General features: G+C 38.9%; 6 protein-coding genes across 9 annotated transcripts; 3 read left to right on the top strand and 3 right to left on the bottom strand.

The window, feature by feature from the left end:
* Positions 1-13426: 13426 nt before the first annotated feature.
* Positions 13427-22695, top strand: LOC115734336. Its single transcript, XM_048280738.1, has 9 exons — positions 13427-13493; positions 13956-14010; positions 17807-17868; positions 18343-18380; positions 18714-18844; positions 18929-18997; positions 20609-20680; positions 21722-21794; positions 22478-22695. Exons 1-9 carry the CDS (start codon positions 13427-13429, stop codon positions 22526-22528), a joined length of 618 nt encoding a protein of 205 aa, XP_048136695.1. The 3' UTR covers positions 22529-22695.
* Positions 22696-22874: 179 nt separating this feature from the next.
* Positions 22875-41321, bottom strand: LOC115734437 (DNA polymerase epsilon catalytic subunit A-like). Its single transcript, XM_030665224.2, has 49 exons — positions 41104-41321; positions 40837-40902; positions 40671-40730; positions 40124-40219; positions 39164-39324; positions 38917-39005; positions 38596-38813; positions 38388-38474; positions 38182-38316; positions 37867-37989; positions 37391-37474; positions 37099-37263; positions 36804-36980; positions 36613-36726; positions 36198-36302; positions 35653-35771; positions 35403-35544; positions 35230-35324; positions 34815-34920; positions 34641-34720; positions 34378-34554; positions 34135-34222; positions 33917-33997; positions 33704-33847; positions 33274-33369; positions 32958-33158; positions 32387-32441; positions 32166-32308; positions 31615-32087; positions 30872-31019; positions 30582-30779; positions 30388-30462; positions 29505-29695; positions 28775-28958; positions 28630-28694; positions 28095-28227; positions 27885-27986; positions 27728-27811; positions 27436-27510; positions 27184-27243; positions 26843-27096; positions 26701-26749; positions 26211-26371; positions 26065-26131; positions 25447-25554; positions 25036-25206; positions 24736-24933; positions 24235-24341; positions 22875-23927 (listed from the first exon to the last, which is right to left on the bottom strand). Exons 1-49 carry the CDS (start codon positions 41263-41265, stop codon positions 23567-23569), a joined length of 6633 nt encoding a protein of 2210 aa, XP_030521084.1. The 5' UTR covers positions 41266-41321; the 3' UTR covers positions 22875-23566.
* A 1020-nt stretch (positions 41322-42341) lies between these two features.
* LOC115734493 lies at positions 42342-43225 on the top strand. Its single transcript, XM_030665314.2, has 3 exons — positions 42342-42629; positions 42785-42947; positions 43073-43225. The coding sequence occupies exons 2-3, from the start codon at positions 42786-42788 to the stop codon at positions 43124-43126; spliced, it is 216 nt and encodes a 71-aa protein (XP_030521174.1). The 5' UTR covers positions 42342-42629; position 42785; the 3' UTR covers positions 43127-43225.
* A 537-nt stretch (positions 43226-43762) lies between these two features.
* On the bottom strand, positions 43763-49134 carry LOC115734300. Of its 3 annotated transcripts, XM_030665024.2 has the most exons (4): positions 49043-49134; positions 46316-48932; positions 44682-44989; positions 43763-44292 (listed from the first exon to the last, which is right to left on the bottom strand). In XM_030665024.2, the coding sequence occupies exons 2-4, from the start codon at positions 48760-48762 to the stop codon at positions 43931-43933; spliced, it is 3117 nt and encodes a 1038-aa protein (XP_030520884.1). In that variant the 5' UTR covers positions 48763-48932; positions 49043-49134; the 3' UTR covers positions 43763-43930. The 3 variants fall into 3 exon arrangements, with proteins under 3 accessions (XP_030520884.1, XP_048136349.1, XP_030520883.1); XM_048280392.1 differs by having other exon boundaries at positions 43763-44199; positions 46316-49130; XM_030665023.2 differs by having other exon boundaries at positions 46316-49129.
* Positions 49135-52523: 3389 nt separating this feature from the next.
* LOC115734301 lies at positions 52524-54517 on the top strand. Of its 2 annotated transcripts, none has more exons than XM_030665026.1 (5): positions 52524-52596; positions 52695-53081; positions 53376-53486; positions 53940-54020; positions 54180-54517. In XM_030665026.1, the coding sequence occupies exons 2-5, from the start codon at positions 52812-52814 to the stop codon at positions 54252-54254; spliced, it is 537 nt and encodes a 178-aa protein (XP_030520886.1). In that variant the 5' UTR covers positions 52524-52596; positions 52695-52811; the 3' UTR covers positions 54255-54517. The 2 variants fall into 2 exon arrangements, with proteins under 2 accessions (XP_030520886.1, XP_048137352.1); XM_048281395.1 differs by having other exon boundaries at positions 52581-52599.
* A 528-nt stretch (positions 54518-55045) lies between these two features.
* On the bottom strand, positions 55046-56242 carry LOC115734337 (UDP-glucosyltransferase 29-like). Its single transcript, XM_048280737.1, has 2 exons — positions 56129-56242; positions 55046-55993 (listed from the first exon to the last, which is right to left on the bottom strand). Exons 1-2 carry the CDS (start codon positions 56240-56242, stop codon positions 55046-55048), a joined length of 1062 nt encoding a protein of 353 aa, XP_048136694.1.
* Between the last annotated feature and the right edge of the window lie 1750 nt (positions 56243-57992).

Raw genomic sequence — 57992 nt, 5'->3', positions numbered from 1 at the left:
CAGGCGTGGAGTGCGAAGGAACTTTGATCACATGTCAAGTCTCCGCGAGGTCCCTTTTAGCATTGCAAGTCAAATTCCCTCCGCCTATATCAATTTGACTTTTGGAAATGGCCTGAACGAGGTTCAAAGAGACCCATGAAGCTTGGTTAGCGATATAAGCTTTTGTTACAGCTTGCTAGCAGCAAATTGCTATATCGTATGCCAAAAGCTTATGGCTGAATGCTTCACTTGGAGAAAAGCAGACCTTGTAGGCCTCGTCCTTTTGCAGCTGCTCAATCTGGATCAGCATGCGGGAGCAAAATTCAAATCCAATGAAGTCCCCGGCAAGTTCTCAATTACTTATATCCTATTGGTACAAGGGTTTCAAAATTAAGAATTATCCACCGTTCGTGCCGGAAAAAGAAAGAATCGGGACATTAAAAAAGGACTAAGTCATCTTCAATTAGATTGTATCGACCCATATGAATATGTGATCGAAAACGAAATGGGCTTTGATTAATCTTCACACCGTTTATAAAGCGAGAATAATATGTGCATGTATGTAATGGCAAAAATATGTGCGGTGTGAATGGAGATGGCATATTAAGGCTCTATTTATTTCACGAAAAATGAATGATTTACAAAATATTTTCTTAAAAATGATATCTTGTAATACCTGAAATAATTGTTCAATGTAAGATATTTTCATCAACGGTAATAATTTATGTTTAAATAATTCGCAAACAATGAAAATATCTTTCGTTTGCTCATTTTCATTAGAGGTACAAGTGATCATTTCTGAAAAATGTTGTTTACATCGTCCACTTTCCGAGAAATAAACCTTATGCCAGAGAGCATAAAAAGAAAAAGGGTTGAATGTGGGCAGTGTGATTGAAATTGGGTTTCTATGTTGGAAAGGTTCTTCCAGTTCTGTCAACTCCATTTCTGGGGTCTCCCCGAGGTCCATTCGCCGCCAAGTCATGAAGTGGAGAGGCCCCTTTATTTGGTATTCAAGCCGGCCTCAATCGTACGATTTTGTGATTATTTAGATGAACAATGCATGTTCATGCATTCGGTAATTAATGAATTGGCATTTGTGTCATCATATGATAAACATTAATTAATGATTTTTTTGATCGAATTAGTTAATGATTACACAATTGCTTTTTCATTAGGAAAATTATCCAAAAAATCATAAACTAATTGTACTTTCGTTAGTTAAATCTTAAACATTTTAATTATGTCAAGTGAGTTTTAAACATTTTCACATTTTGGCAATTGAGTCCATCCAACCAATGTTGGTTGAAAATCATCAGCGTGAACGCTGGTCGTCCTAAGTGACATGGTTGGCGCCGATGTGGATAATTTTAATAAATATTTTAATATTTCTTGAATTATTATTTTATTTTCTTTTTCTTTATCTTTCTTTTTTTTTCTTCCTTTCTTCCTCTAGCCGGTCCTTGAGGTCCGGTGTCTAGCCGCAGGCGAGGGCACGTGAGGTCGACTTCGCCGATCTCTGCCAAAGCTCACCCCCGCCGGGAGACGGCGAGGGACCCTTGTCAAGCAAGGCTCAACCTTGCCTAGCTACTAGCAAGGCTCAACCTTGCTAGCCTCAAGCGAGATCGACCTCGCTGGCCCTCTGGCTGTTGTCGACCATTGTTGAGGCCTGACGACCTACTAGAGGAAGAAGAGAAGAAAGAAAAGAAAAAGGAAAAAAGGAAACAACAAAAGAATAAATAAAACAATTTCAAAAAATATTGTAATTTTATTAAAATTGTCCACATCGGCGTCGATCGTGCCATGTAGGACACCCGATGTTCACGTCAATCAAAATTGGCCGAATGAACTCAATTGACAAAACCTAAAAATATGTAGAACTCAATTGGCGCAATTAAAAGGTTTATGACTAAATTAACAAAAGTGCAATAAGTTTAAGACTTTTTGGACAATTTTTTACTTTTTCATTAGGTCTAAAACTATCAAAACGGGTCATAACCTCGTATGTTAACACACATTTATTTATATAGTTCATATATGGGTTTTGCAAAGTAATGTCCAAAAAAAAAAAGGTGTTAGTGGGTTGGTTAGGGCGCGTTTGCCGACATTTATGATTCTTTGTTTTTTTTTGTTTTAATGTTCGTCGGAACAAAAAAAGAACAAAAACCCATTTGAAAATGTAAATTGATTTTTTGTTCTTGGAATAAATTTCTATTCCTAAAAGCAAAAACAAGAAGTAAAAAAAGTAATGTCTTTGTTATTAGGAACAGAATCAGAAATACTGTTATTTTAGAAAAATAAGATTAGTGTAATTTAATACTCATCTTTGCAACCACGAGTTCACCGCCGGTCATCGCCCTGGCTGCTAGTCACCGGTCATCCGCCCTTGCCTCCGCCGGTCACCCAACCATCGATCCTTGCATCCTCCACTGACACTTTTATAATTAAATTAAAAAATTGAAAATAGAAATTTCTAGGGTTGTACCAAACACATTTTTGTTCTTATTCTATTGCGAGAATATAAATTTTATACAATTACCAAACACGATATTATGTTCAAAAACTATTTTCGAAAACAGAATCAGAAAAAATCATTTCCGATCAAAAATTATTATCGAGAACAAATACATTACCAAACATGCCCTTAGTAGCCTACTTTGAACCCAAATTAAATATGGAGCTGGTCCATGGAACCGCCCATTCTTTTTTATCTTTTGGTCAAACAATCGTCCATCCTTCAAAAGTGACAATTCAAGGAGAAAATTTACTAAATATGGATCCAAGGTGAGGTATGGTATGAGTTGGGTGCGGGTTAAGTATGGATCGTTGAATTTGCATTGTATATATATGGGTTACATAGTTCAATTTGAGTTAGACCATTTTCGACCCAACTCACCTGTTTGACTTACCTAATTGGGTCCTCGTCTAGATGTTATTCTTACTTGCAGATTAGCGAGTACTTGTACATCTACGCAAAGTACTCCTGCGTACATGATTATGAAGAACACTTCTATTTCTCGCTTACTTGCCGAACTTATGGGAAAATACTCGTACTATTGGACCGAATCGAATTATGCACATAAAAGGCACATGGCTACTCAGGTGAAAGTACGAATTAGTAACAAAAAAATCAGTTATCACAAGTGATTTCTTTACGAAATTTTTGTAATTCACATAGTCTGTGTATAACACGTACCATTTTCTTATTTATGATACAATTAATGTAAAATCACGATAATAATATTTTGCAATTATATCATAGTAGCGCTGAACATTTCTTGCATATTTTTAACTAAATGACGTTGTATACCCATCCGTATTCCTAAACATACAATTTCCTTTTTAACTAAAATGACGATATATACCCATCCGTATTCCTAACCATACAATTTCCTTCCCATATATTGTCGAGTGAGATTATACCTTTAGACAAAAACCCTTCAATAGCATAAGCAGCATCCTCCCAACACGTCATGGCTTTCCCAAACGGCTCGTTACGACGGTGAATGTTCACTCGTTGGTCGTTCCGTATTGTTACCTACGTAGTTAGGTAATGAGAAGAAGAGTTCTCCATTTAAAGAGAATGGCCCCTCTAAAATTTCATTATTATGCCTGTAATCGGCCAAAAAAATTTCATAAATAAGACTATCATATGTTGGCACGGAAATTTACATATGGGAAGTAAAATCCAGATATTAACAAATTCAGCAAGTTAATAAATTTCGAATACGTCTTCTGTTTATTTATTTATTTCTCTTATTTGTAATTATTTTAACAAAAAATTTCAAATAAGAGTCCCAAGAGCCATAATTTTCTCAAATAAAGGTCTGAAGTGTCTACATTTACTCAAACAAGGGCTTGAAGTGGTCATATCTATTTCAAAAAAGATAGGAGCACTTTTTTCATTTATTTTTTAATTTTTTTCTTTGTTATTTCTTTTTTTTTTTTTTTTTAAAAATTAAAAAATTAAAAAGCTAGAAAAGAAAAAGAAACACTGGTGGAAGCCCTTCCGCCTACTTCTACATGTGGCTACCATCTCACCGTCGGTGGCGCGCCTTAGCGAGGGTCGGGGACCCCGCCGACCGGAGGCGAGGGCCTCTAGTAGAGGGCGATGACCTCGCTCAAATCTTGGAGAGGGTTATAGCCCTCTCCCGGCTCTGGCAAGGGCCTGCTGGCCCTTGTCGAGGCGCCCTACTAGTAGTAGAGTGGCAGCCACAGGTGGGTATGTTTTTTTTTTTTTTTTAATTTGTATTTTTTAATTTGATTTAGGTAAAAATTAGGTTTAAATTGTATTTTGCCAAAAATTTACTTGATCGGCCACAATATTTAGCCGGATGATCGGCTGGCCAGCAATATCAGGCCCTTATTTGAAACAATCATGATAATTACAAGCTCTTATTTGAAACTATCATGTCACTTTAGGCCCTTATTTAAAAAAAAGACTACTTTAGCCCTTATTTGAGAAAATGAGCTTACTTGGGGACCTTATCTAGAAATTTTCCTTGTATTTGGGCAGCGCCATTTCACCCTATATGATTAAATCCACCTAACTTTACAAAAAAAAAGACAAAATTGCCCTCAATCATTCAATTGCAATTTAAAATGGTGACGACAAATTTATTCACTTAGGATTTAAGACAAAATTCCCATGTATACTAAATGGCACTATATTTTTTAATTGTAGGATTTTTTTTTTTTTTGGTAAGGTGTAGGATTTTAATTCCATAAAAAATTAACTTTTTTTGAAAAGATAAATTTTCAAGAAATCTAGTTCTTTTTTATGTTGTCAATCAAATTTATGGTTTGACAAAAAAAAAATCAAATTTATGGATAAATTATCGAGTAGAATCTAGAAATAATTTAACACATACAATTTTCTATCATAACCATTGGTTTATATATTTTCACTTTTGTTGTGCATATCGTCATGAAATACTGTGTATATACTGGGATGGTCAAATGAAGCAAAAATTTTGACAAAAAAATGAAGCAAGAAAAAAAAATGCTTTGAAGACTTTCCAAAGTAGAATTACAATTACATTCTCCAACGAGAAAAATTAAAGATGAGATTCAATTAAAGCAAAACATTGCATAACAGATTTTTTTTAAATGCCAGTAAAATTTCATTATTTGGGATTAAAAAGAAATTACATTCATCTATAAAGTGTTTATGAAAGGATATCAACATGTCTTGTCGTGCATAATATTTTTAGTGTATATTAGATATTTCTATAACATCTTACATGTTTTGTATACAAAAAAAAAACAATGTCTCGCCAATTGTAAAGGAAAAAAGATAAATCCTTTAATATAATGAGTGAAGTTTCTACCAAACAACATGTATAATAGTAAAGAGACTTGATATATATTTTAGACAAATTAAATTAAAAATAAAAAATTCCCACTCAAAAGTGAGCTTTGGAGATAAGGGAAACAACAAATAGATAACTTATTATAAGAGCAGTGACAAAAGAGCGATTTTTAAAATTTTTACTACGTCAAAGAATTTAACTTTTTTCCTTACTATTAACAAAATACATTTAGACGGAAAATGTAAAACGTTATAAGAATGTCTAGGAATACACTAGTTTTTTTTTTAATGCACTAAAAAATAAAACATCCGAAATGGTTAATTATGGCTATTAGATCCTAAATAGAAACAGGAAACAATAAAAAAAGAAGAAGAAGGAATAGAGCCATCACTTTGCAATTGAATGATTGAGGGCTATTTTGTCTTTTAGTATAATGAAGGTGGATTTAGTCATATAAATAGTGAAAAGAGCGCCGCCCTTTTTTAAATTAATATTAAAATTCGAAACTCTACTCATGCTTAAACCCTGTTTTTCCGCACCAATAAGCATTGCACCTTATTTTCCGAGTGGTATTATGAAGTACTGCTCTTGAACTTAGAATAGCTCTAGAGTTTTTGGTCAAGAACGAGACTTTAGATTTTGGGAAGACGATACTTCGTAATCGATGAGGTTCATTGACTCAAATAATTCAAATTTATTGAGTTACAACTCCTTATCCAGAAAACTAAGAAGTAACGTTTGGACATCTCGTGTCCACATCTATGAACGAAAAACACAAAGGCGCCATTGACCCCCGGAATTTTACACCATTGGAGGCGTTAAAGGAGATTGGATTAGCATATAAGCTTTGTTACAACTTGCTAGCTCCAAATTTCTATTTTGTATGCCAAACACACACACACACACACAAAAAAAAATATGCTTCACTTGGAGAAAGCAGTCATTGTTGGCCTCATCCTTTTGCAGCTATTCGATCTGGATCTTCATGATCGAGTGAAATTCAATCTGGGAAAGTCTTCCTGCAAGTTGTGTAGATCCTATCGTTATGAGTGTTTCGAAATTATGAAGTATCCATTGTTCGCGGGACAAAAAAAAATTAGGACATTGAGAAAGGACTACAACATCTTCAATTAGATTGTATCAACCCATATCAAGGCTCCGTTTGTTTTCCGAAAAATAAAAAAATTGAAAAATATTTTCTCATAAATAATTACTTGCATCGCTTGAAATAATTAGTCAATGAAATATATTTTCATTAACAACAATAATTTACCTTTTAGCATTTTCGCGGGCGATGAAAATATTTTTCATTTATTTATTTTTATAGGCAGTAAAATGGATCATTTCTAGAAGACATTGTCTAAATCGTTCATTTATTTCGTTTTTTCATTTCTTCTTGAGAAATAAATATGTGACATTTTCGAAAAATATTTTTTTTTGAAACCAGAAAGTCATTTCTCAAGAAGAAATGCGTCCTAATAATGTCTATTTAAGAGATTTTCCTTACCAAACGACGCAGAATATTTTTCAATTCATTTATAGGTCTCAGCCAAATACCGGAAAATATTGTCATCTTCTTGAGAAATGACTTTCCAATTTAAAAATAATAATTTTCAAAAAAATCACATTTTTCGCGAAACAAACGGAAATGTGGTTAGATAAGTCGCAAGAAAATATTTAGATGAACAATGTATGTTCATGCATTTGTTGAGAATCAATCGTATGATTTCGTGAATTGGCTTTTGTCCGTCATATGGTAAATGTTAATTAATGATTACCCGATTGCTCTTCTATTGGGTAGTCGTCTAGGTGTTATTCTTAATCGCAGTCGATTTAAATCTTTATTAGTGAAATACTTAAGTACATTGTGCTGAACTTACGGGAAACTACATTTGCTGAACTTACGGGAAACTACTGAGTATTATTGCAGCAGATCGAATCACGCACGTAAAAGACATGTGGCTACTCGGGTGAAAGTACGAATTAATAGCAAATTCAATTATCGGATACGACTTCTTTACAAATTCTTTTTAACATGGTCTGTTTATGACACGTACTGTTTTCTTATTTATGAAACAAGTAATGTAAAGATAATAACATTTTGCGATTTTATTATGGCAACGCCGAACATTTTTAACGAATGACTGATGTATACATATCCGTCTTCCTCAGCACAATTTCCTTCCCGTATGTTATTGATAGAGATTACATCTTTAGACAAAAACCCTTCAATAGCATGAGTAGCATCCTCCCAACAAGTCATAGCTTTCTCATACGGCTTGTCACGAGGGTGAGTGTTCGCTCGTTTGTCATTTCATATTGGGGAGAATTGCCAAAAAGTCCTATAGCTATTGTAATTGTGCCAATTAATTCCTAATTTTTTTTTCCAATTCAATACTAAACATTTTGCATTTCTACCAATTCAATCCATCCCGTCAATGTTGGCCGGAAATCGCTGACGGGATACTACCGATGCTAACGTGGCAATTTTCAATAGTATTTTAACAGTTTTTTTTAATTTTTAATTTTTATTTTTCTTTTTTTTCTTCCCTATCTTCTTCAACCTCCAGCCGTTCATCAGCTGACTTGGGACAAATACAAAAGATTTATGACTAAATTGGCAAAAAAAATTAGTACTGAATTAACACGATTGTAATAGATTTATAACTTTTTTGGTAATATTTCCTTCCGTATTATTACCTACGTGGTTAGGTAGCTAGAAGAAGGGTTCTTAGTTTTAAAGGGCATGGCCCCGCTAAAATTTCATTATTATGCCTGTACTTCGCGAAAAAAATTTATAAATAAAATTACCATATGTTGGCGCGAAAATTTACATATGGGAAGTAAAATCTAGAAATTAACAGAGGGAAAATGACAGGTTCTTAAACTTTGACTCGATGTGTAATGTGGTCCCTAAATTTTTGTTCAACGTGAAGTGTGATCCCTAAACTTTCAATTTGTTCAATCCGATCCCCGAACATTTAATATAATCCCCGAACTATAAGAAAATGTCTGATGCCATCCCCAAACATGAATTAATCGAAGGGCTATATTAAATATCTTCTTATAGTCAAGGATTAAGTTGAATATGTTTCAAAAGTTTATGGACCATATTGATCAAATTAAAAATTCAATAACTGCATTATATATTGGACTAAAGTTCATGGACATATTGGTCAAATAAAAGTTCGGAGATCACATTACATATTAGATTAAAGTTCAGAGACCATTCGTGTCATTATCCCATTAACAAATTCAGTAATTGAATACATTTTGAAGAGGACTTCTGCCTGTTTTTTTTTTTCTCTCATTTGCAATTATTTTAAACTAGAACTTATCGTGGATATTATATTTAATGTTCGAAACTCGCTCATGCTTAAACCCTGTTTTTTGGACAAATAAGCATTGCACCTCATTTTCCAAGTGGTATCATCAAGAACTTCTCCTGAACTTGGAGTAGCTCTAGAGTTTTTGGTCAAGAATGAGACTCTAGATTTTGGGAAGACGATAGTTCATAACATAGGAGGTTTGTTGACTCGGATAATTTCAAACTTATTGAGTTATAGCCCCTTAGCCAGAAAACTACGAAGAGACATTTGGACATCACGTGTCCACATAAAACATCGCAAAACATGAAAGGCACCATCGACCACAGGACTGGATCCGGCAACCCTTCCAGTGGCTGCCTGCAACCACCTGCCGGCCGCCTCTGGCCACCGCATGCACCTGCGCAATACACTCTTGCTTAGGCCGCGGATGTGGGTGGTGAATGGCGAGAGACAAGTTCTCGGTGGTGGATGGTGTGCGGGGAAGTCTTTGAGCTTCGGTGATGCTGAAATGTTTTGGTGGTGGGCAAGATGGGTTGACGAGGAACACGACCAAGAAGGTCGCCATTGTTGGCGTCTGCGGTCGGCGTTCTTTGGGCTCAGTGCCTTCTCCGACGGCGGTGAATTGAATTTTGGGGCTTCGGATTCTCCCTAACCCGCCCAAAAGATTTTCGAAAGGAAAGCACGTGGAGGTCAAAATGAAAGGAGGGATGATATGCACTGCTCTCTATGGGCGATAGAGAGGACGATTGCCAGAAAATGACAGTTATCGTCGGTCAACGCAATCAAAAATGTTCTTCGACCTCCCATTTCATTTTCCCTCAACATGGTTGGCTGGATTGTACATTGAGAAGGTTTTATGCATGTACTCCATGTTAGAGGTTGGATACATAATGATGAATGAATGGGAAGAAATTGAATTAGACTTTGAAGCATGATAACACTCTTTTAAAGAATTATTTGCCCCATAACGTTACTAATAGTTATTACAACAAAGTCCCGAACGAGAATAATATATAAAAAATTTGATATTTCTTCAAAAACTCTGAAAAGGGAAACAATGGAAATGATGGTTGTATCTCTTTATATCTTAGATACAACTCTTCTTATGCAAAAACTGTCATGTTTGGACAATTGCAACCTTTCAAAATAAAACTATCATGTTTGGAATTGTCATGTCTGAAAAATTACAAAATAAAAACTCGAAATTAATAATAATAAAAATAATTATAACTCCTTTATGAACAATCGCATTATTTCGCTAGGACATAATACTTATTTTATAATTATTAAACTGAAAATTCAATAAAAAAAATATTCGTTTTGCTAGGACACAATTACTATTTTACAATTATTAAATTTAAAATTTAATAAAAAATATTCGTTGATTAGTGCCAAATCTAGGTTTTTTTGGGTCGAAAGTGCCAATTCGGATTCAAAATCATGCAAGTGTGCAAAATGCGTCCGATAATCGCGCAACATCATTTTTATTTGAAAGGCTAGAATAGCCTTTCACTTATTTATTGAGTCACACTCTCTCATCTTTTCTTCGAGGGACAAGAAAAATGCACCATTTTGTTTATTTTACAAACAAACAACCAACAATAGTAGCTCCAGACATCATTGCTCATATTATGGAATAATTCGAATTTGTAGGCTCCATTTATTTGACTAGAGAATGATTAACTAAAAAAATATTTTTCTAAAAATATTTTTGTTATCATACAATTTCTGTCGAAATATTTTTATGAACAATGAAAATATTTTCGCACATTCATATTCGTAAGCGATGCAAGAGATCAATTTTAGGAAAATATTTTTTAAATCATTCATTTTCCACAAAACAATCGCATCGATAATTTCAACATTATTTGGTCCATAATATACTTATCTATAATCACGATAATAGCAATTTACTAAGGCCCCGTATGGTAACAATTTTGATTTTCTAATTCTGTTTTTCAGAACAAAAAAGGATGAGAAACCTGTTTGATAATCATACATGATTATAATCCTCAAATTTTTTGACTTTATTCCTAAGAACACTTTTGGAGTAGAAATAAGAATAAAAAAACTGATTATCTGTTCCAAAATCACTTTTGAGAAACAAGACCAATAAAGTGAGAAGGCTCTAACTATATTCCACCCGCCGCCGATTGCTGTCGATCGCCGGAGAAAAAGGAAAAAAATAAAAAAAATAATTGTTTAGTAATAAAAACAATAATTTTTTTTATAATAATAGAATGATTTAATAAAAAAGTATATTTTAGAAAAAACAACAAATAATTTTAAAAAATAAAAAAACAAATTTTGAAAAAAGTTTAAAAGTTTTCTTTAGATTTGTGTTGCATTCTTAATGAATTATAAGAAATAAATATGCAACGATTTGGTTAAACATAGAAGTGTTTAAATAATACGGGTAGGATTAGGTATGTGTTTGGTTAAATATAGAAGTGTTTAAGAGCAAATTCGTGACAAAAGTTCAAGTGCAAATTGCCTATTGAGCTTATGTACTTTTTTATGGATTTTGCATATGTCTTTATGTTCCACGAAATAAATAGACTACGGATTATGCATGATCTCTATTCATTTTATTAGTGATGATATATACATTGATTTTGTAGTGACTAGTCATAATTGTTTGACTTAAATGAAAAAAAATTGAGAAGAGAAATCATTTTTAAGAATATAAATTCTGTGCGATTACCAAATGTATTTTTGCTCAAAGAATAGAAATTTTGAATAATTATAAAATGCTTTCTGATTTTATAAAATTCGTCTAAAAAATAGAATCAGAAAAAAATTATTATAATTAAAATTACATTTTCGGATGAGAATTGTTTGCTGTGCATGCCTCAAGGAGCTGCCCCAAACCATCTTCGGAAGCATTATTTAGTGTGTTTTATTCGCTTGCATGAGTGCAGAGTGGCAATTCCGTAGTTTTCTTGAATCACGAGGGCAAAGTTGTCATCGATAGCGCCAAGCTTTTCCCTCGCCCGTTACTTCTAGACTTCCAGTCCACTCTCACTCTCGCCAGGTGACAAGGAAGTACTCGAAACCACCACCCTCGCCTGCGCCATGACTCCATATAGCTCACGCTATTTCTGCGTCTCCCGCTTCGCTTCTCGCCCTTCACCATGCGCTTCATCGTCACTCTCATGCTCAGCTCTCTCCTCTCCCTCGCCATCTCGGAGCAGAGATGGCGTTGGCCCTGGCGATCCAGAAGACCAGGCTTCGTGACCTCCTTCAGAGCATGTACGAAGAGGTGACGTTCCTTCTCTCTCCTTTCGAACCTGTTTGAGCGCGAGATATGAGGTAGGGAGCTGGCGATTGCGTTTCTAGTGTTTCTAGACGTCGATCCTGTACTGTTCTTCGCTGCGAAGAACTTCGTGAGTCGTGATCATGGCGGAGTCGGCGTGGTTTCACTTTGCTTTTGCGTTTGAGGTTCGATCGAACGGCATTGTCACGTTCGTTGTTTAAGTAAGTGCCTTGAGGGAGCAAACCCCTAACCGTGCTATGTGCTAGTGACTTGACCCATGGAATGCACCGAATTTGTTATCCGCGAGGTCATTTCCGCTGTATGTTTTTCCGTAGTGTTCAGTGTTTGCTCTGAGATCAGATGGTTGATTGAGTCGGATAATTTGTTCAGCGTCTGAAAACGTGTGAAGAGCAACTGAATGATTTGCTAGAAAATGTGGAAACAATGCAAACGTGTGTACCTGATTCTGTACGGACGTTGGAGACGTCTCCTGCATGAGAGAATCCAGAATAGCTTTGTTGATGTTGATTCTATCTGCTGTTCTTCTTACTTTTGAGGCTTGCTCAGTTGGATAATGCTACATCCAGGGATTCGATTCTTCTGACATATTTGATGTTTGCTAATAGACGATTTAGTTGTACGATCTTGTATGAGCGGACACCTTTCGTATGGTAGTTGATTTGTAAGATATGATCACTTAGTCAATCCAATGAATGGGCTGTTTGTGTGACATACCAAGTCCTACATCGGATGGGAGAGTTCTTGTTGAGTGATATATGAGTCAACGCTCACCCCTAAATCCTTGCTACTTTTTGTGACGGCTTCGAGTGCTTCTTTTGGGAGTTTGGTCCACATGGACCAGGGTGGGTCATTATAGTTTGTGTGTCTTGTTGCTGTTGTTCCTTTCATTATCTTGGGAAAATAGTTCCTTTTGTTATCCTGGGAAAATAGCAAACGAGCCTTCATTCTGTGCAGGGCATCGTTGATGGCCGGTTCTGTCAATTGCAAGCTTTTAAGGAATCAATAGGACCAGATTTTATTGTGCATTCCGTCATCAGCTACTGTTACTTTGGCCGGAATTTATTTATCGACTTGACCAATCACATGTAAATCTGCACTCTCTTTCAACCTTGTATTTTAGTTGCTCTTGGTGCCATCGGTTATTTTATGGATCATAATGGGATTCATGTCTGCACCTACAGTTCTCAAGTCAACGTCAACTTCTATGCAGTCAGTATTGCTGCTCGTGATCTCTATGAAAGTACAGACAGGTAATCTCGCTGTTCATGCAAATTGAGTTACTTCTGGTTTTCCTTGCTGTCAATTTTTTGATGAAATTAAATACCAATGTACTATTTGCAGTGAAATTTGCACATTTTAAGTACATGATAAGTTGCAAGTAAGTAAAGTTTTGCTAGTTGGAACAAGTGTTTTCAAGAAAAAACCTTGGCTGGACCGCTCTATGTTTGATTTCATGGAGGTCATGAAACATGCATTGACAGATAAGGTAAGATTGAGCTGGTTGAGATTTTGCTGTTATATCATGCCAAGAAATGGCAGCTGAGAACAGCGATGCTTTGGATAGAAGTTGTGCTGAGTTATGGAAAATAATTGGTACTGGTAGTCGATTTACTTAGATACAATGAGGTAGATGGGTAGTGGAAGATTGCATCACATTCAGTTTAAGTATGACTCAGCGTTGTCTTATCATTCGAATCTTTGAGAAGCAGCATTAAAGTTGGGCATTAAAAGTGCTTAGAAAGTAATAAATTTAATTGACGTTAGCCCTTCTATTGATATATTTAGTACATATTCACAAATTTATCAAAGATTTTCCTCCCAGTTCTTAGAGCAGGATTTCTAAGAACTCCATTCAATTTTCGATACTCTTGTCTATCTTAGAAAGTACATGGTGAAAGGAGTCTTGTAGTATAAATTACCTCCATCTTTGGGATTAGTAAGAGAAGTTTTGTCTATTAAAGCTTTCTATTCTGTCGCTTATTTCCGCCCTTTTTCAAATCTAAGCGATAAAATCTCGTCTTCCCCTCATAATCAGATCAGTTCCCTTTAATGTTATTGCAGTATTGGTGCGGTGCATGTCAAGCTTACCTGTGTGGAACTTCTTCGTGCTTCTGAGGCAAATAGTCCTGAAGAGTTCTAAACCAGAATTGGATTCGTTTTTCACTTACCATCACTTCTCCACATTCATATTTGAGCTTTAACTCCTTTTTCTCCTGACTGGATAGGTTGCCACCCATCAAGCAATCAGTTTGCAAACATGAATGTTTACCCTGTTGCATTTGTTTGCATGCCTTCTTAAACTGGGTAGAAAAGATTAAGTCAAATCTTTCTGTGGGTTTTTAATGGTGTCATCAGGTGCCAGAGTAATGCAATTACTTCAATTCACTGTTAAACTGGACTTGTCACAAATATTTTATAGAGCGGTCTTAGTCACTCATGAAGTTAGGCATAAGTTTGGTGGTGAAGATGTAGATATCAGCTAAAGGAGTCATAGAATTCATTCGTCAGAAATCATGTTGCAAAATTTTGATCGCACGTGGCACCTTTGCGTTTCACGGTTATGCGGTTAACTTTGACTGACTGATCGAGCAGAAGGGTGGTTGATTGCACTTCTAAGTTATGAAAGTGAGGAAACACAATGAAATTTGTCAAAGAAGGAAGATCAGGAGAAGTCATATCGAGGCTTTGCACAAATATGTAGTACCATTCCCCTTGTGCAATTTGGTTAAGGAGATCATGTGAAAAGCTTCCTAATTTGAGTGGTACTAACATATATATAGAGTGATAGGGGCCATATAGGTGGGAAACCTGTGAAGGAAATCTAACTCATCCAAGCATTGAGAAAGAAACGGAGAAACACTTGATGTTGACCCAACAGACCACGGTTTTATGGCCAACCACATAAACGAATTATCTTGCTCCTAAGCATTGCTACCGATGTGCTCAAAGCAGACCATAAATGTCTTTGAAATCCATTAAGATGGACTACTTGATTATTTTTAGAGTTCTAGATGGCTTAAGCCAACTCAATAAGGAAGACTGACATCAACGACTGCAAACCCTAGGTTATGAGTGGATGAAAAGTACCATACTGCTAACTCAAGGGAGAAGAATAATAGAATTAACTACAGCATGTAAGAAGAATAACTCTTGTCACTTCAGTGTTTGCTATTTTCAGTTAATAGGGCATTGGACTATGGCCATCTATTCTTATCTTTATATATTTGAAGTTTAATGTAGTTGATGACATTTTGTTAAATACACCATCTCAGTTGCTCACAGGCTCTATATTGGACCAAAAGCACATTCTCAAAGTTGCAAAGAAAATTTCAGACATTTGTGTAGGTGATGTATGGTGTTTTGTAGAATTCTTTTCTCCACTTATTGGTTAGCTAAATGCTTGTAAAACTGGGAACAAACGCCTTTGGCACCTTTTTCTTCCTCAATTGCAAAGGGTCCCATGCATGAGAAGATGCGTAGGAACAACACAATTTGGTTTTAAGTGTTTCTTTCCAAAATACTTGTAGAAGCAATAGCCTGAAGTTAATTGAATTCATCAAATCAGGTTGATAACATTTTTGCTGTTATTGTACAAACCATAATTAGAGTGGCACATTTTAGTGATGCTCACTGTTGAGCAGATTTATTTATTTATTGTTTGTATGTACACCGTGGAGCAGATTTATATTTATGCTACTTTCTTAGGATTCTCTTATTCCATGTTTTATAGTTCTCTATGTTTAACCCTACCATCTGATTGCTCCATGTTCTAATGCCGTAAACCGGCATTAAATTTGGGCTGAAAGCTTATACAGTGATGTTGTTATATTCATTCTCCCTTTTTTGCGCTGTTTGAAGTGCAGATTGAGAGGAAGATTATTGAGCTCGAAGGCAGATTTTGAAATGAAGTTCAATGCTTTTCTAAAGGTCCTGACATCCTTAGATGGCTCTTATCTGATCGAACATATTGCAGAATGCAACAGATGTTTCTGAACTTTTGCATTGCATTTTCATATATTTGGTCTGACTATTCTCGATTTGCCAGCAATTGGCGACTTCTGAGTAGTTTCATTCAAGATGTTACATTAATATAGATGTCTGCTGGCATGGAAAGGTTTAATCCCCATAATTTATACAGTGTGACCAAAGAAAATTTGTCATCAATGTGCCCAAAAGTGTGTACATTCCTCTGTTTCTCAAAGTATCCAGTCTTTTCTGTTATTTATTGTGGTACTTCGCATCTGCCATGCCGTATCACGTAGTTAATGCTGTGTTGTTGAATTCTTGGTTCTCTAAATCAATCGACCACCATCAGCTCGAGTATCTGATAATTCATTTATATTCCTGAAAGGAAGATCCGTTACAACCCCGTGTCTGGAAGAAGTTAGATTTTGACAGAAAACCCACTTGTTATCATTCATTAGTGGTAAAATGTCATCAGGAATAGATTTTAAAGTATATTAGCAACTATTTCTTTAATCTGAACTTGACACGTTATATTTATGAAAAACAGAACAACGGTGAATAAGATGTGTGGAGGAGTATATTGTTCTTATGGTTATGAGGAACCATTTTGCATGGTCAAATTCATCACAAATCTGTCTTCTAGAGTTGTGAAGTTCCTTATTTCTCTACATTAAGCTGTCATTTGGAACCAAAGAACTCAACATCATATGGTTCCATAATATACTTGTTCAGCACCATGAGGCATAGCGTGATTTATTTTATGATATGACTTAATGCTTTTTGTCTATGATTCTCAACGTAGATGCCGGATATGCTTCTTGCATTAACCTGAGGACATATATTAGAGATGCCCTATGAAGTCCTGCGTACTGTAAGAGAGTGCATGATTTATTCATTGTCATATAAAATTATGTAAAGGAAGAAAAATTAGCATGCATCTCACTGGTATGGAAAAATATAGTAAATCCTTTACTAAATTACATCAACAGTGTGATGTCTAAATATGATGTATGTGGAGTATTTTCTTCCATCTTTAATCCTTGGAATAGCTGGTTAGCTCAAATGCTTTTGGGGGTGTGTATTAATATCGTGCATGTGTTATGACCTTGCTTTCTGTCACATGATAAACTAAGCACAAAACTTCGAGATGTTAATATTGCTGAACTTGAAAAGAAAAGTCCTTATTTTTCTGTGAGGAAAAGTTTATATCTCCTCAGCGGATCACTTTTGACCCATGGAGAAGCAGTTTTCTTTTAATTTGGAACTCCCTGAAATATTTGATTTCCATCTCGATTTTCTGAATTTTAAGAACACTGAAAAGTACGTGAGTCAAATTCTATTCTGGAGTGTAGGCAAGAACCTCCTCTTCTTTAGTAGAGTGATCATTTTGGTGCCAATGCATGATTACCAAACAGTACCCTTTAATTATTACCTTTGGCTTATTTCCACAATCTTCAGATACGACAGCAATGATGCTGAGACGAGTCTTTTTGATGTTTGCATCCTTCCCCGTTGAGCTCTCGGTTTGTTGAAGTGCAATATAGCTTAAGATTCTATGGAAAGATTAGGTTGCTTTGATACAACTCAACTCCGACATTTCTACCACTACTTGGTCTATCCTAGTGCTTACCATTATATAGCTCCAATTTACTTCCCTAACAAATACGTTGGCAACTCTTCATGACAGTTACATTATCAATGGTGAAGACTAGGACCCACGTGAAGAGTCGTACAATTGCACATTTGCCACCTGGCATCCATTAAGGAAGTGGGCCCCCTTTGGAAGTAGTTCTTTCCAATGCCAGACTTAATTAGAGCTTCCCCTTGATGATTATGTGTGAAGGAAAAAGCTTCATCGTGATCAGAAGTATCTCTTACTAAGTGGTGCAGTGCTTCATAGTCAATCACATGGAAAGATCAACATAATTAACTTTCTTCTGCTGAAGCCAAGTGCAGTTGAAGTATGGCCCTTTTCTTGTAAATCCTCAAATTATTAGGCAACAAAGAGGTTCTGATACTCTTCTAATCAGGAGCTTTTGAACCTGGTTCACTTTTTTAAAGGCAAATGGTTTTCCACTCATAGTTGAGGGCATGAAAATCACATTGTTGATGGAAAGCATTTAATGTTCTTGTTTTCGTACCCTTTTCACCATCTTTTCTGGATAAACCTTTTGATAAACCCGATAATTGTTTACCTGGAGTTGTAACGGTTAGCATCCTTTGGTGCTGTTTTAAGGACATGTACTTACTCTTAAGATAGATATTTTATTTAGAGTGGCATGGATGCTAACATACTGAACATGAGGAAAAGTATTGCTAGGCAGCATGCTGAACATGCCATTCTCATTCCATTGCATCCTCGTTCTCGTTTTGCTTGTAAATCTTTCTTAAAGCCATTACATCAGAGGTAGAGTCCTGCATCTCACTTTGAACTTTCCTTCCGCTTCTTTTCTCTTGACAATGGTTCTACCTATTCTTACAGGTCTTCTCCAAGAATATGTGCAATCATTGTTGGGTGAGGTAAATGATATTTTATTTGCGGATACAAATCTTTTTAAATGGCATTAGCTTCCCTATTACTTATCTCAAAGTTTTATCAGTTGCATTCTTAAAGAACTCAGTGAGTCTATTGGGATAATCATGCTAGTTGTAAATAATGCTGCTATCAATAGGTGCATCCTATTGTGTAAATCCTTCATCTTATTCTCTTTAGATCCTTGTACTTTGGTGTTTCTTAAGCCACGTCATCTGATCAATTCATTAGCAGGACGTGCATGTTGATATTTCTTAATTGGCTGCCTTTGCTGGTAGAGACCCTGTTAGTTGATATATTGTTCATGTTTTTTTTTCCAGGGGATTATAAATGACCAATTTGCTTCTGTTCAGACTTTGAAAAGCGCCGATGAACCTGATGCCATTATAAAACTGATCACTTCATATTTTGTAGATGTGGAAGCAGTATTATCCGAGCTCACGAGATCGATGTGTATTTGCATTTTAGTGGAGTTTGTGTTTCATTGGTTTCATCAAGTGTAAAATTTTTAATCAGCATGCCTACATATCTGCAGTGACTCTTCTGAGGCTGATTTTGACCAGTTGGCCGCCCAAGCTAATACCATCAAGGAGAAAAGCTTGTGGTAACATTGAAAATTACTGCTGGGATGAATACAACTTCAAGTTTTATACTATAGTGGGGCAAATGCATCAAAAGTGTCCAGAGGCTCATATTAACATTTTGTTCAGAATGTAACGGGGCATGTGCCAATAAAGTTCTCTTAAGGAAAGCCAGCCAAGATGTGGTTCTAACCTATAGTGGCTTGAACTAGGCTTCTTGATAAACAACTTGAGAGGGTAGTTCACTTTCAGATGTAACTCAGAAAGCCCTTGTTCTGCTGAAAATTTTATCTATTTTGGATCAAATGCTAAAGTGTAAGCTGCGTGCATGCGTGGGGGGAAGACAGAGAGAGTTCGTAATCTTGTAGACTGTACATTCAATTTCCTTAAACACGTTATCCCCATTATAAAAAAATTGAAGTTTTGAGTTTTTGAAAACGTCTTCCTCTGCGATAGATTACTGTTCTATCCGAGTATGCTGTCTGCTTATCACTCATGCTGTCATTTGTTAACACATTGACGTAGGTCATGATGAACTCTGGTTGACTGAGATTTAGAAATCATGTAGCACCTTACCTTGGATATGTACTTTTTTGGATCATTTGTGATATGCTACGTCACATCGGACTTTGCATGTATCTGGAGAAGGAATCCCTTTTATAGGTAGTCATTATTGTCGTCTTTCCATATATTGTCAAAGTAGTGTGGAGCCATCATTTCCAGCTCGTGGAGGATCTGTGTTCAATTAACCTTTCTTAAAACACTTATTTCCTGCCCAGGCATGGTGATTATATATTTTGAGGGACCCAAAATTTGAGAGTATTCATTTGTTCACTTTCATGCTTTATCCTCAAGTTGAAATTTACACTAGATAATGTTTTTTAAAAGGATTATTTACCTTTGCAGTACAAGTACTAAATGATGTGAATGATATTACCGTACAATGGGTGCCTTTTTCCTATTCAAGCTCTCCAATTGAGCAGTCCCTTTTAAAGATTGAAGTGCATGAAAAATGCCTTGGTCGCATTCAGATACTAAGTTTTAATGCTCAATTTCCAGGTTTATCCTTAGGGTTTCCAAAGCAATATTTCTCCACGGTTTAGGTTTAGGCTTAGGCCTGTAATTGCATTGCTTTCTTGGCCAAACTTGTAACGCGTGATTGCTGGTGATATCTGGAATAGGAAAATACATGGGTGATCAAGTATCCAAATTTCTTGATATGCACAGTAATTACATGAGTTTCTATATTTTTTGCTTGACTGCTTCTATTTGGCATCAGAATTACGTTCTTTTCTCCTTAGATTAAGTGACCATACACCTTTTAATGTTTAGTTGGAATAATGATGCGTTTGATCCCTAAGTCTGGATAACCAACCCCTTTGCTGCCTCATGATTACATGAGATTCCGTATTTTATGCCTCATGATTACATGAGATTCCGTATTTTATGCCTCATAATGAGTTTCTCCTTACCTAAAAATACAGTCTAGATAGCAGACAGTTTTCAATTACTCAGACAGTTATGACGATTTTGCCTTCTTGTGCTTTCTGCCAAGTACAATTCACCCTTTTCACAGATATTGACAATATTCTCCTCTTTGTAATCCAAATCTGTTTTTGTCTTTGTTGTTGCAGCATAGGTGCTGAGCATATGAAACTCGCATGTGAGAATCTCATCCGTGCCTGTGAAGAAAAACAGGGGCGAAAGTAAGGAAGTTTCTCTGTCTGCCTCTTTGGCTCATGAGGCCTTTGTACCATCTTATGGTATTTAACGACTTGGTTCTTGATTTGCCAAAGGTCATCTAAAAGATGCATTTTGCTCCTTTTAAGTTTGATTGAAGAAAGACAGAAAACTAATGCTTCTGGATCTCGTGTGTTAAACTTCCCACGGTTTTTATTCCACTTGATGCTGCCTTGTGTATGCATTTGACTTTTACACGTGAATTCAATATTTTTCGATATGTTCTTGAGTAGTCACATGTGTTCTCACATGGGTGGGAGCTATAATTCTTCGTGGGTAAAAAAAAAAGTCCATTCCTCAGTCCCATTGATTTCAGTTGCCATCTAATTATCACTCCTTAGATCCATGAGTTTAGAGCAGTTCCTCCCTAGCACCAGGTCCCTGGATGTCTTAGGATAGACTTTATGATGCAATACTGTTACTCAATCTGGCTGAGCTTGGGATAGGTATCCATTGCCTTTGGCTGTCTTCAGATGAGCTTTCTTTTCTAAAAGATATAAGCACAGTAATAGTTCAACCCTTCAGGCGGCTCTTATTATATCGAACCATTTCCATATACATATATGTTATTATATATATTTAGGTTTTACACTAGGCATCTCGCTACTTCATCTACTGTATTCATGTAGTAGTAATGGGAGCCCATCCAGCAATGGACCTAGTTTTACCTTGAAGCAATATAAATGCTGCTTTCCCAGTCCTTCTGAAAAGAATGTCGTTTGTGGATGAAGTTTTTTTAAAAAAAAAAATTCAACCTTGAAATGATATTTTTTAAGAAATAAACTCGGGATTGCATGAAGAAGTCAGTGTAGGAAGCTATGCTTTAGATTTCCAGAGTGGTCACCACTATTTTGACAAATCTGTTCAGAAACAGAGCCTATTTGTCGTTATGGATATGTATTTCAATTCTAGAAGATGCTGTTAATGTCATTAAGTTTGCTCTATACTTTCACCTGATTACCCACTTTTTCACAGGAAACTTATCATCAAATGAATCGCTATTTCAGGTTCTCTCAGGCACTTGATTGGATGAAATTAGAATTTGCTCAAACTCAGGATAAGTTGGATGCAGTTGTTCAGGTACTACTGAAATTCCAGACCCAAACATTTGAACCGGATAAATTCCTTAAAAGAGGCATTTAGCTGATTGTTCTCAAGGATGTAATTTTTTGTCCGTATCTTCTTTTATTTTTCTTGCATGCATAGAGACGATGGTATTGGCACTTGAAGAGCTGAAATGCTAATTGTGTAGGAGTTGCATGAAGGGACTGGATACTCATGCATTCACCATGTGTTGGAACCTGGAATTTTTTCTTCGCGTACCTGATGAAGCATTAGAGGATAATGCCTTGCCACAAAAGCTCTAAGAACCGATCGCATTACACTTATTCATTCCTAGTCTTCATTGAAATTTCTCTCTCAAGGGAAACCTTACACCTAGGCAAAATGAAAAGGCCAGTGGTGTGATGGCAACTATTTTTGAAATGATAGCTACATGGCCCAGTACTTGGTCAGAATACAAGCTGCAAAGATGATGCTGCCTGCTAAGAAAATAGTCTACTCTTATGGCACTGCACTACAGGAGTCCCTTTTCTTCCTTTTCATATGTGATATTAATAACCGGGTGTGGTCTGTTTTCTCCACCTTCCTTCGTGGCTCTTTGGATATTGCACGCTCGATTGGGTTTGCTGGGGCTATGTTAGTTTCAGCATGATGCCCATGTTTGGAAACAAAGTAGCTAACGCCAGTTGGGTCCTTTGGAGATGCAGATGGAGAAGAGGATTCTCAGACTTGGAAGCAAAGGGCCCAAGTAAGCTTGTTCCTGGTATTTGCTTGTTCTGTTTATTGCATTGAATGGCTTGGCATCTGCTGCACATAGATTGATATCTTCAATCATGAACGTAAAAGTTGTAGCTTCTTTGTCTGTAGCTTTTTCCGTAAATTTGCAGCAAACTAACTTTATGCTGCTGCTAGGACTCTTAATGAGAAAGAGTTGAATTGTCGACAGCCATTAATATTCATCAAGGCAAAGATGTTAAAATAACCCTGCTTTGTTTCTAAGACCTGGAAGCTTCTGGAAGTGGGAGAAACTGTGCATTCAGACAGACTCGGTATCCTGGCTGATGTCAACTCATTCATGGAAATAAATGTCAGGTCTGCACGTGATGCGCTCTAAATAAAATGCTCGAGGATTCAAGAACAAATTTTACGAGATTTGGATATACTCAAATTTCTCGCAGTCTCTAAACATAAATGGCAGGAGGTGTGAAAACAATAACCACTACAGTAAATGGAGCTTAGAACAGAGTATGTTGAGCTTGCCGCTATGTACACTTTGACAGTTAGAATTAACTCTATGAACCATCTCATGCGGCATGGGAATACCAGTGCTTGGTTGATCAGGAAGTTTATCTTGTAGAAACCAAAGCCGAATAATTATCTGTCTACATTACATTCTCCTGGTGACATGTCATGAAAATCAACTGCGTCAGAATCATCGGGACCGATACTGCTATAGCACCGCTATGTCACGTGGACTTCCATATAAAATCCTATTGGCGCCTTTGCTGCAGAGCATGTCCGGACTTTTGAGCCACTTGCTCTCACATCTGATGCATTCATCTAATTTTGCCAACTATAGACAGAAGATGTAGTCTCTCATCCTTCACGACCGAACTGTGACTAATTTCAGCCCGCGAAATTAAGAATTCTATCACTCCAGAGAAACCAGTATGTAGCTGTGTTGGCCCAGATGCAGTGCCTCAAAGTTCAATACCTTTAGCTGCTGCACCGGTGTGCTTGGCCCATGATATGCTGTCTCTTTTCCTTGGATGGTTTTGCAAATTGGAAGGTTATTTCACTTCTAAAATCCACGAGGTGCATTCGCGAAGAAGCTGAAAACTCTGATGTGCAGCTATCTTTAGAAATATCTGCATCTTGCTGCGGAACTCGGAAGCATCTTCTTTGCACCGAAATGAGCCTGCGCACGTGCATTGCTCACTTAAATGTGCGGCTTTCACCTGGTTGCACCGTAGGCAAGTAAGGTCTTGTAGGTGATAGATGCGTTCTCTCTGCCGTACAATTTGGAGAAGCGCATTCTCCATCACTTCACGATCGTAAGGCTGGCCACATTGTGGTACGACACAACACCATTCTTGAGCTAACAGAGCTGAGTCACGCGACAAGTCAAGGTCTCTGCAGTCGTTGCAGTAGCTGCCCAAAACAAGGAAAGAGCTATGACGATAGGAACATGGTGATGGTAGATGTCTATGTTAAAAGTCAATAAGTCGTTGAAGATAAAAATTTTGGAAACTATCGTTTCCTGATGACACTTGAGGATATTATCACGGAGGCCGAGACCTCCAAATCTGATTCCGAAATCCAACGGCATGGAGAAATTTGCACCTTATACCGACCACCAAGGCAACAACAAAAACTGGTGCGCCATCTCATAAATCACTAGCACAGACACTCATAGATATATGGATAATGTCTAAAACCATTAGAAGCTTGAATTTACCTGCATATCACATTGGGTAAGACGAAGGATTGGCAAGGATCACGGAACTCAGCTTCTGGAGCAAATTCTTTTACGCGTACGTATCTTAAAAGATTCTTTCTCATCACCTGTAGCAAAAGGGGACGATTTGGTGAAGTTATTGACACTTTAAACTTGACCACGATGACATAATTTGCTTCCCAGGGCCAACTTCATGGAAGAAAAAATCAGAATTAAGGAGAAGTTACATGCTGCTGTTTTATACCTTAACTCTTAGATGTCTTTGCTATCAACCATACATCCATGTCAATTCTCAATACCAATTTAGGTTTTCTCAAACCCTGTTGAGTTTAGCAAACTTGGACTTTAGCAGTCATACGACTACGTCTCAATCAATCATCCAAAGTCATGCTGACCATCAATCAAGGAAGACTCAACATGTACTGAAATATATGGAGTAAGAAAATAACCACGCAGTTGAAAGCGAGAGTCGAGGGAATTCACGATCCGGTATAGAATTACCAGAATATCATGCTGAACATTTTGATCCAGAGCAAGAACCGCGCAAATGTGCTTGATGAACTCCAAAGCAGCATCTCCTCTGTGGTTAGCAGAAGCAGGTGATGAATACTCATCATCCCGATGTCCGTCCATTTCTCTCATGTGACGGATGCAATCACGAACAACTCCCAAGAGCTTATCAGAGAAGTAAGAGCCAATCTGTAGACAATTTCAAAGTCCTAAATAATGGAAACAAAAACATTCAACAATTCGAGACGTCATGAAGAATCGTGCAAACTTTCATAGTGAGATGCTCTGCACCTGCTCTCTGAGATATTCCGCCATGTGGGATTCAATATTATTAGCAGCAGAAATTGTGACTGATGGAGTACATAAGTCGCCAGCATCTGAAGATGACCTATTTGCAGCTAATTTTTGTGCATGATTCCAAGGCATGTACAAGAACTGAGAGACAATGAAGATAAAGTGATCCTGCAAAAGGTTCAGAAGATTTATCCAAATGCATCCCAATGCAAATAATGATGACCCAAGGATAGGTATTTTTTTTTTTTTTGGGTTGTGGGGGTTTTTGAGGGGGGGGGGGGGGGAGGAGGGGAACCCGAGTATAGGTTCACAATTTGGTCAATAAAAGCTAAATTTTCCCGTGTATAATGCAGCTGTCGTTTCAACCAAAAAAAAAAAAGAAAGGTAGCTGTCGTGACAATGACTAACCTGAATTTTCTTGGGCAAGCATTCAGCAATATTCCAGCTTGACACAATATCAACTTGAGGTTCATCAACATTTACATCAACTCTGACAGGGATTCCACCATAATTATACTATGAACAAGAAAGCGCACATCAGTCGGAATACACAGACTACATAATTAAAGTTCACTGTTTAAGCAGATACCATGGAGATCCCAAGAGCAATATAAATAAAGTTCATGCCTTTACTTTGGCTTGCAATACAACCATAACTAGTTTTCGCAGATAACATTCACAGATACTTCTCCATTCCTCTTCAATCTAAATCACGTACTTCAGATGACAAGGACAATATCATCGAAATCATGCTGAGTGAGGTATTGCCAAGTTCACAAACATCTTGGAAAATGAAGAACATGTTAAGGCGCTTCATAAGCTTGGATTCTTGGATGAGGGAAAGTTTTCTTCTACTATATTATTGGACACGTACTCTGAGCACATTGTATTTGCTTGGTCACTGCAGAGACTACTTTACATAAAAGGAAATCGTGCTGTCCTTTAATCAATGGTGGATGTTTCAGAGCTATAGTAAAAATAATCTGGTGATGCTCACTGTTGTAAACAGAATGATTGACAAAGTACCTGATCCATATAAAGTAATGAATGCCAGAATTGTACCGGTTCCATCTCAATCCACTCAAATAAGTCTCTACACATCAATGAAGACAGTGTTATGAAGATAATGCAATGCAAATAATGAAAGACACAAACTTATGCCTGCAATTAACCTATTTTGAAGAGTTCTTAGCAAACTATCGCAATAAGCTTGGGCTGCTGATAACTCATATTTTCCAGTATCAATAATGAGCTTTGAGAAGTTTGCGAATATGATTGTGGCACCAAGTTTGCGAAACTCTGCCAACAACAATGCAAATACCTTTTGCATGACCTGTGTTGGTAGAAAATAGACGAACTTTTAGACAAAACCAAAAGGATAAGCTGCATTACAATTTATTAATGCAAAATAAAATCAAGAATCTTAAAAAACGTAAAAAACAATTTAGATGTCTCAAGCATTAAGATCAAGTAAACTTATAATTGCCAGGTGGACACAATTTCCATGCCACTTATCACCTTTTACTAAGTTTTCATACAGAAGAAAAGAACAAGAAACTCAAGTAATGCAGTTAGAATATGAAACAACATAGCAGCAAGATCGATCTTTGATCTCCATTTTCTCTGATTCGCTTCCATATAAAAATTGCACAAAGTACCTACCTTGTGGAGCATGCGATGAAGGGCCGGGTCATGAAGTTTTGATTGTGGGCTGTGACACAGGAAAGAAGCAATAAATAACATCAGCTTCAGAAGAAAGGTGCATCTAAGAAGTTTAGGCATGATAAACATCAGGAAAGTTTACCTGCAAAGCCATCGATAAGCATGTTGCAATATCGCATCAGCATAGACATTTCCATAGGTAACTGCATCTGCAAGGCACCTCTGAACTAACTGTTTCAGCACGCGGAATGCAGCTGCACATGTAGTTGTATCGTCGATGCTGTACTGTTGATCCGTCTCTGAATATAACTCCGGGTCAAAGCCCAATAGAGCACCTCCTTCCATTTCGTTCACCTGGTTGCTTTTCAGAAGAGCATTCACAGCTAGGTGGTGAATCTGGTAAGAGAAACATCATATGTAATTCAGCAGCAGATCTCAGAAAGAATAGGTAGAAAAAATATTGGTAATGTATGTTTTCTGGACCTTTAGCTCCACAGACACTTTCCTATAGGCACCGGGATAGGTAAGAACATTTTGATGGACCTATTTAAAAAAAAAAAAGATCAGCACCTTGGTGATACAGAGATTAGTGAAAGACAAGAAAATGGCAAAAGCTGGAAGAGAAGACTAATGTAATCTGGTAGATGAAAAGGATATACAAATCCTTAATGAGCATGAAGACATCAATAAGCATGAAGAACACATCAAATAGATGGTATAACCCTTTAAACAAACCTCATCTGCAAAACAAGTATCTTCCTCATGGATTCCTCCAAGATCTGGAATACCATCATCAGATATCCAAAGCACCTATGAAGATAATACGTTTGAGCATCTTTGGTTGAGGAAAGTTAGTTAATAAACGACCTCAAGGTTCAGGGCAAAATCAGTCAAGGACGAAAAGGGAATTTTTTATAGCCTTTCAGGATTTCATTGCAACAGCACGAGTACCACGAAACGTAAATCTAAAGGACCAAATACTTTCCACACTCAAGTTAAAGTTTTTAGAAATTCTTCACTTTCAGACCTGTTGCTGATCTCGCAATGCTCTTGAAAAGAAGACGTCCGCTGTAAATATGAGCCAATCAACTTCAAAGTTCCCCAGGGGCACCTGTCAAACAAATTATAAGGCTCATACCACAGACAAGATAAGAGGAACTCTGTTTGCAAAGTAGAAGTAATACATGAGCATATCTGGAGAGAGAGATTCTTTCTTTCAACCACTGGGTTGATGCAGCACAACGCTGCATTCCGACTTTTGCAGCTATTTGTTGCCATCCAAGAAACTGTACGAAGCCCCAAAATTAAGAGATCTGTAAGATATACAGGGACAAAAGCGTAACATGAAAGTATCATATAATTGAGAAGCAGCTTTTATCATAGATTTACATCACCTGGTATTGACTATCACGAGCATTAGGAGGAATGCTCACACATGGGAATTGATCTAGTGCTCGTATACCAGATTTGATTGACTGAATGTTGGGGCATTCGATGACAGCAATTGTAGGTCCATGATGTTCATGTCTGTCATTCAGTATTTATGATGCTAATATCAGTATGTAAACAAAGGTACACAATATATAAGCCCATACTCTCGAAGGAGGAAAAGGGGGAAAAAGGGATAGTGCTTAGCAGCGCGAGCCATTTGGCTTGTGATGAACAGAAAAGCCAATTCAAGCCTCTCAGAGAGAACAAACAAAAGGCATTGCATAAACATAGTGAAAAAGATCATTAAGAAAAATTCCAATATTTCTTGTAGCTTGATGCAAATGCGCATTCAGCTCGGAATCTTCCGTCTACATTTGGCATAGACAAATTTTCAGTACATCTTCACATTAGTGCTGTAAAGCTTGTGTCCAAACTGCTCGCATAATTGAGAGAAACTTTCTCTAAACAGCTTAAATAAAATTTAATGGCAAGTCAAACCTGTGGTCATTTATAACCCGTTGCAGAATCTTCTCGGCATCTTTCACATATCCAACGTAATCCACCTGCAATACAAGCAGAAAATTTCCTACGGCAGTTGAAAAAATTAAAAAACTTTCAGAAGAAGAAGAAATAAGAAATATACCTTGAAATTGATACCATCCTGTGGGGTGGGGAGTTCAACAGCCAAAGCTTGGCAAGCTTCCCGATATTGTCTTTCAAGAAAAGATGCTGATAGATCTCTATTCTGGTGAGGATTTACCACAGTGACAGATATTGTTCTCAATGCAGGAAGATAGCAAGCAAATATAGCTCGTCCTTCGGACATGCTGAAATGGAATGAACGATAAGATTAAAAAAAAGCCTGCTCAATGAATGATAAGCATATGACATAGACATTAATAAGGCAAACACATGAAGACTATGAACTTATTCCCAGCATCCTACAAGCGCCATATACATTTTTATAGATTTATTTGCTACACCAAAATTGGATCTTGTCCAGAACAAGAACTAATACCAATGCAATGAGAAAAATTGATATTCTCTGAAATGCGTGATGAGAAAAATTGACATTCTGCAGTTCTGTTTATTTGACCGAATGACTACCTTTTGATTGTGTTTTGATTATGCACACTGCAAAGAATCCACGGGATCTAACTCTAGTACGGATTAAATAGGAGAGCTGCTGCGTCTTACTCATCCAAAAAACTAGAGGAAGATAAGAGTTAGAAAACAGTCGTCCTTTTCCAACTTGAAAAGGCTTGAGATATAACCCAGTAGAGGTACATGTACTAACATGATTTTTTTTCTATGGTCAAATCACCATCATGTGCATAGAGCTAATCCATGTATCAAAAGATAGATCAGATTACCTATGGTACAAATAAAAGAACGAGATGGACTGCTCCAGATAAGAGCACTCTGCTGTAGTTTTCATATGTAATTCAGTTAGACACCAACTGTCTTGGGCATTTCGTTTCTTCACCGTTTTATCTACTTTACAGACACATCCAATCTGCAGGATAGCACCAAAGTCTGAAGGCACTTTTGTCTCATATACTCCCTGAGATAAACATAAGCATCACAGTTTGGTAAAAGTAAAACTCACTAAAGATGTATTACCAGCAAGATCGATTGATAAAATGCACATCAGCTTAGCAAACATGTTTCATAATGGAAATATCACTGCCTAAATTCGCTGCAGCTATTTTTCTTTCCTGCAAAATAATATCTTGTGTGTCAAGGCCCTACATGTCCTTGTAGAATTTAAACTGAAAGTCAAGATATGATCAATAAAGAGCTCACTACGACAAGTTTCTGATATGGAACATAGGATGGGAGAGAAACTAATGGGTCTAGTCAACAGTGAACGTCATAAATTCTTTGCACGCGATATGAGAACTACCGGGATTGAATTTAGATTCATGTCTCTGCTAGCAGAGTATCACAATTTGTCATTAGCACATATCTGTCACAGCTTATGATGAACCAGGACAAGTTGGTCAGCCTAAACTGTTACTAGAGACAGAAGGCACAGCTTAATATGTTTAATCTTCTCTTCTCATGAACTAGAAGCCTTGTTCTCCAAACTCCGAAACATTTACATGCCATAATTAGTATTGAGAAAAAACTGAGGGTTTGAGAAATCAGCAAATGATGAGCATAAGTTTTAAATCATAAAACGTATTTGTAAGCAAGAGAATACAAGCAACGGAAAATGAATATTGTTGATATAACATGCAATGGCATCCTGACCTCAATCTCTGGGTCTGCAAGTAGAGATGTAAGTTTTTTGCTTTCAATCGTGAATTGATCTTCATCTGTAGTAACCTTCATGCAAACAAATGAAAAAAAAGCAAAGAAGCAGGAAAACAAATTTAACAAGCTTTTCCCAAGAATATCTCCTTTAAGGTAGAATCCAACTTAGTAAAAATTTGAGGAAGGCATACCTCTACTAGGTTATAGCTATGCCTCCCATGGGGCAGAATCTTGTTAACACGCCTCCCAGGAAATTCTTCTGTTTTTGATGCTTTAGAGTTGAGGTAAAACACTCTAGGAACAACAATAGGAATTTTAAGCATAATTCCATCAACAATCACCCAAGCAAAAAGCTGTCCACTCATTGTACTTGGAACCAGTTGTATAATCTGAAAGAAGCAGAAACAGTTCAGCTGACAGATTTCAGCAGTCAATTGGTTATCGTTGCCATGAAATTTTTGTAACTTGATCCTAATTTGACCTGCCAGTGACATCTTGTCAGGGCTCCTTCATGCCTTGTAAAGTATGAGCTAACCCCTTGTCTCCCATTGGCTTCTATATGATTTTTCTTACCAGCTGGCTGTTTGGAAACACCATTTCGGATGGATGGAGTCTTCAAGTTGCCCAACCTGTGAAAGAGCAAAGCCATTGTTATTCGACAAGATAAGACCCCTATCCCGAGCTCAAATGAGCACAACAGAAATAACAAACCCACATACCTATGGTTAAAAAGAAAAAGAAAAGAACATGCCCACCACAATCTTGCTGATGAGTGCAAAATGCAAGCACCCAACCAAACTCAAGATTCAGGCAAGGATCATATCAGTAAGTGAGAAGCATAAATTGAAAGAAAGGGCTGCATTATCTAAGGTGGTCTAAAAGCGAAGTGTCCAGTGGAGGTGGGGAATGTGTCATTGGCTTAGCCCACAGTCACTTCGTGTATTTTGGTCTTCAACACATAAACCTGATGTTCTGTGCTTCCAAGCCAAGGTGTGTCATAATACATTATAGGACACGCATCCGCTTGCCAGCCTCTCAATTGCAAAGATTATGGTATTGACTTTAGAATCCAGATGCTGCACCTCATGCAATGGGGGACAAAGTAAAAGAATGTGCATCCACACGAGACTCAACCTTTTTATGCACTATATAAAACAGAACTTTTGTACGGAAAAATCTCATGCTATCAAACTGGCCACTCATCAGCAGAAGCGAAAAATGTACCTTCGTCGTTTTCTCTTGTCTAGCGCATCTTTCCACTTTCTCTTTTTCATTTCAAGCCATCCTTGATAATCAATGTTTCTGTCAATATTTTCTGCAGACACAGCATGTTGCTGCAATGACAAAAGTTCTTGAAGCTCGTTATTTATAACTCTGGATTCTTCCTGATGGCCATCTGCTTGGCACATCAATTTGGCTGGATGCCTCTCACTGGTACTTTCATAGTAACGAACAACTGGTGTTGGCCTGTTTATAGAACTTCCTTTATTGTTTCCAAAATCTTCTAAATCTTCCACATTCTTTTGATTCATTATATGGTTGGGGCTAATATCACCAGGACCTTCGTTTGGTGCATCACCCTTATTTTTCAAGGCAAAAATATCAACTAGTTTACGTTGGCGTAACTTGTCGTCCTTCTCACGAACCTTCTTATGCAGCCAATCAGGATGAACAACTCTAGGAACAGGATTTGCAACCTAAAAAATTTTAAGCCTCATAATTTTGGAATAAAAGGGAAGATGGATTATTTAAACAAAGAGTAACATAGATACCACCTTCTGCATTGCAGCAGGAATGGTTATAATTTTCTGAATGGCAGAACTGAGCCGTTGCTTGTAATAGGACCAATCAATGATTGATCTGATGCCAACATCTGAGGATATTTTGCACCATTTTCTTATGTAATACTTCATTATTTCTGCAACACAAGGCATTAATTTGTTTAGTTGATGAGCAGCAAAAGGATGTTACGGAGGTGATGAGAGGACTAACTAACCAATATCAGTTTCGAATATTGCAACAGGGACAGCACGCTCGCTGACAGGTGTCCCCTGTTCATAGTGTGCAAAAGAAAACTCCATTAGATATTCCAAAAATAGAAAAGCAACCTAAACTAGGGTAGAAGATGCCATGGGACTGCTAAACTAGCAATTAGGCAGAAGGGAGACCATTAGGCTCTTTAAGGTTATGCAAACCTAGAGAACCTTCACCATGAAATGCTAAAACAGAAATTAATAGACACAGCCACGGCTAATGCGTTTTTCAGTTCTCTACACAATGTTCTATATATGCATGCATATTTGTGTGTTCTACACAAATAATAGAAGGCATTTTATCTGCTTTATACACCATGTTCATTTATGTCCAAATTGACACCAACTTATGCATAAAGAAGAAATAAAGAAACTATTTCTTGTGATTGTTTAATTTCCATCTTGCTAGAATTAAATCTTTCAGCAGTCACATAATGTCAAAGTATGAAAGTTAGCTACACGAACTTCTAAGACCATTAATACAATAATATTCCTGGATCCAGGATCTTCCAAGACAATGTTAGAGTAACTTACCCTCGGTTCACATGCGACTACATATTGGCAGCGCAAGCCTTTGTCTTTTACCATAGCTTCACCAAGAAAATCAGCTAAACGTCTAGCAGTAGTCACTGCGCAAGACTTCTGCCCCCCATAGTCAACCAAGGATTTGCTCATGGTGCTTGACTCTGATATGTAATCCAGCAATTCACTATCTGCAATATCCTTCCCTTGATTCTGAAGATATAAGGGGAAAGAATGTCAAACACTCATGAACAGGAGTTGGTTGACAAAATTCAGCATTTCAAATAATGCAATCTCACTAGGGAAGATAAGCTTATCTTTTACGCACATCAAGAAGATCAAGCCAGCTGTTTGCAACAGAGGCAACTGATGAGTAGCACTCTTCTAAGGTTGAACCATGAAGAAACTTGTCAAAAAGTTCAGCCTGCACAGGAGTAAACATTCCACATGAGGAGGAAATTCTTCAACAGATGCTTCCGGATCGAATATAAAAAAGTGTAGTTCAAATTTCGCGGACAACCTGACTTATCCTAAGAAATGAACTGGACAGGGAAAACAGATGTTTGAAAATAAAGGAATGAAAGAAATTTTGTAGGATCTTGTTAATGCATCCGTACGTGGTCAGATAAGTGTCTCCATGAGTTACAACCGAAAAAAAGTTATTTAAGTTTGTCCTCAGAGAAGAAGAGAGGATCCCCATTAGACGGCTAGCAGAAGATTGAATGAGCTGGAGTAGGGGAAAGCACAAGCAAAGATACCTGAAACACTTTGATAAGCTTGAGTTCACCTCTACGCTTGATCTCAAAACCTTTCAGCTCAGCAAGGGTCCCATCATCATTAAAAACAGCATAACGCTTCTTAATTAAGATCCCTTCTTCCTTAGAAGCTGGGAGAATCATTGCCTTCATGGAGAGGAAAAAGGTCACGAGCAACTCAATTACAAAATTGTAGTCCACGAGGAAATCCATTACCTTGTATGGTCCATCCACTTCAAATTCAATGGAGCATTCACTGTGAGTGGTATATGTCTTGTTGATCGGATTGGTAAGAGTCTGCTAAGAATTACCAGTTAGACCACTAGAGCAAAAATCACTTTTACATAAAGTTCATTGGTAAGGTGAAATCCACCCTATCTAAAGGATATCTTAAAGTAAATGACAATTTCCTGCAAGACAGTTTCAATTATGACCTGGTACTGATCATTTGTATTGTTCCTTGCCACATCAACGTTGAGCATAACACATGGGTAAGAGATGGTAAGCTTTCTTTTTGAATCCCTGAAAATCATGCTCAGATCGCATAAATAAAAAAGGCAAAGCTATCTTCTCCAAAACTGAAGGGGAAACAAGATGAACATGCTGAAAAGATCGTAGCTTCACATATGACTAACGCAAATCTTGCAACATGTAAAAATTAAGAAGCATAATCATACTTTGCCTGGAAAGTGAAATTCTCAGGGAAAGATCCAGGGAGGGCACACCAGATACCATCCGTGTCTAATTCAAGTGGTTTTCCAATTTTTTCTACCAGCAAGCGAGCATTCTGAATGATTTTTGCTCCAGTATACGTAACTACTCCAGCCATTTCCATGGAGTACCACCTTGCTCCCCTGCAATAGCAACCATCAATAACAGTAATCAAAACATATAAACAGGTTTTTATTAATAAGATTTGATTAAAACCTAATCAACTCACTTTCGCATGACGTATCCATAGAAGGAATTAAGTATACACTTGTGAGCTAGCTGGAGCGAATCATAGAGCACCACCATGTCCTGCAAATATCAAAGAGTACCAATAATAAAACTGCTTGTAATGTAGAAGAAAGATGAAAATCAGGTTGTGAGTAGACATGAAGATGTTTCATACTTGTGCTTCCTGTATTTTTATAGAATTGCCACTAGCCTTAGCTTCTGACAGCTTCCCCTTCCAGACTTTATTAAGTCCTTTGTACTCATACCTTCTATCACGAAAGCTGACACCAAAATCACAAAAAGAAAACAAAATACTGTTAGCATGAAAATGCAACCAGCAGTTGGGCCCTATCTAGGTTAGCCACAGTTAAGCCCTTGCAGACGGCAAACAACAATACAGACGTACTGCAAGTAGCAGCTCATTTGCAAGGAACAGCTTTAGAGGGGCAAACATTAAGGAATAGATTTTACTGTCGTACAGGCAAAAATTCTCAATCCCCTTGATAGGACAAAGATATCAACATACTGTCTAACAAACAGGCCAATTATTGGTGTCATTATATACAAAACACGCAATCTATTTTGCTAACCTGCGGACAGTATCTACATAGAATGGATTCTCCCGCATGCATATCCCTGCTTCTCGAAGTTCAGCGACTGGCTTGTCAAGTACCCTTTTATATGCCTGTGCAACAATACATAGCTTAGTAATTTAAATCATAACAATTGGAAAAGCTCTTATTGAAGATGATCTCTGGCATACCTTCTGACAATATTTCTTAAGACGATCTCTAAGCTTTGTTTGTTGCTCTGCTTTAGGAAGGTCAAGAAATGATTTGGATAATTGTCCATCTGACATATCAACAATCTCAGACTCTATCTGCCTCTTCAAATGGTAATAGTCGCTGAAGGTTGAATTAATAGCCACATTACATTTTTCATCAGATTTTTGTCAATATTCTATGCAGACTTGAAATAAATGGAAAGGAGATTTGGCTGGAGAGATATGGAACCTTTTCTTTGCCATAAAAGTTTCCCCACGCCAAACCCATTCAAGCTTTCGGAGACAAGTTTTTCCTGGACGATTGAAGTCACATGCTGTGCATACCTCATCAGTGACTATTGACGGTGGCTGGAGATCAATCAAAAGGTAAGCTTGGCGCATTAACCAACAAGGTAATTAAGCAAACTAAAGTACAAAGATTGAACAAATAACTGAATATTATAAACAGGCCAAAAATTTATTGTTACAGAACCTGTAGAGTCTAGGGGTGAAAAAATTAACCATAGCTAGAACTTAATTTATAGTAGATATGATCACTCATGGAGCATGTGAGTATTCATAGCCCTCACTTGTTGCCCCACTTAATTTATCCCATCCAGGGTACAAGAATACCCTCGTTTACTTCATGATTGAACTTCATTCATTAATGCGTTTGTAGCTGTACTCTGTTCTGTCAAATGTCAGCAAAGGATTGACATACACGTCTCTTTCCCATTGCAAACAGAACAACCTCAAGCAAAGAGGTGAATAAAAGAAATCTCTGCAACAGCATACCTGAAGTCTGTTTGTTAATATAATATTTGGATACATAGCAGCCACATCCAGATGGTAAATGAGAGGAGACTCTTCACGTACCGGTTCATCTTGCAATTTTTGAAGCTGGAGAATGCCATGTAATCATCATCAGTTTGAGGGAATAATATAATGGGATAGAAAACAATATTGTTAGTTAGAGGTATCGAAGAAATCCCATGAATGGGTCAAATAATGAAGAAAAAGCAATGAAGTTGTTGATGTCATATTCAATGTAATGCATGCTGATCAAATTAACAATTCAAATAAAAGGCAAGCTTTAAATCTAAAAAAAATAAACATTGCAACTTCTTCAAATGAAGCATGAGCTGGGGAGCTTCCTTGGGGCACAGCATTATTTAAAAGAAATTTAACCAGGGAGAGACAAGGCTAGCACCTTCTCCCTAATAGCATTCTTCACCTCGTCATAATTACAGACTGATTCCAAATCCATTTTACCCTCTACTCTGATTGCATACTGAAGGTCGCGGTCAAGGTTGTTAATGAGTTGCTGAAATTAAAGTACTCCAGGGTCAGGGAATGCCAGAATTCTTTAGTTGAGAAAACTAAGCCACAATACCCTGTTACCTCATATGCAGCTGGATCAAGCTTAAAGTAAGTTGGAATATCGGATCTAAAAACGCCGCTCTCAAGGCACTCCACATGGCCTCCAATGTATGTCTCACTCTCAAGAAGGCGATTTTTAAAAAACTTCTCTAGCTCGGCTTGGTGCTTGTTGGGGCATATAACATTGGCCTTGTATGCCTGTAATCAATACAATATTCATTAGCAGAGAGAGAATAAAATTAATTTATTGTACTTATCACAATAGAAGAAATATCTTCACCCAGGAAAGAAGATGCATAGGCGCCCAAAAACCTACCTGAACCATAAGAAGCATTTCACAAAGGGTCCCACTACCTTTGCGGAGAACCTCATCAGGTGACATGGGGATTATAGTTGCAAGAGAGAAAATGAATGGGTGAACATAGGTCATGTACAGGTAATATGTCGCGACAGCATCAGAAACAGAATATGAAGCCATCATCTGTCCAAACATTTTAAGAAACAAACCCTCGTCATTTGGTTATTCAGAGGAATACGTGCATTTCAAACAACCTACTCAATACAAACACAAACATCCAAATGAAGGAATCACTGCAGATAATTCATACCTGAGGCTTATCTTTTGCAAACCGCACCATATCTTCTGGATTTACTTCAAGGGGATCATAACCCAACTTCGCCTTTGTCACAGCCTTGCATGAGACAGACCAAGAACTATGTTACCTCCTAGCACACAATGCAGGCGAAGACATGCTTCCAAAAATATCATATAGATGAGTTGAAACCAGTAAATAATCACTTATAGATGTATTATTAAGTAGTACTGAACTGTTTTGATCCTTCTATCTTTTCTTCTTTTCTCTATGGGTAACCCATATCAGATAGTTACAGGCAGCAAAAAGACAAAGAGCTTACCAGCTCACAACAGAAGTGAAAATATTCTAAACATGAAAAGCTTAAAGCATCTCACAACCTTATATGAGACAGATCACAAAGTTGCAGTACTAATGCTGTAAATAATGCAAGATTATAACAAAAGAAAATCCCAACAAATAGCATAGCAACTTGAAATTGATGACCTTACCTTCAGACCCTGGCTACCCTGGGGAAGATAACTGTCACGTTTGACCCAAGCAAAACAATCCAGATGACAGGCAAATTTACAGCGGCATTCCCCTTGGTTTTTATCGCATTGAAATCCTACCTCCTGAAAGATTAAAAAAAAAATAGATAGGAAGGTATGGGAAATGCTGATGAATTCCTGAACCAAATGTTGGCATTCGAAATCACACTAAGGTGCAATCTAGAAGTGAAAACAAAAGCTCAGTCTCTGAATAATACCCAAATGAATATCAATGAGTACGTAATAATACCCAAATGAATATCAATGAATACGTACACAGATCATTTTGAACCCATGATGGGCTGCTCTGCTCTCCAAGAACGGCCAGTCAAAAAAGTCACCATTATACGTGACATATATGCCAGGCTTCAGCTCTTGCATGTGGGCAAACCAGCGACGAAGGAGTTCTACCTGAAAAAAGGTCGGTCATGCCATCCGCAAATGCAAGCATAATAAGAACACTTCACGAAATATGTCATTACCTCGTTTTTCACATTCATCACTTCAAAAATTCCTTCAAATTCTGGTTTTGGGGTGTACTCGAGATTTTCTATATCTTGTCCAACACACTAAAGATAAGTGAACCGGTATTAGATACATGATAACAATCAGGCATTATGTTGATTAAATCAGCAACAGAGATCAGAGCATATTCATGTCAAGCAAATAGATGAAGTCTTGATTACACACCTCTCTGTTGATAATTAGGTAACCTCTTCCGTCCACCATGTATGAAATCATCATGATCATATCGTATTCAGCATCGGGAAATTTCAAGGGTAGTTTTGTGGTCTCAATATCAAATGCACAAACACGAACTTCGGCACGCTGAAGTAGGTCAGTTCTCCTCTCAAGCATGACACCGGAACTAGATATACTAACATCGTACCATTGTCCACATCGCAAATCTGTCAGTAGAAACTTACATGAGACAAAAAGACATGCCTTCCACTTTAAAAAGCAAACTTAGCAAGAAGTTCCTCTAGAGAACAAAATGACACATCTACTCACCATTATCGATAGCAAAGCGTACATGGTATGGCACATCATATTCTCGGAGGTCAATGATAGAATCAAGAAAATCTTGAGGTTTTTGTTCTCTGCAGATATGCACTGAGAAGTTAGTGAAATATATGAACACTTTCCTTATAGAAAAAGAACAGAATAAAAGACTCTGCTTAATTGCACTGAACGTTAAAAAACCGACAAATGTACCCACTTCATCAGAATGAAGAACTGAGGAGAAAATGAAGCTTACCTCTTCACCATCAATATAGATTCATATGCTTCTGCAGCTTCCTTCTTTACCCGGTTTCTTTCAACAATGTGCAGAAGATCGCTCTTCACATTCATTAATTGTTGAACAGTATCAAAGGATATTCTAAGATATGATCTCCGCAATCCAGAGAGATGGTTTTTCTGCCCATAACAAGCAGAACATCACCTCAAGCTTGAAGGAACAAATTCCACTTGGCAAGGACTGCAACCTGGATATTTCGAACCCCCAAAATACCCACTTTGTGGAACAAAAGCACGGACCATAATGCCCGAGTCGAAAATAATTAAAGAGAAGTAAACGACTATAGTCTTTGGTTGAGAGAGACATTTCATTTCCAGAAATAACACTAGAGTATCAAACAGAAAATTCATGCCTCTAAATGTATATAGAGAATTTCAAAAGCACAAAGAATTTCAAATTCCATATACCACGATCCAAGAGATTTTTTGTCCCGGACCCTTTTGAACTTGAAGAAACATCAATTCTGCTATTCAATTGACAGGTCGTCAATTTGCTACCAATTAATCAACCCATCGAAAAGCAAAAAGATGTATCCAGTTAATCCATGCAAATAGATGTAACTTTTTGTAAAATATCAGGAAAAGCTTCAGTAGCAAGCTGAACCCATCATGGTAAGTACACCTTATTAATGGGCCAGGAGATGGGAGCGGAATTAACATCATCAGATTTTAAATAAACTCATGCTCCATGATTTCTTTAATAAGAAATGAATGTCCATTTGACCTTTTTTTAAGTCCATTGCAGCCGCTCCCTTGACAATAGAATAGATCTATTCTCATAGAATGGTGTTGCCAGTAAACTATGGTAGAAAATAACTAGACACAGTACAAAGAAATGAACATGGAAAGAAAATCTAAACCATGCTATGTGCAATAAACAGTGACTGCAGAAGTAAAAAAATAAAAAAGAGTGGCTTACTAAATCAAGGTCCTCCTTCTCCACAATCTCAATATTAGCAATTTGGCTTTCATATCTTCGTCTTAAATAAGACTCAACGTCCATTTCCACTTTCTCCTGCACAAGCAGTATAGGGAAGACGACCTATATTAGTGTTGCAGTAACACAAGAATTTAATACAATGTGAAACAGCAGCAGGTCCCAAAATTTTTACTAAACTTCATCACAATAACTGCACCATCATCTCTATCCCCTAAGTACCTCACAAATTCGGCACAGTTAGTAATGTCCATCAGTGGGGACCTATGCTACTCCAAATGACCTACTTTTCCAGATGTTTCATCTCCAGGAGCAATAATCATACGGCCACAAAGTGATAGCTACAATTCATTGACTTGAAAAAAAAGAAATTGAGTAAGCAACTTTGACCCAGTAAAGGTACGTTCTACATTCTGGTCTGTTTGGCATTAATGTGCATCTTCGACCATATCATTCTCAAGCTTTTGCTTCCCGCTCATTTCTAGCCGTGGATCAGAAACATAGATGCAGAGAATCACTTCATCCCTACCTTTGTTGCAGCATAAAAGTAAGGACGAAACTTGTACTTTGACTTGAAACTGTTACCATCCTGCAATCAAACTCCAAGGAGTAAACGGTCGACCCAATAACATACCGATGGACATAGACAACATTCGAAATATATCCACTATATGAATTTCAGCATCATCGGTTACCTGAGAAACAAAATAAAGATCGATACAACTATAGACTTTGAATGTTTCAGGGTCCTCCCACGATGACTGCAAAACAAACCAAAAGTCAAAAACCAGAGCATCCTCGAACCAGAAACTCAGATAAGCGATCGAGTTTTCATCAACACATCCTCCAATTAATAAGCTAAGAAACAAATAACTTCCGGATACCGCCGAAATCGGGAAACAAGTTGAACGGAGAAGGTAAAATTCGGCCAAATGACGAATGATGCGGCGAAATTTACGTACAGGAGCGAACGTGAGCAACCAGCCGAGCTTCTTCTCGCCTTCCGAGAAGAGATCGAATCCTAACTTCGACTCGAGCTCCTCCTCGGCAGATCGCTGTTGCTGCTTCTGCCTCCTCAAGCTCAGCGAGTCTGGACGCTCGCGCTTCCGGCTCTCGCCGTCCATCTTGCGGACGATTGACGTAAGATAATGAACGAAACCGCCGACGAATCCCACAGAGCAAGAGAGAGAGGGTTTTCGAGTCCACGATGATATCAGTTCTCGGTGCCGCGAGACTGAAGAAGAGCGGGGAATTAAATGATTAATTTGCCGATGTACTTTTCCCGCGCTTTTCATCTCAAGTCGGGCCTCATGGGCCGTTAGGCCGAGGGGCCCATTTATTCGCGGGTCTAACGAGCCGTCACCCTGCCGCGGGGAAATGGGCTTCGGCCTATTTGATGAAGACACAGGTGCCGTGGATATAGGCGCAATTGTAGGTCCCACAAAATCTAACGTCTCGTACGAAGTGAGCTCACATGAGCGAGGAGCAAACGACAATTCCCTGCATGTGTGTGCTCCTTGTGGCTGTAGCTAGAGTGCAACACTTTGTAGAATTTCTGTTTTCAGAATAAAAATTTATTTGGTAACGTAATTTTTTAAGCAGAAATTTATTTGGTTTTATGATTTTATTTCTCCACTCTTGAAGCATTTTTTTGCATCAAAAGTAATTTCGGAGCCATTTGAAAAAGTAAAAAAAATTATTTCTCTCTAGAAGTTGATTTCTAGAGCGAAAGTATCGACACTCGCCCTAAAAGTCCTTGTTCTGATTGATGTTGATTTCAGACCTTCTTGACATTTTCGCTTACCTAGTGAGATGTTTGTGGGACATGTGACAAAGTAGAATGATTTATACACTCATTGATTCTACTATATTTAAGGCTCCATTTGTTTCACAAAAAATGAATCATTTGAAAAATATTTTTCTAAAAATAAATGCTTGTAATTTTTTTAAACTAAATGAACGCACAATATTTTCATTGTCCACGAAAATATTTAGACATTGATAATTTTGAACGATACAAGCGATTATTTTTTGAAAAATATTTTCCATATCTTTCATTTTTCACGCAATAAATGGAGCATAAAAATGAATGAAATTGAATAAAATAGAATGAACAAGATATGCTCGAACCAATTCCTCAGTCGGACATATTTAATTTCACCTTAATCTGGCAAAGTAAACTAATTAATAAGAAAACATCAACTTGAGAGTTATCTAACACAAATTTTTCAGTCTTGGGCTTTCGCCTTGACCTCTCGGGAACCACCGGAAGAGGCGAGAAACATCTAAGTGGGTGCTCGCGCTTGAACCGACCCCGCTCGCTCCACCTTTACACGCACGTTCACTGGCATATATTACGCTTGGATTCTCGTCTTGTTGCCTCTAGAGCTCTGCTTCGTTGACTTTCACTTGCTGCTCAGAACATCAATCCGAAGTGTCAGGTTGCTGCTGCTTCTTCTTCTTCTTCGTTTCCCTGCTGGGCCAATCTGTATGAACTCTTGCCCAAGTCGCTTTTCGGGAGTTATCGTTCCCTCTTACTTGCGTTAGTAATGTCTTCACGTGATGATGTCCATGGCGTTTTTTTTTTCTTTTTGGGCGCGTGGATTGCAGGATGTCCGAGCCGAAGCCACTGTTTAAGCCGAGAATGTCAGAGTCAGAGCCACCGTTTAGACCGAGAGAGAAGCTCATAGAGAAGCAGAAGTATTACCAAAGCATCAACAAGCCCATTTACCTGAAAGGACCGTACGACAAGATCACCTCCATCGCCATCCCGCTCGCGCTGGGCGTCACCACCATGTTCCTGACCGTTAACTCTCTCTCTCTCTCTCTCTCTCTCTCTCTCTCTCCTATCCTTTCCCAAGTCCTTGGTCGTCGAATACACTTTGGGGCTCTTTGGATTGCGTTTCTCATGTATTTTTGGCGGCGTTGCAGGCACGGGGCCTCTACAACATGGCCCACGGGATCGGGAAGAAGGAAATGCGATAGCTCTGTTTCTACGAACATCTGAAACGTCGGAATGGTGTAAGACGAGGTTTTGTAACATCTGTATAATCAATAAGTGATTACCTTTGGATGTTGAAAGAAGTCATGATGTACCTATGCGCCGCAAGGCCTGAAAAAGACGTTCTTCACTAGAAAATGCAAAAAGCAAAACTGTTCCATCATCAAATAATTATAGTTCCAGCTTACCAGTCTGCCTAATTTCCCCGTGAATATCCAATGGGGGGGTTAAATTAGAAAATTCGTGACGACCAGGCTGGTGACAATTTACACATACCATACTGGAGAAAATGAAGCTCAACTTTAACAACCCACAACAGAGGCACCACATAACGGACCTTGGAAAGAATTTCACGATGGCAATGCTCCGCAAGATGGCATTCGAATTCCATATAGGATCGTAGATCAGATCGAATAATTCATTCCTAGAGCTAAAACTCATATTCTGTCTCTGATGCTGCTACTTTTCACCTGTGATTAACTATATGGTAATCCTACAGAAAACATTTTGTCGACCAATTCAACTGTGGATCGCATTGCTCTGTTACCAACTCAAAATCTAGTTGATCGCAGTAAAAAAAAGAAAAAAGCAAGCAGCCTTTTTGCTCGAGATCGAGATCAAGAGAGAGACTTCTTTCCATTCCAAGGAGTTTGGTCATATTCTTGTGATGATCCTATAGCTGGATTATAGAAGGATGATATCCACTTGCAGACAGGTATAAATACAATCAGACGCACGTGACCAAGGCACCAAAAGGATGAGAAAATTTACAAAGCCACAAGTTGCGATCATTGATTTTCGAGTGCAGCATCAACGAAATGCTGCATTTCCTTCTTGCTCCGAACGACACTCCTCTTCTTGGTCTCGAAATCCAGCTTATCAAGGTCCTCTGCAATTCCAAAGTAGCCATATAGAACGCTCGCCACTTTATCTGCTAGACTCGATCCTATTCTTCGGCCACTTCCCCTGCTGCTAGCACAACTCCTTTGCTCCAACTCAGCCCTCCCATGCTCATTCTCGGCAAAATACTGGTGAAGCCTTTCAGCTTCCAGCAGACCTGACAAGGTGGGTTGGTAACATACCACCATGATACTCTGATTTGCAGGCTTTCCCCGAGAGACTTTCTTTACCCCAACAGCAAATCCCATCTCTTGAACACAAATGAAAAAGTCAGACTACAAAGGGATAAGAATTTGCACGTGTCGAATGGAACGGAGAAGGTAGGGGTTCTCTACAAACCAGAACTAAACTGAATTACGATAAAGAGGAGAATAATATTGGTGATTCGTTTAATCATATAAACGATAAGATAAAACAATAAAACAAGGAAACCACCACATCGTCAACGACTCTGGAGTACTAAATCAAATGCATCACTGCTGGAGACCCTTCCTGACAAATTTACAAAGTCAAACAAGCCAACAAAAAAATGCAAAAAGGGAGATGGGACCCATAGGAAAAAAGCATTTCCACTTAAAAGGGCAGAGTCTCCACTAGCCAAGCTCGCTCACTTGTAGAAACTTTGTCAACATTTTTTACCTGGCAGAACAGCCTGCAGATCTTCGATGCTGATGATCACCCTATCTCCCGAAGAAGCATTTCCTATGGAACTGTTGTGAATGACAACTACTGGAGGCCATATGATGAGGTCCTCTCGCAAGGAAGAGGCTTGAGAGGGAGGAAGCAGTTTGCAGGCCCAGGGACCATTAGTTGCTGGTGCACTATCCCATCCCAGCAGCACACACAGTGCTTTGTGAAATCCCAAGTGCTCCACTCGACAACCAACATTTTTAGACATGACCGTGTGCATGACCAAAGCTAGCGCACTGCCAAACTCCTTTGAGTTGCTGACACAAACATGCAGCCATGGGACAATGAATAAGAAACCCAGCACAAACAACTTCACGTAAAATAAACCACTAAAATGTACAAAGCTGCGATCACACATGCACCTTGCAAGCATTGAAATATGCGTGTACATACGAAAAAGATTTCCTGATTCATTTTTCCTCCTTTCAAATCACATACACTAGTAACTAAAAAACCAGGCCGGGTACAGGGTTCACATTCTCCAAGTCACACACACACATACATGGGGGGCGAGAGAGAGAGATGTAAAACCTCTAGGACTCTCACATTCAAGAAAAATATTAAGACCATCAAAACTTATCTCCACAAGGAGATGATGTAAGTCTTGACCAAAAAAAAATAAGGAGATGATGTAAGCAGCAATTAAACCAAAACTAGACAAAATATGAGAAAAATACAGCGAAGCGCAACAGTGGTACTTTGCAATCAACAGCATTTTAGAAAGAAAATTGCTCTTGCTTAAACATATCCATTATTCTGAGCGCCTCTTGATAAAATTAACCGGACATAGTCAGATAGAGCTACCTAGCAAATACAACGATAGTCTTGGTCCATATTAGCGAAACTAGAAATGGACTAATAAATCATCAAAATCACTGCCTGCTATCGTCTAGGGCCCACTTAAAGCCGAAGATTACGTGGATGCATCTATATGCGTGATGCATCTGTTTCTATTCTGCCCTAAGCAATCACAAACTACTAGTACCAAACCCCGCCACTGACAGCCCAACCAAATATCCATTGTATCCCTTACCTCCAAATGCCTCATTATAATCTAACCACCATCCCTAGACATCTTTTTAGCCAACATCAGAACTCTCTTCCTCCGAAAGTCCATCATAAATCCAGAAACCAGATTATTGCAACTACGGAGGAAATCAGAAGGTGATAAGAAAAAGTCGTCCTCCATTCTCTGTCCAACAATATACTACGTAGACTATAGGATCAGTGCCAGTGCAGAAAAGACTGACTATGTTCATTTCAAATCTGAACTCCAGAGGCACCAGTTTATGTAGATCCAATTATATCCAATAAGAATAAACAGAACAATATAACCCAAAGTCATTAGCTTATCAGATTTGATAATCTGGACCAACAGCAATGATGGTATAGACCACTCAATACTTCAAAGAGAATGACCATAAAGCAGAGGCCAGGACGAGTAGAACTGTTTGCAACGGAAATCATGCCATATGTAGCTTTATCAAAATTATACTGTGGAAAAGAAATCAACTTCCATGAGACAGTGGGAATAGAAAATACTCCACTTGTAAACAGATTGCGATTTATATTTCATGACAGACCTGCCACAAACACCACATTTTAGTTGGCCAGATCCTCTCTGGCCAGTGTACTTTCTACGTTGGGTTGAAGTTTCATTTAGAAACTTGAAATACTTCAGAAAGGCGTCCTTCACAAGCTGCTTAAACTCTTTAGAGTTCTCGGGCAGCTCTGCCTTGGCATACGCCGCCTCATCCTCCGATAAGTCGACTTGTGTTTCAATAGAATCACCACCTTCAACAACATCATGATCATTAGGATTTCTCCTATGGAAATGTCTTTTCGCCCAAGGAACAGATGACCAAGTTTTTTGAGGTGGCCCCAACCTCTTATGTATATCTCTAGATCTTGACTTTATAGGCTTCCTCAATCTTCCTTGCAGACGTACTGGGAGGTGTTCACAAGACAAGTCGTCGTCATAAACACCATTTCTCTCACAAGCATCTGCCTTAAATGTCCTTCTGATCGTCCCCGGTTGAAAGTCATCGTATAAATGACTATCTTCATCACTCCAGTCTTCATTGCCATGATGGGGGTCCCAGATCTTGTGGCTGGCATTCTGATTCCGGTAAAAATCACTTTCAAAGTAATGACCCCTTATTTCGAAATCCATACTATTCTTCCTTTTAAGAGATCTTTCAGACTGGCCTATAGCACCCATCTCTTCAACTGAAAGCCTATGTTGTGGGTTCCAATCTCTCTCGTGCGACCCATTATTAAGCTCTGGCAACTGCATGTTCTTCACACCATCTCTATACACCCAAAGATCATCACTGTTTCCAAAAGCATCCTCTCCTCCCAATTGCAGGCTTTTGCTATCTAAGTATGTCTCTTTTCTATATTGACCATGACTTCTTCCAAGACCAAAGCATTCATCTCGCCCTCTCGTATGTGAAGCTTCAGTTGGATAATCTGGACGGTCCAACTTCCAGCTTTCTGTTAAACAATCCTCCTGAGGTATTTCATAGCCACCTTGCTTATCCTCAACAAGACGCATAAGACTAGCTTTGGATGAATCATGCAGGCCATATGTTTCTCTAATATTATCCCTCTCTTCATAAAACAGTCTATCAGGTAAATTGTCTACATCACTCCTCTCCTTCCTTTGACCTTCAAAGTTATTGTTAACTCCAAATGTGTCGTCCCCCCGCAGATGAAGAATCTTGTTATAGTGTAATAAGTCCCTCAAAGGAAATTCAGACCCTGTAGATGGTTGGAGAGGAGGCACTTCAGCAAATGCGTCACGTTTACCAGTTCCATGACTCCAGCTAAATCCTTCTGAAGGCAATAGATGGCCATTTTCACGGGAAGAAGGTAGAGCGTCGTCATCTGGGACACGCACAGGCAAAGGAGAATATGTTTTCATCCAACTCTTATAAGAAGAAGGTAGAGTACCGTTGTCTGGAACATGTACAGGCAAAGGAGAATATGTTCTTGTCCAAGTATTTGATATTGCATTAGCTGAATCACCGTTCAGGCTGGACTTGCCTATCTCACCTACCCTAGATGACTCTATTCCCAGAAGCTTAGCATTGGATATCGGGTCATTCCAACCCAAGTTAGCCAATGGCGCTGCGTAGTTACCATCAGTGTACTGGTATCTATCACTAAGTCTCACACTTGAACCAAGATAACCAGGAAAATTCCTAGCCTTTACATCATCACCAAGGAAAGCAGGTTTTGGAACAATCGCCTTGTCCGAAACCTCCTTGCTCCGGCGAAATCTTTGACTCTCAGTTCCAAAAGCATTGTTAAGGTAATCAGCACCTGTGCTCCTAATGTGTGGAATAACCGTGTCCCTACTCATACTGACGCTTCCTTGCTTCTCTTCCAATAAATGATTCCACCGGAACTTTGTCAAAGTGGAATCTCCATAAGACAAACCCTTATCCAACGGCATAGTTGTCGGCAGATCCTCACCCCTATCTCCGCTTCCTAATGCATTAACCTTGTATGATCCTCCTTCACGCAAAATCGCACGTCTTTCTTCAGGCAAGACTGCATCCGTCCACCTCATATCATCATAAGCCGGACGGAAATCTGCAGAACCTGATGCAAACTGAGAATGTGTCTGTGACTGCATGTGCTCTGCGACATCATGGCAGCGAGGCGGTGAATAATCTAGGTGGCCACGAAAAGGCGGAGATAACTCACCGACTCTGTTCAACCGCTCCTTCGACCTGTCTCTCTGAGCATGCGCCGAAGCGAAATCCCTAGAACTTGTACCATATGTCAAATGTGATTTCCTTTGTTCCTCAGAATCACTGCAAGGAGGCTGATGGAACAGAGAATATTCCTCACGGCTCCGCACCGGAGAAAATTCGCGGCCGCGAGGCACCGGCGAACGTCTGTGACGGCTGGGCGGTGGCGGCGAGATTCGCCGTCGGTGCCTAGGCGGTGAGAGTTCGCGGCCGCTACTTCTCCGGCGAGGTGGAGTCCGAGTCCTGACGTGATAGCCGCCTTCACGCATCGGTTTCAAGTGCAGACAACTCACAGCACGGAAGCGAAATCCGTGGCGTTCCGCTCCGACTAGACGAACCTAATACCGATCAAACCTCCGGAGCTACTCCAAACCCTAACGAGTCCCTAAATCCTAGAAGGCAAAACCATGAGCCCGATTTCGCACCGACGACGCGTCTCCTGAACGAAAAAACTCCTCTCAATCGAAGTGGCGACCTAAAAACCGGCAATGGAAGCAAGCGATTGATAGATTTTTCAAGATTTAAAGAGGCAAGACACCATTATCCAACCTCCGAAGGTAGGGAACGTCGAGCCATTTCGCTCGAGAGCCTGCTTTTTCTCTGCGTCCACTGTATGCGAGGAAAGAGCGGGTGTGCCTCTTCGTTGCTAGAGCTTTTATATGGTTTTCATCTTCTCCTATCGCATTGTAGGGCTCGAGCCATAAATAAGGGGAAATTTCACTTTATCCCTTGAATTCTCGTCGTCTTCCGCGTTAAGCCCCAGCTCTAGATTATTTTCAGTTTGGCCCCTAAATTCTCACCTTCTTAATACATCCAAGTTGTAAATTTGAAATCTTTTCATTTTACCCCCTGAACTCTCACTCTCTCACACGTCAAACCCTAAACATAAAATCGATATACTTCACTCCCCTTTCACCTGGGAACACCATCCGATTAGTTTCGCAGGAGCGTGTATTGCATGTGATTCATAAGCATATAAAATGGCAGATGCATTCTGATAAATCCTTTTTATAGACGAAAATATCATATACTATAACTCTTCATAATTTGAAAATTCCCTCCATCAATTTTGGAGGGAAAGCCTGGTGATGTTATGTTAATAGATGAAATGATCTGTAAATTCAGAAAGGTAAAGCATAAGAACTTAAAATTTTGGTCTAATGTGAAGAACGATGAGAGTTTAGATGGTAAGCTGAAAATTACTTGAATTAGAATTCACCGTAAAAAGCAACGAGGGTTCGGAGAGTAAAGCGAAATTTACCCGGCAAATAAACGGTGTTTGTCAAAAAAGCAGTCATCTTCATCCAAGATTTAAACCTAATGAGAAGTCATGCATTTAACAATGATCACCGAAATTTGTAAAATATGATCGGGAAATTAGTATTTCTTGGCTACCTTGTATGCTAAGAATGATTGAATTGGAAAAAGAAAATACATAATGTCATATCCAAATAAAACCTTATCATATGTGCCCAATATCGAGCTTGAGAGATAGCAAATGATTACTAAAATCCCAATCAAACAATCTCTAATATTTTGGAAAAAGCATAAAAAAGACATAGACCTATTGTATTGGTGTCAATTAAGTTCTAAACATTTTGTATTGGTGCCAATTCAGTCATAAATCTTTTATTGGTGCCAATTCAGTTTTAAACATTTTGCATTTTTACCAATTGAGTCAATCCGGCCAATTTTGACCGAAAATCGCTGAAGTAGACGTCAATTGTCCTACGTGGCACGGCTGGCTTTGTGGTAGATGTTTTTTAATATTATATTAGTATTTTAAAATATTTTTAATAATTAAGAGAATAGAAAAAGAAGAAAAAACCAAAAAATTATTAAAAACATCAATAATATTAAAATAACATTTAAAAATGTCAACATTGGTGTCGGTAGTGCCACGTAGGACAACGACGTCCATGTCAACAAATTTTTTGCCAAAATTGGTATGATTGGCTCAATTGACGCGAATACAAAATATTTATGATTGAATTGGCACAAATGCAAAAGGTTTAGAACTGAATTGATATTAATGCAAAATGTTTAAGACTGAATTGGCAATAATAAAAGGTTTAGGACTAAATTGGCACAAATAAAAGGTTTTAAGATCGAATTGACATCAATGCAACATGTTTATGACTTTTTTTAACATTTTCCCCAAAGATTTTCTGAATTAGTGGGTTGTATTTGAAAGTCGTAGTACAAGATTTTGTTTTGACCAAAGCAATTATGATGAAAAGTTTTTTTTTTTTTTAAGGAGGAAATAAAATTTCATAGCTGCTTTGATTCTTATAAGAATAGTCACAAATGGTACCTAAACTTGAATCTAATATACAATATTGTTTTTGAACTTTTAGTTTGTTCTATGTGATTCGTGAACTTTGGTCCAATTCACAATATTGATCCCGAACTTTTAAGCTGTTCATTATGGTATGAACTATGTATAAATGTTCAATGTGGTCCATGAACTTTTAAACATTTTCATAGTGTGTAGGGACTATACTAAATATTTACTAATGATTCATGGACCATTGCATAAATTAAAAGTTCAGAGACGGCGTTACACATTGGGCCAAAAATTAAGGATTGCATTGTACACATTAAAAGTTTGTAAATGACATTTCACGTTGAATCAAAGTTCATGGACCATTTGTACTATTATCCCAATGCTTAAAAATATCAAATTGCTTTTTCATCTAACAGTTTGAGTTCTTTTAATAATTTACCATGGTCCTACAAAACTTTACATAATACCGAAGTAGGAATCGCGATTTTAAATGTATACGGATCCCTTATATTTTCACATTTAATTTTATGTTAAGAGTCCAATCCGTGGGTAAGAGGAATGCTAGACTATCTACACATTGGTTCGGGATTTGGCGCCACCAGATGATTTGCAATTTGGTTCTGCAGATCCAAATCAAGAGGCCACTGGTTGAGTAGACCACAAGTCATGGCAGCAATTTCGTCTGGGCGAGACTTTTAGGATGAGAAATGCGCATAGGGCGAGCTCGGATCTTGGCCGGAAACCGAAGGCCGGGTCCGATATGCTGCATAAACCTAGATCCAAATGTTCGGCGAGCTTCGGCACTAGGTAAAGTCGAGCGGCCTTTCCACGTGATGTCATTGCCCAAACTAGCCCACTCTTCCTTCCGGCTTTTCAAGATTGGGAGGCCGGGCCGAGCCGAGGTCTCGTTGTCAAAAGTCGAGGATTTCACTGTTGAGATCGAATCCCCAAGTGGCACTGGTACATCCCACACTCGCAGACTTCCACCACCTTTCAGTCTACAAAATCGAAGTATCCTCACGTCCGCCCATTAATCGGGTCTATTTAGGACTAACGGTACTATCCAAATCCCGAAACCGAGTACCGCCCACCCCATCAGATGTTTCCACAAGGTCAAACGTCCTCGACTGTTCGCTTAGCGGTAGAACCAATTTGATACCATAGCTGTTGAACTAGCCGTGAGGATCCAACTTGTCAGGTCTTACTTGCTAGTGGCTTGCACTGTTTTTGACTTCTCACACAAGCAAAGAGCTGAAAGATAGTCTTTTTGGTCTAGTTTATGAAATTTTGCCCTATGTGCGCAATCATATTGGGGAAGTACATGATGCCAAGACACAAAACATTGAGAGTGAAGATTACCAACGTAAGACCGAATTAGTTATCATGGCACGAAGGCAAATCTCTCCTCCTCTGACTTCTCCTCCACGTCTGCTGTTCAGGCTTGCAGCAGGTGAGCACTTGCTGTCCAATCAAGTGCGTGCCTTCAACCTCAAGTATTCATCATCAACTGTAAATAGCTCAACTCTGTTTCTTGTGAGGACTTAACCCCAGTAAAATCTCACATGAAAAGAGGAATAGAAATAGACCCTTTCAATGGTGGGTGATTGTAAGAGCAATCTGATCAGAAAAGGCTGTATCTGTTAGTTGAATTTGCCAAGACACCAACTTTGGATAATGCCCATATAACCAAAGAAAGGCCCATCTTGATTTTGTTTTCTAATCTAACATATAGAAAGAAGTGAAAGAGAATTCTAGCTGCGAACAAGAAAGGCGTCGCGAAAGTTTGATGTTTACAGTAGACATTGATGTTACGGGAGTAGTTTGTGATGATTTTCATTTATTAGTTCCATACGTGCATTTTCAGGAAGATTTGGAATGCTGGTCACTTCACATCATTGTCACGTTCTGTTGCAGAGAATGTTGGTTTTTTATATACCCAAAGCTGGTGTGAGGTGTTACCACCTTTAGAGAAGGAACAAAAGGGAAAAGAAGGCCATAATTTTCAGAAAGAGAGAATTCAAGAGAGGAAGGATGACGCCACAGAGACAAATAGTCGAGCAGCAGCAGCAGCAGCAGCAGCACCAACAACTCCAGATGCAAAGAGCGAGGAACTCAGGATTTCTCAGCTTCAATGAGAGCCCCATCAAAGACGAGAACGATGAGGTGTCGAGATCGGCTCTTGCTGCATTCATGTCAAAGGAAGAGGAGATCGAGAGGAGGAAGGCAGAGGTTAAGGAAAAAGTGAAGAACCAGTTGGGCCGTGTCGAGGAAGCGAGCAAGCGCTTGGCCGACATTCTAGATGTAAGTAAACTTAAAGAAGTAGCAGAAAGAGTAGATCTTAGCTGTAGCTAAATTTTCCAATCATGGGAATGACATTAAGAGATAGGTCTTTTGGTTTTATGCTGCATTAATCTGGACAAAAAAGGCTGTCCATTGGATCTGCAACCGGCAGTCTAATGGTCACCGAATAAAAGCGCTTTCAAAGTTTCGGTGTATATGCAATATACATTGGTTTTTGATGAATCCGGTCATCTGGGGTTGGAGAACTTAGCGCAAGGACATTGCATGATCCTTTAAATATGCAATATGTATCAGGAGCTAGAAGCTCTTACCGATCCAATGAGAAAGGAAGTTGGCATTGTGCGCAAGAAGATAGACATCATCAACCGAGAATTAAAGCCGCTCGGACTGGGCTGCCAGAAGAAGGTGCAGCTTATTTCCTCTTGTTTTTCCCTTTCTTTTTTGTTCTCTTGAATGTCCTCATTCTAGTGTTAAAGCAAATAGACCTCTAAAGTTAGCTAAATCGATCCACTGGGTTCTGGTCCATATCGTTTCTACAGCATTCAATTTCAGCCCAAGCTCCCGACCCAAAAAAGGAAAAAATAAAGAATAAAGACATTCAGCTTATGCTAATCATCTGATCTCAGAAAATGCTTTGGGCAATGGCCTATCTGGTGTTCCTTCAACGGCACTGTCTCGAATGCTGAGGAAGATTGTTTATGAGACCTTACTGTGCTTGAAATTATTTTGGAACACAATGTTGTTCCAGTACATTACTTGTTTGCCACTTGAAGAGATACAGATTCGTAGTTTGCCCTCGAATTATTTCGGCACGGTGATAACTTTTATTGGACTCCCTGAATCTTTCACCTGTCACAGGAGAGAGAATACAGAGAAGTACTAGAGGCATTCAATGAGAAGAGTAAGGAAAAGGCTCAGCTGGTTGCCAAACTGATGGAGGTGAAATCTCTTTTCATAATAGTACATGGTTTTCTTTTCGATTCTTGTTATCTTTTCTGGGAAAATTTCCCATGTTGAGTGTGTCTAATGCTTGCTCCCTGCTCATGGTTTTCTTTGTCTTGCTCCAAATTTCCATTCACTGGGTCACCGGCTGATCAGCTGGTGAGTGAGAGCGAGACGTTGAGAATGAAGAAGCTGGAAGAGCTGAGCAAAAATATAGAATCCCTCCGCTAGGCGCTCGAAAGAGGAAACACTGGGATGTTTTCCTAATCGCAACTCTCGAGATCCCTTCCAGATCTTGCTATTTGTACACTGTTCAATTTGTTGTTCTTTAAAGTATACTATGCTTCACCCTGGGAAGAAAATAAGGTGGCAGGCTGGTAAGGTGCCCCTGACGAGGGGAACTGTACGGGTGTATGGAATGAATTCTGCTCTTTTTTAGGCCACAACAGACCAGCATGTTGTTCATTTTTATGGTAGATGAAAATGTTCTAGTATATGGACCAACACAAGTTGAATTTCCTTATGGTTACGAGGACAAATCGGCAAAATTAACTGCCCCGATGATGGTAAACAAGAATAGGTGCTTGTGATGTAACTAGTACAGTAGAATCCTGGCTTTTGGCTACGTTGTACTTTGGTAACAAATTATAGCCTGCTTTGGTTGTAATGACCCCTGGTAGGAGCCGAAGATGCATTGAACCAACCAACAACTGGTTTGCCTATCTGATTCTCATTCCAAGTTCGATTCACTCATAATTCAACATCAACCTGTGACTTTCACCAATAATGACAATCTCCATCTCTCCCATAAAAATAGAAAAGAAAAGGAGCAAATGAACCTGAGTGCAGAACAAAAGAGACGAACCAAAACAACGTTGTCCCTTTCAGTGTCATTTCAGTAAATGAACAAACACCGCCCATTCGTAATATTCAAACTGCAACATCAGCTTATGATTTTTACTCATACTCTCTACATTTTCAAAACAAATTATTCTTTTCTTTTTACTCAACCGGCAAAGAGATTATACTTCAATAAGCTGCTTCAGCTTCTCAACCGCACCATCCATCTCTTCTTGCTCCTCTCTCATTCTCTCACCCAATTCTTGAGCATTTCTTTTGGCCTCCTGCCCTTTTTCCTCCACCATCACTTGTTGTATAACTCTTGCCACCTCCTCCCTTCTAAATCCTCCGCTTCCCCTGTCCACCTCCATGACCGCACCGATCTCCACCGCAAGCTTTGCATTCAGAGGCTGATCAAGGTGCATTGGCATGGCTATGATTGGCACTCCAAGAAGAATTGCCTCAAGTGTTGAGCTCCAACCACAGTGACTCACAAACTCACCAATGCCTGGATGTCCCAAAATCTTGGCCTGTGGGGCCCATCCTTCCACAACCAGTCCTCTGTGCCCAATCCTCTGTAGAAATCCTTGTGATAGAGCCTCATGTACTGTAACTTCTCCTCCACCATGAAATTTGAGAACCCAGATAAAGCCCACATTGCTAAGCTCCAATCCATAAGCAATCTCCTCCCTCTCTTCTTCAGAAAGGAAGTACTCACTCCCAGAAGAAACTAACACAGCTGAAGAAAGTTGCCTCCTGTCCCCATGATCTTGGGTCCATCGCCGTCCTTGTTGGCAGGTTCTTGAAGAAGAGGCCCAACAGTCACCACCCTCCTTTTCACTAATTAGAGACTTGGCTTCCATGACTCTAAATGTTTTGATCAAGACAATGTTGGATGACCTCTCCATGCACTCCCAGAACCTCTCCTTGTTCTTGTATCCATTGGCACTGGAATTCATCAACTGAGCGATTCTAAGGTTGTCAGACTCGGGCAAAGTCAGAGCCGAAAAGGGGTATTCGTCGAAGGTGTGATGAATGGGGTGAGTCAAGAAAGAACAGGAGGCAGCCCTCATGGTAAGGAAAACCACAGCACTTATGTTCAGCTCACTAGCTGCAACTGAGGCCCATGGCTGGAGATAATCAAAGATGACCAAGTCTGCCTTGAGGGAGTCATATCTGCTTCAAAAGATGGGCCACGTCATCCTCAGCACCACCCACACTACTTAGGAGTCGTAACCAGGCAGTGTCCAAGTCGGGTCCACTACTTTCCCGTCGGGCATATTAACATCCATCACGTCCCAAGCATGGAATCTAGGGGCCGTAGTTGGCAGCCCTTCCAATCCTGGGATCGGGCCGTAGAGAAGGTCGCCTCGACGCATGCCAGGCTGCGAAGCGATGGGGTACTAGGTACCCTAATCCCTCCTCAACCCATAATATCGTCACGTGATGTTCCTAGACCCTGTCCGGACCTAGAACGGGATGGTATTCGATATCAAATGACTGGTGAATAGGAACTTCAAACCTGATTGGGTGTTGTTCCATTAACTCGGTCCCGAAAAGGTGTCAATAACAACGAGGTGGGAAATAAATCTCAGTGAGTCAACACCTAAGTTCGACTAGGGCGCTAATTCCTCAAGGCGGCCTATACATGCAAGACAACATCAATAGTAGATCAATAGCGTGCGATCTACGCAACGCTCTAGCTAACACAAGAACAGGCACAACCTAACAATATAACACCAATCATATGCAAGCTTACCCCGCCTTGGTTCACACATATACAATACTCGACACGACTCAACGGTCACACAAACCAAGGCATACAATCAGAACACTCATTACGGTTTGCATGCACAGTCTACCACGCGTGTTCCGATTATTAAAGGCTAATTTGCCCGACACACTAGGCAATTGGTACTCAGCACACTAGACAGTTGGTGTTTTTCCGGCATGACCGAACTTCGTCTCATTCCTTCGGCGACGGCGATCGATAAGCCATGTAGTTCTGAACTTCCGTTGGCATGGACATGTCGGGCATTCCCGTATGGAGCGTTGGTCCTCGACTTGCCGCAATCGGCATCCAACCAGCCGTGTGATTCCGTACTCCGGCCGATATGGAATGTCATGCGACCGATAAGTCGTGTGATTCCGAACTCCCGTCGGCACAATCATATCAAACATCCGATAAGCCGTGTGATTCGAAACTCCCGCCGACACGATCATATCATGCATTCATCATGTGATCACACAAGCACGCCAAGCAACTAGCCAATTTTTACCTTTGCATTTAATTCAATGCTCATACGGTCGTGCTTAAAAACTCATCCCCAGGCCATTTTTCATGCTCAAATTCGCAATTTGATTCCACATGTGGTCACATGAATGCACAATTTATTGACCAGACTTGTATCCGATACAGGGTGATCAATTCTCGCATCTATATACAAATATGTACACACCCAATGCACACAACAGTCAACCAATACTCACCCAGTAGCCACTCGGTAATAATAATTAATTATCCCAATCACGGTTAACTAGTCCTACTATAATTAATTAATATGATTACGATTAATTAAGCCAATTTTGATTAATCGGTCAAACAATTTACAGTCTACTCGGCTCCAGCTAATTAACCCACGATTAATGCCAATTAAACTAATCCTCAGTACAATTAACGACACAATCAGAAATTAAGGGTTAACTCACAAACTAAATCACGGTTCGGTAACGACTCGGGCACGTCGGTGATGACCACGACAACCCATGGGGTTCACGAGCATCGAGCAACAAGCGAAGCCCGCGGCGGTACGGTTTGGGTCCGGATCTCACGGGCTCGGGTCACAAGGCTATCAGGTCAGGTCAGGGCGGTTCGGGTTCAGGACTGGTCAGCAGCGGTTCGGGTCAGTTTTCTCTGATCGATTTTCTGGTTCAGGGCAGAGGGCTTTGGGTCGGGGTCAGCTACAGTCTCTGGTCAGGTCACGGGGTCAGGAGCTGAGCTACTCGTAGGTGGTTCGACGGTCGGCACGGCTGGGGCTCTCGGCTCCGGAATCTCGCGAGTACGGCGTCAAATGTTAGGGGGTTTCGGATATGGATTTCTTGGCTAGCGTCGCGGCTGGGCAGCTGCGA

The sequence above is a fragment of the Rhodamnia argentea genome, chromosome 6, assembly GCF_020921035.1.
Source record: "Rhodamnia argentea isolate NSW1041297 chromosome 6, ASM2092103v1, whole genome shotgun sequence".
Lineage (NCBI taxonomy): Eukaryota > Viridiplantae > Streptophyta > Magnoliopsida > Myrtales > Myrtaceae > Rhodamnia > Rhodamnia argentea.
This window is presented reverse-complemented; position numbering and strand designations above follow the sequence as displayed.

What these genes read in the sequence shown, in the direction of transcription:
- LOC115734336 (XM_048280738.1), top strand. Translation starts at nt 13,427, where the DNA reads ATGGCAGCTGAGAACAGCGATGCTTTGGATAGAAGTTGTGCTGAGTTA. An exon ending in TCCGAGCTCACGAGATCGAT is followed by an intron (nt 18,845 to 18,928) that starts GTGTATTTGCAT and finishes ACATATCTGCAG; the next exon opens with TGACTCTTCTGAGGCTGATT. An exon ending in GAAGAAAAACAGGGGCGAAA is followed by an intron (nt 20,681 to 21,721) that starts GTAAGGAAGTTT and finishes TCGCTATTTCAG; the next exon opens with GTTCTCTCAGGCACTTGATT.
- LOC115734437 (XM_030665224.2), bottom strand. Translation starts at nt 41,265, where the DNA reads ATGGACGGCGAGAGCCGGAAGCGCGAGCGTCCAGACTCGCTGAGCTTG. An exon ending in TTCCTGCTGCAATGCAGAAG is followed by an intron (nt 32,088 to 32,165) that starts GTGGTATCTATG and finishes AAAATTTTTTAG; the next exon opens with GTTGCAAATCCTGTTCCTAG. An exon ending in CTCTCTCCAGATATGCTCAT is followed by an intron (nt 27,812 to 27,884) that starts GTATTACTTCTA and finishes TTTGTTTGACAG; the next exon opens with GTGCCCCTGGGGAACTTTGA.
- LOC115734493 (XM_030665314.2), top strand. Translation starts at nt 42,786, where the DNA reads ATGTCAGAGTCAGAGCCACCGTTTAGACCGAGAGAGAAGCTCATAGAG. An exon ending in TCACCACCATGTTCCTGACC is followed by an intron (nt 42,948 to 43,072) that starts GTTAACTCTCTC and finishes GCGGCGTTGCAG; the next exon opens with GCACGGGGCCTCTACAACAT.
- LOC115734300 (XM_030665024.2), bottom strand. Translation starts at nt 48,762, where the DNA reads ATGCGTGAAGGCGGCTATCACGTCAGGACTCGGACTCCACCTCGCCGG. An exon ending in AAATGTGGTGTTTGTGGCAG is followed by an intron (nt 44,990 to 46,315) that starts GTCTGTCATGAA and finishes TGTTTGTGTCAG; the next exon opens with CAACTCAAAGGAGTTTGGCA. An exon ending in TCTGCAGGCTGTTCTGCCAG is followed by an intron (nt 44,293 to 44,681) that starts GTAAAAAATGTT and finishes TTTGTGTTCAAG; the next exon opens with AGATGGGATTTGCTGTTGGG.
- LOC115734301 (XM_030665026.1), top strand. Translation starts at nt 52,812, where the DNA reads ATGACGCCACAGAGACAAATAGTCGAGCAGCAGCAGCAGCAGCAGCAG. An exon ending in GACTGGGCTGCCAGAAGAAG is followed by an intron (nt 53,487 to 53,939) that starts GTGCAGCTTATT and finishes CACCTGTCACAG; the next exon opens with GAGAGAGAATACAGAGAAGT. An exon ending in TGGTTGCCAAACTGATGGAG is followed by an intron (nt 54,021 to 54,179) that starts GTGAAATCTCTT and finishes CCGGCTGATCAG; the next exon opens with CTGGTGAGTGAGAGCGAGAC.
- LOC115734337 (XM_048280737.1), bottom strand. Translation starts at nt 56,242, where the DNA reads ATGCGTCGAGGCGACCTTCTCTACGGCCCGATCCCAGGATTGGAAGGG. An exon ending in TTAATATGCCCGACGGGAAA is followed by an intron (nt 55,994 to 56,128) that starts GTAGTGGACCCG and finishes GATTATCTCCAG; the next exon opens with CCATGGGCCTCAGTTGCAGC.